The sequence below is a fragment of the Canis lupus genome, chromosome 29 (assembly GCF_011100685.1).
Source record: "Canis lupus familiaris isolate Mischka breed German Shepherd chromosome 29, alternate assembly UU_Cfam_GSD_1.0, whole genome shotgun sequence".
Taxonomy (NCBI): domain Eukaryota; kingdom Metazoa; phylum Chordata; class Mammalia; order Carnivora; family Canidae; genus Canis; species Canis lupus.
The window spans coordinates 40,489,384-40,559,697 of record NC_049250.1 but is presented as its reverse complement, the minus strand read 5'-3'; the positions used below and the strand labels follow the sequence as shown (position 1 = coordinate 40,559,697).

Sequence of the window (70,314 nt, the reverse complement as noted above, 5' to 3'; positions counted from 1 at the left end):
CCCAATTGAGTCTTACCAAAAAAATTTAAAAAAAGAAAAGAAAGAAAGAAAAAAAGAAAAAGGAAAGCAGTCGCCTTGCTCGAAGACCAGGGACCTTGCAAACTACACGGGACTTGACACAGAGGTGCCTCGTCACCCGGGGGGGATGACGCAGCCGCGACTCCCTGGCCACGGATGCACCTTCATTCCTTTCAGTTCACACCGCTCAGCGTTGCGGCCTGGCTAAGGCTGCGCGTCGTCCGGCCGCGCTGGGAGCCCACTTTCCGTCACAGCCGCCGGCCCTGCGTCAGAAAGCAAACGTGCTTGCCGCTTCAGGACGAGAACACGCGGTAGGACTTCAAAAAAAAATTCTGTCTAAAGTCATCGTCCTACTAAAACCATAAAACCAAGATAATACCTAAGGCCCTGGTAGGAAAAGGGTAGGGGACCTTTCACCGCCCTTAGGGCCTTGTCCCCCAGCAGTGGTCACGCCCGGATAACCCTCGCGGCCAGGACACGGTCACCGCGCAAAGACCCTTTGTATCTTCGATTTGAGTCACCTAAAATGTATTCCCGGATTAAAAATAGATTTTTAGGGCAGCCCGGGGGGCTCAGCGGTTTAGCACCGCCTTCAGCCCAGGGCGTGATCCTAGAGTCCCGGGGTCGAGTCCTGCCTCGGGCTCCCTGCATGGAGCCTGCTTCTCCCTCTGCCTGGGTCTCTGCCCCCCACCTCTCTGATGAATAAATAAATAAAATATTTTTAAAAAAGGGATTTTCAAAAAGTCCTAGTTTCAAAGTCTGCCTTCAATTTTTTAGTATCAGACTCTTAAAAAGAAAAAAAAAAATCCCAGGATCTGTGTTCTCTTTACTTTCTCCAGGCACATCCGCTTGCCTTCCTTGGGGGAAAGGAAGGACTTGTCCCTCCATCTGATTTTAGGATAAACCTGCTGCTGCCTTCCAGGCTGGGCCGCCCCTGCTCACAGCGGCCTCCCGGGGGTCGGGACACTGTGGGCCCAGCTGCGGCTCCGCACGTCCTGCCACCGAGGCTGCCAGGCCCTGGTCTCGGCGTCCTGGCCAGACGCACCCCGGTGCCCAGGGGCCACGCGGGAACCGTCCTCCAAGGACAGTGATCAGAGCTGGGCACCCCCCAAGGTCCCAGGGGGCACCCTGCTCCCCCGAGGCCCACCCCCAAGGTCCCAGGGGGCACCCTGCTCCCCCAAGGCCCACCCCAAGGTCCCAGGGGGCACCCTGCTCCCCCAAGGCCCACCCCCAAGGTCCCAGGGGGCACCCTGCTCCAAGGCCCACCCCCAAGGTCCCAGGGGGCACCCTGCTCCCCGAGGCCCACCCCCGAAGTCCCAGGGGGTGCCCTGCTCCCCCGAGGCCCACCCCGAAGGTCTCAAGGGGCACCCTGCTCCCCCAAGGCCCACCCCCAAGGTCCCAGGGGGCACACTGCTCCCCCAAGGCCCACCCCCAAGGTCCCAGGGGGCACACTGCTCCCCCAAGGCCCACCCCCGAAGTCCCAGGGGGCGCCCTGCTCCCCCGAGGCCCACCCCCAAGGTCTCAAGGGGCACCCTGCTCCCCCGAGGCCCACCCCCAAGGTCCCAGGGGGCACCCTGCTCCAAGGCCCACCCCCGAAGTCCCAGGGGGCGCCCTGCTCCCCCGAGGCCCACCCCCAAGGTCTCAGGGGGCACCCTGCTCCCCCAAGGCCCAACTCCAAGGTCCCAGGGGGCACCCTGCTCCGAGGCCCACCCCTGAAGTCGCAGGGGGCACCCTGCTCCCCCGAGGCCCACCCCCAAGGTCCCAGGGGGCACCCTGCTCCCCCGAGGCCCACCCCCAAGGTCCCAGGGGGCACCCTGCTCCCCCGAGGCCCACCCCCAAGGTCCCAGGGGGCACCCTGCTCCCCCGAGGCCCACCCCCAAGGTCCCAGGGGGCACCCTGCTCCAAGGCCCACCCCCAAGGTCCCAGGGGGTGCCCTGCTCCCCCGAGGCCCACCCCCAAGGTCTCAAGGGACACCCTGCTCCCCCAAGGCCCAACTCCAAGGTCCCAGGGGGCACACTGCTCCCCCGAGGCCCACCCCCAAGGTCCCAGGGGGCACCCTGCTCCAAGGCCCACCCCCGAAGTCCCAGGGGGCGCCCTGCTCCCCCGAGGCCCACCCCCAAGGTCTCAGGGGGCACCCTGATCCCCCAAGGCCCAACTCCAAGGTCCCAGGGGGCACCCTGCTCCGAGGCCCACCCCTGAAGTCGCAGGGGGCACCCTGCTCCCCCGAGGCCCACCCCCAAGGTCCCAGGGGGCACCCTGCTCCCCGAGGCCCACCCCCAAGGTCCCCAGGCCGAGGTAAGACCTGCTCCAGGGAGTCCCGCACCCAGGGCACCTGGGAGACAGAAAGCAGTCTTCCCTGAGCAGTAGAGGAGCTGGAAGTAGACCATCAGGAAAATAGGGGCCTTAGAGCGAGACTCCAGGTTCCAGTGACATTTGGTGGAACCTCACCCTGCAGTGGCCCCTACTGGTCACTTCCAGAAGAGGTTGAGGGAACAGCAGGGACTTTTCTAAAGGGTGCCGAGAGGGTGATGCTGCTGCGGGGCTGGGGCTGCCCCCCTCCCCCCACCCCAGCCCCCCACCCTACAGGTTGGGCATCATTCTGGGGCCTCCGCCGTCCCGGCTACTGGTGACGACCCGGTGTCGACAGAGGAGAGGAACTTCCCACCAGAGTGAGCAAGTAGGAGAGCACCCTGCAGTGAGGGCCACAGAGGGCCTCGGATCCCAGGAGCGGCCCCATCCTGGCCCCTGACCCAGACATCACGTCCGGCTCATCTGCCAAAAACTCTACATAAAATCCTCCTTGGATTTTGTTCCCCTCGTGGATTTTCTCTTTCGACGTCGAGCCACCACCCGGGAAGGCCAAGTGCACGGCTCTACGTTCCCTTCAGCGGGATTTCCTGGAGCCACGTGGGCTTTGACGAACTGGGTTCGGGGTTAATCGGGGCTGAAAGTTTTAAGACTTGCGTTAAGGAGCCTGGAGCACGTCCAAGAAGAGGCCCAGAGGCGTAGGGTCGGGGGTCCGGGGGCAGGAGGACCCTGAAGGAAGGAAGGGACGCCACTTACAGCCGCACCTTGTGAACACCTCCGCAGACCCGGTGGGCGAGGCGCTCGGACGGACGCGATTCCTCTGTCCCCCAAGGGCAGGCCGCGCCCCAGCGCTGGGAAGACGGCCAAGGCCACCCCACTGGGCTGCAAGCGGTGGCCAGAGACTGGCTTTCCCAAAGGGAGCTCAGTCCCCACCTCCTGACCATAGAAGCAGCAAGGGATTCATCGGGAGAGGATAAGGCTGCGGGGTAGTAGAGACTTTCTTTGAGGGGGGTTGGTGCTCCCCGAGTCCTCGTGGACCAGGAGGGGTGGTGCCTCCCCCAGACCCCACCTCACCTGAAGTGAGGAGTCTGTGCTGTTCCCTGGAGACCACAGGATGGAGACCTGACTTGCCCCTCAAGCATTTAAGGATAGAGACGAGAGTATCCTGCGTGGGCACCAGAGGAACGACGACAAGGGGGACGGCCGGCCTTTCTAGAGTCGCGTGGGGCACAGGTGCTCGCGAGTTTCCTGTCGGCAGCCGTACACCCGCGTGGAAGAGACCAGACGTGGGTCATCTTAACCAGACCCCCCGGTGATCCCCACAGAGGGCATCGCAAGGAGTCGAGGGCTGAGGAGCTCCCCCGCGCCCACGGCGAGGGAGCCAGGGGAGCCGGGGCTCGGACGGGAGGCCCTCGACAGCCGCCACGGCCCCGCTCTCCCCGACAGTGAGCTTCGGCCCTGCGGCCCCAGCCCGCCCAGCACCCCAGGGCCAGCTCGCGACCATCCTGCCAAAGAGGAGCTCCAGCCCCTTCTCCCCCCCTCCTCCTGCCTCCCGGGGCGGCCAAGGGAGCAAGGAGGGGACCGGGGCAGCCAGCCAAGCCCCCCCTTCTCTCCACACACACTCCCCACCCAAAGGGCCTGAGGCGGAGGGAGGAAAATCTTGGCTTTGACACAACCTTGCAAGGACGGGTGATTCCGTTAGCTCCACGGACAAGACAGACAGACAGACGTGGGCTCAGGTCGCAGAGGCTCCCCTGTGGTTGGGGTCACGACGCTGTGCTCTCCCCTCCGCCCCGAGGCGTGCAGACCCTGCGACCCCCCAGGGGAGCTCATTGAATCTTCTAGTCTAGGGCGGCCGGGGTGGCCCAGCGGTTTAGCGCCGCTTGCAGCCCAGGGTGTGACCCTGGAGACCCGGGATCGAGTCCCCCGTCGGGCTCCCTGCGTGGAGCCTGCTTCTCCCTCTGCCTGGGTCTCTGCGTCTCTCTCTATGAATAAATAAAATCTTAAAAAAAAAAAAAAAAGCATCTTCTAGTCTAAGCAGGACTTGGGAAGGGTAACAGCTGGTCCTGAACATCACCAACCATGTTCGCCGACGTCATTACTTAATTCCCACCGTCCTCTGCATTTCAGAGGGGGGGACCAGGGCCCCAAGAACCGACTCACCCACGGAGCAAGCACCCCGGGAAGTGGACCGAAGCGGCCTGACTCCGGGCTGCGGCCTCAGGGTGCCGCTTGTAAGACTCCGCTTTCAGCTGTCGTGGGAAAACAGCTGACCTTTCTGGAGAGGTCAGTGGACGCCAAGGACCCGGTGCCTTCCTCGCTGGCTGCTGGCCGAGTACCAGGGGCCGAGCGCACCAGCCGACGGACGTCCCTCTAAGGCGACCCCGAGGTCCTGAGGTCCCCGGGCCTTCCTGAATTGCTCGGACACTGTCGAGACTCGATCATCTCCAGTCGCCCCCAGACCGCGAGGGCCCCTCTTCGTGGCCCCGCTCGGGACCCTGAGTCCTCCCAGGGTCCCTCGGAGGCTGCTCCTGCGTCCCCGGTCCTGTCACCCCACAGACGCCTGGGCCTTGCCGGGCGCCGCGTTCACCCAAGCCCACGGGAGCTCAGTTCCCCCCGAAGCTGAGGCAGGCGTGTCCCCCCCACACACACACATGCGCTTGTTTCCCTAACAAACAGCTTAACACTCGAAAGGACTTTTCATTCCCCAAGCCTGGGCTGCGGCTTTCACGTGGCCCCCGCGTGGCACATCCTGCCAACAGTCGGTGCCCCCTCCCCCGGTCCAGGCCCCACCGGCTCCCTCCCCCCCCCGGGCCCACAGCTGCTCTGGGCCCAGGAGCCAGCCTTCAGCCGCCGCAGCCCCGGAGGCCTGGCTCCCCCTCCTCCCTCACCCCCTCTGGGGCTCAGCCAGAGTGAAAGGCCCTCCTCGTGGGTGCGGCCCGGGCCTGTGGGTCCAGGGGAGCCCGGAGAGCCTCCTGCACCCTCCGAGATGCCACGAGGTGGGGGACCGGAGAGCGGGGGCCCACTGGCCACTGGCCTTGGCTGCCGCCCACTGGGGCCCTCACCCGGGGCCCACTCCAGCAGGAGGCCCCCGCTGTTGTCTTCTCACCCTCCTCGCACGGCCCCAAAGCCTGCGGCGGCCCCTGCCTTCGACCCCTGCAGGTGTAGCGCTTCCCCATCCCTCCGCTAGACCTGGGCGCCCCACCGTGACCTCGAGGTCAGCTCCCCCATCAGCCCAGCTGCACAGGAGGCCTGGCTCCCAGCGGGCACAGCAGGCACAGCGAGCTCCAGAGCTCCAGCTGCCCCGCCCGGGAAGGAAGCCTGACCCCATAGCCTGCAATCTCACCCCCTGAGCCACTAGTTCTCTCTCTCTTTTTCTTTTTTTTAAGATTTTATTTATTTATTCATGAGAGACACAGAGAGAGAGGAAGAGACCCAGGCAGAGGGAGAAGCAGGCTCCATGCAGGGAGCCTGACACAGGACTCGATCCTCAGACCCAGGATCTGAGACAAAGGCAGATGCTCAACCACTGAGCAGCCCTGGCGTCCCTGTAGTTATCAAACATGAGTGGGCATCAGAATCACCCGCAGGGAATCAATGAGCCTGCCGGGGCCCCACCCCAGAGTTTGGGATTTAGCAGGCTTGGCATGAGGTCTGATGGTTTGCATTTCTAACAAGTTCCCACGTGAGGCTGACGTCTGGAGACCACACCCTGAGAACCTCGCACCTACACTCTTGCTTCCCTACCGCTGTCTGCATTCAGAGCAGGCCAATCAAATCATGCTCGTTAGAGGTGTCGTCCGGACATCAGCAGTTTTCAAAAGCCCTTCAGGTGATCCTCATGCGAAGACTGGGTTGAGAACTACGGATGCAACCTTGCCACTCACAGCACAGTCCACGGGCAGCACCAGCATCCCCTGGGTCCACTCAGGCCTGCTGACTCACAAGATCCCCAGATGATTCGTATCACTGTAAAGTTTAAGGAACAAAAAAATAAAAATAAATAAATAAATAAATAAAAATAAATAAATAAATAAATAAATAAATAAAATTAAAGTTTTAGGAACACCGATGAACACTGTACCGCCACCCAGTCCCTCTCCAGTCGCTCAGCCCATTGCCAGGGATCCTGGAAATCACTCTATCGATTTCAACCAGAGAAACAAAACTGGTGAAAAGATATTAAGAGATTTAACACAAGGAATTGGCTTCCAAGACTGTGGGGCCGATTAAGCAAGTCTTAAATCCATACGCTAGGCCATGGGGAAGAGAAAGCTACGCAGCTCAAGGTACCGATCCAGGCAAAAATTTCTTTTCTCAAGGAAGCCTCAGCTCTGCCTTTAAGACCTTTCAGTGGATTAAATCAGGCTCAGATTACCTGGGATAATCTTCCTTAAAGCCAACTGACATAGGCTTTAATCACATCCACAAAACACTTGGATAGCAATACTGAGATTCAAGTTCGACACATAAAACTGACCACTGCAACCACAGAGGATGTTTAACTTCGTGATACGCCGCACGGCCAGCACCTTCCCTTTTATCCTCGTCCAGAGCAAACAGTGGATCCGTATGTCTTTACCTAAGCACTGATGAAAATGGGAGTCAGTGGGCGAGTGACTGACTCCGCCTCCTTCCACTTTCATCATCGCCTTCCCTTTCCCTAGGTGTTCATAAATCACCATAATAAGAAGGCATCGAGAATCTTCACTTTCTCTAGAAGGGGCTATCAGCTTATAAAAAGCTATGAAGAGGGTCTTTAGCATTTCATTTATGGGTCCAGAGACCTTTCACCCCTTCCGTAGCCTGTATAAATTCTAAATAATTATTACCTCCAGGAGCTGGCCTCTGGAGTTCAAATAATGCACCCTAAGGTTGTGTGACTTTTTTTTACCAGCCATGTCACATTATTTGAGCCTGAAGTTTACTGAATAATTCTCCATGCAAATCCCTAAACAGCTGGATTTCCCCCTAACCCTGTATGGTTAATTGTTTCTGCCCAATTTGAGACTTCACATTTCTTCCTTTATTCATTACTTAATGGATATGCTACACACGAGACACACGGTCAAGGAAATTCCAGTCGGATGGGTGAGCAGAACCATGTGAGAAGTAATGTAATAGAGATAAGCACAAAATAAAAGCCCATTTTGTTAATTTTGACTCATTCTTATAACCTATAAAAACTATAACCTACTCTTCCCAGAATTAGTAGAGCTTCTGTTTTCAAGTGTATAACTACCCAACCCAGCTTCATCTTAACCACCAATTTATAAGCATGTTTTATATTTTCGTCCAAACCATTACATAATATTTTCATAGCAATGGTTGATACCTCAGAATCAATGCTCTTTGGGGTTAATTATTGTAGCCAATTGAAGAGCAGTGCCCAAAATATGTGTCCCCATCCTAGCTCCCGGAACATGTGTGTGCGACCTTATTTGAAAAAAGGGTCTTTGCAGATATAATTAATTTATACGGATCTCAAGGTGAGATCACCATGGATTACCTGGGTAGGCCCTATATTTAATGACAAGTGTCCTTATAAAAGACACCCAGAGGAGAGAGAAAAAAGAGAAGCCATGTGAAGATGGAGGCAGAGACTAGAGGAGCGCAGCAGCAAGCCAAGAAACGCATGTAGCCACCAGAAACTGGAAGGAAGGAAGGAAAGAGTCTCCCCTAGAGCCTTCAGAGGGAAGACAACCCTCCAGATACCTTGATTTTGGACCTCCGGCTTCCAGAACCGTGAAAGAATAAATTTGTATTGTTTTAAGCCACCAAGTTTGGGTGACCTGTTATAGCAGTCTTAGAAAAGTAATGCTACGTGTTTAACCACTTCCTCTTGTGCGTCTCCTTGTTGTTTGGGGAGATAAGAGGTAAATGTTGCGTGAAGAGGGCCATCAAAGGAGCATACGGACCTCAAGGCCACGGGGTAAGGGCCAGATCAAAGAGAGCTGTGAATGACAGGAGTTTGACTTGACTTGGTCCAATGGGCAGCCCTAGGTTCTTGATTAAAGCTGGTTTTTTTTTTAAGGTTAAACAGCATATAATGGCAGTACGGAGGGGCACGAAGGCAGAGAGGGGTGGTTTCCAAAATCAGGATACCATTGAGACATACAGTTTCAAGAGTCCACCCATTAGATGAAGCCAGTGTCAGAGGAAAAACCAATGGGAATTAACATACTAAGCATAGAGAATTTCAACTAGATCTCAAAATCAGAGCAGATTAAAGGCTCTGTCCAAATTGAAAATATTAGAAAGAAAGGCTAGCTTGGATGGGAGGCTTAACCAGCGTCCCTTTGCGTATCTCACGCCTGCACTTTGTTGACACGTGAACAAACTACCTGGATTTTCCAAATCAGTGAGAAAAGTCAGGTGTCTATGTCAGCAATTAAAGAATATCTTTGCCCTTCTGTTTAGTGATTTTCCACTCTGGCTTTTCATCTCTCCTTATTCCACCTCTCCTCATGCCAGCTTTCGCCTTTGCACCCAGCAGTCAGTCTCCCCAGGACACTCCATCACTATGAAATAACCCTCGTTCAGTCACGAAAACAAGTTCCGATCATTGGGTGCAGTGACTGGACGTGTTTCACCTTAACGAGAGCCACGCAGCAGGTATCGTGAAACTCGAACGGTTGGAACTCAAAAAAATGTGATTTGCTCCACCTTGCTGCTCATGAGATTTTTCATTCGAACTTATATGATGAGGGAACATGAATGTCATTGCACTGGTCGATGTTTTAGCCCAAAGAAATGAAGAGCTGTAAGAAGAAACGGGACAGCGGAACAGATGAGGAGCGAGAGGGGCAGGTATGAGCAATGCCCGTTTGTACTTACTGAGCACATTTATGCTAAGCTTAACAATTTTTGACTTTAATTTTATTTAAAATGTCTTTAATCTTATACAGATTTGATTAAAACTTTGTTAAAAGTGCATGGTAGTCCGTGACAGACAAGAATCAATTAAAACAGCATTCAGTAAGAGTTGTAGGATTGAATCAGACCCAAATTCAAGGTCAACCAAGGTGCTGGGACAGGTTTATAGGGGATTGAGGGAGGCCCCACCCCACACTAAGAGCATCAGTAGTAAGAATGAAGATAGAAGTTCATTCCATTCAGAGATGTTTATTGGGTGCCTCCCGTGGTAAAGAATTATTCACACACAAAAATAAGTGCGTGTAAAACTGGTAAAATCTGAAAAAGATCTATGGAATGTACCGGTGTCGACTTCCTGGTTGATACCGTACCCTAGTTAGGTAAGATGCTACCCTTGGGGAAACCTGGGTGCAGGACCTCTCTGTACTATTTTTATGACTGTCAATGAATCTGTAATTATTTCAAAATAAAAAGGTTTTCTGGAAAGGGATTTGAGAATAGGAGTGTTATTAGGAGTCTGATCCACCCAAGACAGAGTCTGGGACCATCGTCAGAGTTCTAAGCATATGCCTAGAAGGAGGAAAGGTGACCCATGCAGCTTCCTCCAAGTCCTAGAAATCAAGTCTCCTCCTTGGCAGCTCCTTTAACTCTTCCCAGGATGCCCACACCGGAGGCACACATAAAAAGCCATGGCAAACACTGGACTCTGCCTCAGGAAATTCTTCCAGAATGCTTCCACATAGCCTGCTTGGAGCGTTCTCACACATCACACATGGTTCTCAGTTCTCTTGGCTTCTCACCTTGGCTCCCTCCCTGCTTGTTTCCCAGGGTGGAGCTGGTAACAGTGCCCCAGACTCTTGGCACTGACCTAGGACTTTGTGGAGTAAGACCCAGACATCACCTCTCAGCTCCAAATACTAATGTGTCTCTGAAAAGACCGAGGCCATGTGACCTGGAGTCCGGAGGGACCAACAAGGGTCCTTGGTTCCCTATCCATCCAGTCTAATTCGTTTTTTGGTTTTTTTTTTGTTTTTTTTTAATGTGTTTCTTCTGGTTTTATGCTCATCTAGCAACAACTGATCATGATGTGGACTTTCAAGGGGATTTTTCTCACTGGAAGGAAGTGACCAGAGAAAATAGCCATGTATTATCATCGTTATTACATCTCTTGCTGCAGATAAGTCAATCTCCATTCTGGTGTAAGCAGGAGTTAAGTCAGTCCCTCAGTTTAGTACGTGTGAGTCGGGAGCCAGGCTGCTTGAGTTTAATTCCGGCACTACCCTCACTAGCTCAGAGACCGTGGACGTTACCACACACTTGTTATGAGACCTCAGGCAAGAACCTCACCTCTCCGAAGCACTTTTTGTTTCCTCATCTGCAAAGTGAGTATAATAACAGAACCTACCTCCTGGGGCTGTTGAAAGCATTAAATAGAGGAACGTTTCTAAAGTAGTTAGAGCTGTGCCCACACACAGGAAGGGCTATGTCGCAGTTATTATTACTGCCTGGAAATTAATAAAATAAATGTTGAGGCCTGTAAAGCTAGAAGGCAGGCCCTGTAACCCTAAGAACAGAGTTACCCCCCAAACACGGACACAATAGCAGACCCAAGCTGAGAAATAAGCCAGCTTTAGAGACTTCTCTTGCCCCCAGGTCCCTATAGAAATGGTAGTTGGTCTGCTTGGTGATAAAGAAAGGACGCGAGCCAATGCTCAGCTTTGCCCTTCAAGGTCAACACCACTTGGCAAGTGATTCAAGGCAGAGAGATGGTCTGGTAGTTGAGACAGATCTGTTATTCTGATGAACTGACTCACACGTGGAATAAGAAGACTTCCACAGGTAATCCACGTGATGGCACCTGAAAATAGCCCCTGCAGCAGGGTTTGTTTTTTTTTTAATTTTTTTTTATGATAGTCACAGAGAGAGAGAGGCACAGAGACACAGGCAGAGGGAGAAGCAGGCTCCATGCACCGGGAGCCCAATGTGGGATTCGATCCCGGGTCTCCGGGATCGCGCCCTGGGCCAAAGGCAGGTGCCAAACCGCTGCGCCACCCAGGGATCCCTTGAGAAGAAATACTGCTTGAGTGAATTAGTACTTGTGTTTACGTGGCACGAGGGGAAACGATGCTCTTGCAGGCTCCCTCGGATAACAAACCAAATAGTCAAGAAAGTTGATTGAAGAGACTAAGAGATTAATTAATTCAATTAACTTGCCGATTTGGTAACAGATTGTCAACTTTATGTTCAATTCAGTCACGGGTACTCAATATATTTTGCTATAATCACGGACTTTACCTACAGCTCGCTTGCCCCAAAAAAAAAAAAAAAAATGAAAATGGCAATTCACCCGGAGAAAGGCAGAAAGGTTAGAAAGTGACTATATCATTTCCCAAAATTGCCAATACAAACAAAAGTGAGGTATGGAAAGAGCTTAGAAAGTCAAGTGAAGCTCTAGCAACTGCCATATCGTTATTGCCCCAAAATATGATCCTGGCTAAGTTGCATAAACAAGAGACATACCTTAAAGGCCAGTCGCAGGATAATTAATAAATACCAAACTGACAGCTGAGTCTGAGCAGGTCCTAGGGTAATTATTACGCAGGGACACCTGGATGGGACCGAGTGTCTTAAGTCAACTGGGAAAGAGGTACAGCTGCCTCCCTGGAGAGAGGATTCCCTGCCGGGAATCACAAATGCAAAAATCCTATGTCCCTACTATTCACAGATCTAGGACCTCAGAAGTTGGCAATAAAGCCAGAAATTAAATATTTGTTTATTTATTTATTTATTTATTTCCAGGGACCAATGCGACCTAATAGAACTCATCCTAACCTTCCTTTGATGAACCCGCCAGGGGTTGGAGGGGTAGGTTGGAGAATGGAGCTAGAACACAGAAGCGCCAAATAACAACCACCCAAGATGTGCTGGGTGCTTCCTATGTGCCAGGCACTCTTCTAAGCATTCTCGGACATTAACTCCCTTATCTCTCAGGAGAGTAGTGTAATCGGCTCCACTTTACAGATGAGGAAACTGAGGCATGGCAAGATTAAGTAACTTGCCCCGAGATCCACAGTAAATGAGTAGTAGAGCTGGGATATTTTATCTGGGCACTATAGCATCAGTTTATTTCCTTGAATACCATATTATGGACCCAAACCAAAGAACCCCCGTAAGTAATAACGCACCATGGGGTCCAATGAGAAACAAGGGACTCTATCTATCAAGTCCCCTACGGCTTTGAAGTGCCTCCAGCAAGGAAGCCAGCGTTTGCAAAGAGGCAGCCATCTGGACCAGTGGAGCAAACCCGAGGACATCTTTAAAAGACTAGCAAGGAAGGGAGAAGTCGGTATTGCGAAAAAAATACTCCCCACGCACCACTCTCCCTTTCATAATCCTTGGCACAGCCCCCGCAGGCTGACCACATCCACAGGGTTCCATGCCTGTGAGGCATGGCAAGAACTCTCCAGTAGCTTCCTGGCAGTGCAGAAGAAGGTCGGACTTACAAATCCACAATAATGAAGTGCGACTGGCCGCCTGCAGCCCTGCCAGGGCCTGCAACGCTGCGGCTCCCAGCACCTGCGGGCCTGGCCCGGGGCGGGGCGGGCAGGGCGGGCGGGGCCCCCTCTCCGATTTCAGGGAGATTTGGCAGGAGGCAAAGGGTGATAAAGCCCCTGTGCACAGAAAAGATCTCATCCCGAGGAAAAGCGATATCCACCCAACAGGGAAAAGCTGTATTTTCCCTGTATTTCTGCTAACGAGTATTAGCGGAAAACGGAATACTCTGGGGGCAGAGACACAAGAGAGTTCGTTCCTCAGGAACAGTCCAACCTGAGCACCGATCAGAAAAAGCAGCAAAATGGACATAAGTGCAGTTACTTAGAAGAAGAAAAAATAGATATATCTTTGAAAAAATCATCGGCCCTATACCCAGCTGCATTTAAAAACAGCTGAAATCTGCAAGTATGTTTGCAAAAGGAATCGACCGGAAACCCGGAGAGGGGTCCTGTGTCTGCTCAGAGCTTTTACTGGACCCCCCTAAGGAAGATGGGGGCCCTTCTGTCCTTTGTCCTAGGAAGGAAGGGCAGCACCATGCAGGCCACGTGGGCGTTTAAGGGAAGGAGGAGGACAGCGAAGACGGCCCGGCTGTTTGTCACTGGGTTAGGAAGACTTCCCTAAAACCTCTTACATGACAGGACGCGCTGGACACCCCAAAGAGAAAGGGCCCGTTGCTGTGGGATCGGAGCGTATTTTCTCCTCTTGCAATGACCCCAACACCGAGGGATGCCATACAGACATGAGGAAGCAGGGGGGCAGGGAGGGTCCTGACGGAGCCCGCGTATGCAACATATGGAATAAGTTATTGAAGAAAGTGGCTCTAACGGAGTTTGTAAAAGTTGAGGAGGGGTAGGAGGGGTGGTTATGCTTCTTTTGGAGACAGAGAAGATTGAGGGCGTGGTGAAAAAATAGCAAAACGGGATTAAGATAAACCAAAAGCAGAGGAGAAATATCGGGCCAGATGACCCCTCACCTTCCCTAAAATGATTTATGTACTCATGGATCGCTAGACTGGACTTGATTTCTGGGGGTGAACGTTGCTGGCGAACCTGCACAAATCCAGCATTTCTGCAGGAATTCTGGGCAGAGCTACGGTCCTCCGGGCAGACCGGACATCAAACCTTCGCGGTGATGAGGCTCGGCATTTAGGTGGGACAAGCCATCACTAAGCCTGAGACCCGAGCCCCCCACTCTCAGCAGGGGAAGAGGTGGAGGGAATGGGGGAGGGGGGAGAAGTAGAAAGAGAAGAGAGAGAGAAGCTGATTATACAGAAATCTGAGGAAAGAAGGAGCTCGCTTTTTTTTCTCTTCTTTTTTTTTTTTTTTTTTTTTGAATGCTCTAGTCTTTTATCTCTGCTCTAGAAAAGAACAGTTCCCGTCTCATTTACGACTTCTAGGCATCAGAAGGCAAGAGAGACCAACCAGGTCTAACCAGTGGCTCCCAGAATCGTTTGGGCCGGAGAGGGCTGAGCAGAATAAAGATTGTTTGGCACACTAGTGAGCTAAACGCCGGCGTATCTAACTAATGAATTGTCCTCAGGGCAAAGTGGAAGCCAGGAGGGCAAGGGAACAAGATGCAAGACTGAGAAACCTGGCGTCAGGCGTCAGGTACTAGATGGGCAGATTGAGAGAATATAGACTCGTCAAGTCTACGGCCCGAAGAGCCAAAGGCTGACCCCAAAAGATTTACTAAGGGCTGAGATCCGTGGAAGGGTTCGTGAAATCAAGGGAGTCCATTTTTCTCCAGGACTGAAAATAAATAAAATAAAATAGGGTAGAACAGAATAGGTAAAAAAAAAAAAAAGAACAGAATAGGTTAAGGTAGGACAAGCCATAAAAGAAACTATAGTCGGACTATAGAGTGAATTACATTCTAAATATATATAAATATATATTTATATATATAAATAAACATAAAAGATATAAATATATTTATAAATATATATAAATAAAATAAATATAAATATATAAATAAATATATAAATAAAACAAATATAAACATATAAATATATGAATAAATATCGGTCAATGAAATTTTTAATACGAGGGTCTTTGTGTGTGTGTGTGTGTGCACATATGCACTGGGTCTTTATATAAAATATGCATCTTAGCATGTGTGTTTCCAAAAAAACGTCTGAAACCACAGATAAGTAGAGGGTTCAAGGGAAACAGGAGCAGAGGGAGGAAAGAATTGTAAAAGTCATTAAAATTTAGAATTTCTCTGAAGCCAATGCCACAACCATGCTAATGCCTCCTTGAAGAAGGGAAGCCCAAAGAAACAAAACAACGTGCCCAAAGCCCTAGGGTTCGTGGCGATGCAGAACCCGGGATCTGCAGGCCTGGGCTCTAAGTGCCCGACACTCCGTTTTTGATCGCCAGCGCATCCATCTCCAAAGACATCCGTCCTAAATAAGTGTGTCGTCAGCCGTGTGACACAGCTACCGGCCAACAGCCAGGCCAGGAATTGGGCCGCCCCCTGCTTCAGGAGCCTGGCAACCCAACTAACTGACCGCCTGAGGGACCCTGCGTCTCCCTCCCTGCCCCCCAGTTCTTGCTCTTACGCTTCAAATTAGCCAATGAAGAGTGAACTTGCAAATCGCAGACATCCTGCCCTCAGTCCCTAGAAAACAAAATTCCAGGTTCATCCTCTCTCTCTCTCTCTCTCTCTCTCTCTCTCTTTCCCTCTCCCCCACCTCACTCCCTTGCTTTTGGCGTTGCTGTGCACCCTCCAGGACTCATGGTAATAAGCCCTGATCCTCACAATCCCCTGGCGGTTCTGCTGAAGTGGGTCCCGCGATCATAATAAAACCCTCAAGGGCCAGGGCAGCCGCAGCATGGGCCGGGAGGGGGGTGGTGGGGGGTGCCTATTGGGGCTCCCTGCCTGCAACCCCAGCTGGGCCTGGCCGGCACCTCGTGCATTTGCAGCTGAGAGCAGCACTAGCCAGGCTGCAATGACACTACGAGGCCAGTACACGCCCTCCTGGTCCCAAACTGCACGGGAAGCTGTCGAGGGAGGAGGGGGGCAGCAGGGCAGGCCCACTCTGCTGTGCCCAGAGGCCTGGGCCGCGCCGCCATGGGGTGGACCACAGAGCCCCAGCGCGAGGGCTCCGGGCGGCCACCACCTAACCTGGGCAGGCACCCAACGTCCATAAACCCCAGTGTTTCTCCCCTGTACGCCGGCGCCAAATACTTGCACCAAACCCCACTGAGTGCTACCGGCATCCGTTCCCTTCTGCTTATTTCCAAACCCTGACGGGTCATTCATTTCCTCCCTCCAGGGGACCCAAGAGCCACGGACTCCACGCCCGACCCCAAGACTGGCTCCTGGCTGAGGGGTGCCAGTCGTGGGAACCCTGCCCTCCTGGCTGGTAGTTGGTGCAAGCACCCAAGCCAGTCACCGTAGGGCCCCCTCCCGCCGCTGCTCCCTGTGCCACGGACGCAGTCCTACACCGACGAATTGGGAGACAATGACTTCTCTTCCGTGGTTGGAGGAGAGATTTTTCTTCTTTTCCACCGGACATGGATAATGAAACGGGTAACCGCGGGCGCTCCTGACCGACTTCTTGCCACCGTGAGGGAAAGTAGCCTTGGCTGGAGCCGATCCCTGGATGGAGGAGTGGAAGGAGAGAACCAACCGCCTCCTCACCCACCTGCTGGGGTCACCGCACCTCTGGATTTAGAGGTCGGACCATTATGACTTTCCTTATTGTTTAATGCACGCTGTGGAGTCAGGTTTTCAGTTGCTCGCCGCTGACTAAACCACAAGGCGGTCAAGGCTAGATTGAAGATTAAATTATAAATTAGATAATCTATGTAAAAACGCATTACAAACTGCAGAAAATTTACACAAATGGCAGTCTTTGCCAAAGTTAGGGAGTTTCAACTAAACTAGATAGACGGATTTTTTTTTAGGAAAAGTCCTAAACTCTTATGAGCCTCACCTCCTTTCTTTTGGGACATATTTGACCTCTGAACAGAGACTCTACTCTGTAACAACACCTAGCGCATTATCAACACTTAATAAATGCAAAATAATGTTGTGTTAACTACAAATTGCCACCAGATGTTCTTCAGGCTTAGGAACCTTCAGGTGAAACCGATTGCACAAAATAGTAGTTTAATTATTACATCATCCATCTCCGTAATGGAGAGTGTCTGTCTGTCTCAGTGCTGAGGCCTCAGGTTAGACTGTTGCTGCGGGGTTTAAGGCTCGGTGTTCAATACGCGGTCCCTAAAGGCAGGTTCTGGGGAAAGCCAGCAGGCAGCTTCTCCGCACATCACCATCTTGAATTATTTTGTTCAAAGACAAAGCTCAGCATCCAAAACAAGATGTCAAACAAGAAGATGTCAAAAAAAAAAAAAAAAAAAAAAAGAAGTTTCTGGCTGAAATGAAGTTTAGGAAGACAAGTACTCCCAGCAGTGCAGACAGGTCACCAGAAGCATTACCCGTAAGTGCTTAATAAGAGAGGATGACAAGGTTGTTTAGGAGAGGAATAAGCTCCTCCTCTGAAGGGCACCAAGGAGGGAACAGAATTCTAGGACCCTCAGCAAACATTCCTCCCATCCAGTGGGTTTCAATCCCGTCTGTAGATTGGAATCACCTGGGGAGGGGCTTGGGGGCAGTTAGTACCATATTCCCTGAACCCTACCCCCAGCTAATTAAATCAGAATTCCTGGGGGAGTACTTCGGGCCCAGGGCGTGACCCCGGGGTCCCGGGATCGAGTGCCACATCGGGCTCCCTGCATGGGGCCTGCTTCTCCCTCTGCCTGCGTTTCTGGGTCTCTCGTGAATACATAAAAAAAAACCTTTTTAAAAAAAATGAGTTATAGAATCACATCTAACTCAAAGGATGCTGAGAAATCTAGTCTCGTCACATGTCTAGGAAGGAGGAGAGGACAAATTTTGGTGAACAAAGATCAGTCTCCGTGCAGGACAAGAGTTAAGTGTCCAACAGGTGACAGCTAGTCATTTAGAGCTCCTGCCATGAACGAGGATCCAAGTGATTAGTGATTCTACTAACTTAGAATACAAATAGCGTTTCATTTATTTCATTTAGGATAAGTGAATTCCTTGAGATCCGTACCTTACCTTACCAGCGGGCGTCAGAGTTGCTTCCTTAAGGCCTTTCCCATTCCTCCATCCCGACATGGTCCAACATCCTGGGGCCTTTTTCAGTTCTAATGGGTCAATCCCAGTTCCAAATGCCAGATGAGAGAAATAACTAGAAAGTTCTGTTAGCTCACCAGTGCCCTGGCTTTGGTGGCTACCTCCTGGGCATACGAATCGTTGGGAAAATCCCCAACCTCTGCTCAAGACCAGTTCTATCTAGCAAGGCCTATGGTGCGGGGGCTTCCGTTCTCAAACCATAAACAGAAACCCCTTCGTAATACTACCTCCGCTGGCCTCACATGTTCACCACCCAGGGAGGCTCTCACGTGACTTTGCCTCTTATCATAAAAATCTGCTCCAAGGCTGCTGCTGGATGCTCAAGAGGCTGCTACCATTTTATTCATTAATTTTTAATTTTTATTTTCTTGCTACCGTTTTATTTTATTTTTTTTTAAATTTTTATTTATTTATGATAGTCACACAGAGAGAGAGAGGGAGGCAGAGACACAGGCAGAGGGAGAAGCAGGCTCCATGCACCGGGAGCCTGATGTGGGATTCGATCCCGGGTCTCCAGGATCGCGCCCTGGGCCAAAGGCAGGCGCCAAACCGCTGCGCCACCCAGGGATCCCTCTTGCTACCGTTTTAAAAAAATCATCTCACCAGTTCTCCACAGCACCTAACACTTCCTCAGGGCAAGTACCATGATCTCCGTTTATTGTTTTAGAAAGAGAGAATTTATTTATTTATTTTTATTTTTTATTTTTTATTTTTTTTTTTTTTAGAAAGAGAGTTTAAAAGACTCCTAAGGCTCAATAACCACAAAGTCAGCACTCAACACTGGTCTTTCTGGCGAGGAATAACAATACTGAACATGCATTAAGCACTTTTGATTCACCATGTACTTTTTAAGAACTTTTTTTTTAAGATTTTATTTATTTATTCTTGAGAGACACACAGAGAGAGAGACACACAGGGAGAGGGAGGAGCAGGCTCCATGCAGGGAGCCCCACATGGGACTCGATTTTGGGTCTCCAGGATCACACCCTGGGCCGAAGGCGAGTGCTAAACCACTGAGCCACCCAGGCTGCCCAAGAACTTTTTTAAAATAAAGTACATACAGGGGCACCTGGGTGGCTCAGTCGGTAAAGCATCTGCCTTGGGCCCAGGGGTCCTGGGGTGGAGCTCCTGCATTGGGCTCCCTGCTCTTCAGGGAGCCTGCTTCTCCCTCTCCCTCTGCCCTACCCCCTACCACTCCTGTGTTCATTCTCTCTCTCTCTCTCAAATAAATATTAAAAAAAAAAAAGAATGCACGTACAGGGAAGTACATAAATCCCAAATACCCAGCTTGGTGACCTGTCACAAACTGAGCACACCCACCCAGTCAGTACAACAATAGGGAACAGAGCATGTCCAGCCCCCCCGCCCCCCCGCCAGCAACCTGCCTCATCCTATTCATTCTCCCCAACGAGGGCAGCCACCATCCTATTTCCTAGTGTTACCTGCTTGTGATCTTTATATAAACCGAATCACACAGCATTTACTCTTTTGTATCGGGCTCCTTGTATCCTATATTACATTTGTGAGATTGCCCCGTGTGTTTGCAAGCGCGTATAGTTTATTCATTTTTGTTGCTGTATGACATTCTATTACGCATATACACTGCGATTTATTTATCCATCCCACTGCGGATGGGCATTTGGGCAGCTTCCAGTTTGGGGCTATTATAAATCCCAGAACTGTGAGCATTCTAGGGCATGTGTTTTGGTAAATACACGCACTCATATACTGGATTCGTACTTAGAAGCGGAATTGCTGGGACGTAGGGTATGCATCGCATTCCACTAGTAGATGCTCACCAGATGTGGCTTAAGTGCTTCACAGGCATTAGCTCACCGAACCCTCATAATAGTCCTGAGCGCAAGTAGTCTCGTTAGCCCCCGTGTTCACCGAAAAGGAATAGAAGCGCTTAAGCTTAAACAGGTTAAATAACACAGCCGGTAAATAGATGGGTTCTATAGAAATAGAGTTTAAATTCAGTAGGTGTAGGCACGGAGCCGCTACCCATAACCACCACCCTATATCCTTGAGCCAGGATTCGTTCTAGAACGGTGCCCATCTATTGTGCTCACTCATTTCCCCCACCGTGCATGGTTCCAAGAATTAGAGCACGTGTACACGCGTGCACACCAGACAGTCCTGGGGCTGACCAGCTTTAACAGTGCTGATACCATAGATAGAAAACCAGCCGCGAGCCGGTTATTTCCATGGGCAATTTGCGTTTGTGTGAAAAGTTCAAGTCAATCAAAGATCATTTTTACTTTATTTCCGGTGGAGTTAAAAATGTAAGGTAGGCGAGACACTTTCAGTTCGACACGCAGAATCAGATAGTTTGTTTTAACTGGGAAACCTCGAGCCCTACCCATCTCAGCTTCCTAGAGCAAGTGGCAATTTTACATAAGTGGTCGTTCACGAGGGCATCGGTGCTGGGTGTTTTGAGGGGGCGTCGCGGGGAGGTACACGTGGGATGAACACATCCCCGATCCTCATGGATCTCACCGTGAGAACCAACCTCCTCCTCACCAACCTGCTGGGGTCACTGCACCTCTGGATTTAGAGGTCGGACCATTATGACTTTCCTTATTGTTTAATGCACGCTGTGGAGTCAGGTTCTGAATATAATAATTAATAATTATTAATTAATATATAATTAATATTATATTATATAATTATATTATAATATAATTAATTATTAATTATTATATAATAATACTTGATTATTATTAATAATCTAAGTATAGTCTGACTTAATTAATTAATTATTAATTAATAATATTAATAATATTAATTATTAATTCAGTAGGAAGAGCTCTGATAGGCGATAAGAACAGAAAGTGCATGATGTACTTCTAGGGCTGCAGATACATTGGCGGGTCGGGGGGACGAGGGTGGTGGTCTCAATTTCGCTGAATAATAAAAGATTGATAAGACTTCTCAAAAAGGACAGTGTGGTCAGGGAAGGAAGACGCCCTACGCTTCTGGGAAATAGCCACTCACGGTGGAGTAGGTTAGAAACTGGAGCCCAGGCTGGACAGAACCACCACACCGCTAGTACGTACTGTGCGCTTCTCACCTGCCCTGATGAGAGCCCACGAGGTGGACACCGTTACTCCCCGCTGCAGGGAAGGGAGCAGGGGCATAAGAAATTGTTGACTTGTTCAAGGTCACAGCACTGACAAGCGCCATCAGCCAACCTTCACCTGTGGCCCATCTGACCCCAACGCCCCCCCTATGCTCTAACGCCTCCTGCCAGGGATAACGGGAACCGGATCCGACGGGGAACTGGGTGCCTGGACGTCGTGCGGCAGGCAATGCGAGGCCGTCAGAGACTTGGTGAGAAACCAGGGACGTAATCGGAGCAAACGCCCTCAGAACGGACTACCTCACACTGTGGGCCACTACTTACTAGTAGGTCACAGAATCTACTTAAGTGGGTTTCAACTAGCACTTTTTTAAATAAAAGAACACAGCAGACTGGAATCGAAAATACGAGCATGCATCTCACACAGGGTAAAATACAATTTCATGAAACTTCTATCTCACGTTAGATGCGTAACATACGTAAATAAGGAGATTAGATAGATGACAGGTAGGGGTACACTGTGCTGTCACCCAAAACATATTCCTTGGGGCGCCCAGGGGGCTCAGTCGGGTAAGCATCAGACTCTTGATTTTGGCTCAGGCCATGACCTCAGAGTCGTGGGGCTAAGCCCTGTCTTGGGCTCCATGCTCAGCACTGATTCTGCTTGTCCCTCTCCCTCTGCTCCTCCTCGCCCCACCTCCCGCCCCATACCCACTCTCTCTCGCTCTCTCAGATAAATAAGATCTAAAATAAATAAAATATTCCTTACTGTAAGCCGAGATCAAAGAGCATGAAGCCCTGGGCTCTGAGAAGGAGCCGGGAGTACGAGCATCGTGGTTTGATGGGAGAGACAGCGCCTGGGGGCAGGGAAGCCGGTCAGGGGACACCTGCAGGGCTCAGTAGGAGGCTGAATTGGGTGGCGGCAGCAGCTGGATTCAACAGGAAGAGTTGTGTGCAACAAACGCACGGTCTCCTCTCACTGACTCTACACCAGACATCACTCTGCATCTACCAGACATCACTCTGCATTGGACATCACTCTGCATCTACCGGACATCACTCTGCATCTACTGGACATCACTCTGCATCTACCGGACATCATTCTGCATGTACCGGACATCACTCTGCATCTACTGGACATCACTCTGCATTGGACATCACTCTACATCTACTGGACATCACTCTGCATCTACCGGACATCACTCTGCATCTACCGGACATCTTTCTCCTGTTCTCCGCGCCCTCTACGGCGACTCTTTGAAGACCCCTTCTCATTACCGGGTCTGATCAGCAGGCCTAATTTCCAGGTCGCGCCCTCTCCAGGGCCCAAGCAGAGCAGTCACTCACAGGTAGGTTTGTTTAAAGTAATACAAGGAACTCCCCTCTGCTTGGTCCAGTCTGTTACGAAATACACCCTGGCTATGGGGAGAAAGCAGTAGACAAGCCAGAGACGTAGCAGACAGTGAAGATGCTCTTTACCTCTTGGGCTCAAAATTTAGAGGCCATCTGGGCTGTCTGTAGCTCTGCGTCTGTGTCGTCTCCACCACGGGCCCCCATGCAGCCCTCACAACATCCCTGCCAGGTAAAGAACTCTATCACTGACCCCCTTTTTTTTAAAGGATGAAGAAACTGATGGTAAGAGAAGATCAGCAACACCTTCAGGTTCCCGCCACCCTCAGCAGGTAAACGGGGGGAAATAGGGCTGCCAACGCCTTCACGTGTTCACGCGTTTGGCACGCTGCCTTTCCTGAAACTGTTTCCTTTACAGTATAAAAACATTACATTTTTTTAAAGATTTTATTTATTTATTCATGAGACACACAGAGAAAGGCAGAGACACAGGCAGAGGGAGAAGCAGGCTCCCTGCAGGGAGCCCAATGCAGGACTTGATCCCGGGACCCCGGGGTCACACTCTGAGCCGAGGGCAGACACTCCACCCTGGAGCCCCCCAGGTGCCCCACAAAACCCTAAATTTTTTTTTAAGATTGCTTTTAGTTTATTATATGGAAGCACATCAGGTACTCACTAGCCACAACTTACAGATAAGGAGACGGAAAGGCAAGAAGTGTCAGCGTCTCGTCCAAGACTCAACCCAATGACGGAGCTGGATCCAGAACCACGGCTGGCAAGGCCAAGTGACAAACTGCTGTTGGTTCAGAGAATTTTCATGTAACTGTAACCGTAGTCCGGGCATAGATATTGGTCTGGATTTCCGTCAGAGGCCAATGTGCAAAATCATTGCACAACTTCTTCCTTGGAATGGACTTTTAAGGTTTTCCCAGCTGATTGAACTTGTTAGCATTCTCCTGCACACTCACAGCTCATCTTCTCTGTGTACCCAGGAGGGCTGCTGGAGAATGTTAAGACAGTACAGACGGACTCTGCACGCGGTGGAGGGTTGTGATAACAGCAGAATAATGCAACCTGGCAAGCGTCATACGAACTTACATACACTCAGAGGCCCTGAATTGAACAGATCCCCCACAGACAAGATTTAAGAATTAAGTTGTCTGATTGGGCAGATTTGTCAGCCAAGTCCTTATAAATAATTAGAAAATCAAATTAAAGCAAATCCCTCCCCTTGCCTCAGTTGTTTTGTTTTTTTTTTTTGTTTTTGTTTTTTTGTTTTGTTTTTTCTTTGTTTTTTGTTTTTTTTAGTGGGGAGGGATAACCTTAAGATAAATAATGAAAACATGTAAACCCTAGGATGACACGGTAAGATGAACATGAGTTCTTCCGTTAGACCCAATTTCAAAACCCATGCTGTATGACTGTGGACAAGTGCCTCTCTGTCCCGAGCTCATCAGCTGTGACAATCTAAAAATAAAAATAATAAAAATAATAATAGATTATATAAAGAGCTCCGAATATGGTAGGTGTGTGATAAGCTATATTATCAATATGAGACTACTATCCCCAGCGTGATCATTGCCCTGAGGCACGCTGACACCTCCAGGCCTGGCTGACAAGAGGACACACACCAGTGCAGTGTGGCCCAGCCTCAGAGATCTGACCTGACCGGGGGCTTATTTATAGGAAGAGAGTCCACCAGGCAAAAATCACAGCATTCAAAGGCAAGCTTGGATCTGATCCAGCCTGACACTTATACCCAAGGGGTTGGACGTGGAGGCCTGGAAAGGCAGTAAGAATGCGTGAGCCGTGGAGATACTCATAGTCAAGTGGTGACAGACTTTGATTCCAGAAAGACTCACTCATGTTGAAGCATAACCTTAGCCGTAACCAAAAAAAAAAAAAAAAAAAAAACAAGGGGCCCGCATGGGCCAAGAGTTTGTCAGGGTCCTTGTGGTAAGCTAAGAAAGGACCCTTAAAAAAAAAAAAAAAGATGATCATGTCAAGTCCCTGGAAGCTATGAATGTTACCTTATTTGGAAAAGGGGTCTTTGCCGATGTAACGCAGTTAAGGATCTTGAAAGGAGGAGCCCTGCGAGGGCCCTAGAGGCGATCACATGTCTCCTTTAATGTCGACACGCAAGAGGAGCACCTGGGTGGCTCAGTCAGTTAGGCAGCGGACTCTTGATCTCAGCTCAGGTCATCATCTCAGGGTCTTTAGATCCAGCCCCACACTGGGTTCCTCACCAGATGTGGAGCCTGTTTAAGATTTTCTACCTCTCCATCGGCCCCCTCCCCTGCCCCCTCTCTTAAAAAAAAATGATGCACAAGAGAAGACACACAGAGGAGAAGGCGACATGAAGACGGAGACAGATTAGCATGATGAGGCCGCAAGCCAGGGAGAGCTAATGGCCACAACAAGTGCAAAGAGGCAAGGAACAGATTATTCCTCGGAACCTTCAGAAGGAGTATGATCTGCCCACAACTCGACTGCAGGCTTCTGGCCTCCATAACTGAGAGTGTTTGTGGTTTTAAGCCACCGAGTTAGTGGCAACTTATGATCAGCAGCCCCAGCAAACTACTGCTGCCCTGGGCAAGGGTCTGGGGTTCGGACGAAGTGTCAGCTCAATCTCAAGGTAGAGGAGAGGTCCATCGCACGAGGCTTCAGGGGCCATCCAGACCCATTCCAGAGCGAACCGGGATGGAGAACAGGGAACAGGTTCTGGCTTGGCTCAGAGGCTGGTGGGATCCACGATGCAGGTGAGCACTGGGTGTTATGCTATATATTGGCAAATTGAACTCCAATAAAATAAAAAAAATTAAACACTACAAGTGAAAAGAGAAAAAAAAAAGATATTTTAGTGCCCACGGCTGAGCAGGCAAAAGGAAACCAACGGAGCCATCACTACAGCTCTGCCGATAACGATCAGTATCTAACGGACCCTGCTCACGTGGAGTCTGAGCTCGTTTCAGGGGGGAAAAAACATAAGCCAGAAAATATGCTCCTCCTACTATGGAAGGAATCTGTCCCTTCACTCACATGCCTGGCACGTGCCAGCCCTCAGGGTGCAGAGGCGAGGCCAGGCCTTGCCCCCCCAGAGCTCATGCTCGGGTATGACCCTCCTCACCGCCCCCCCCCCCCCAGCTCAGAGACCTCCCTGCAAGCTCACCAAGACTCATTCTCCGTCAGCCCAGAGCTTCCACGGCTTGAAATGACCACTCTGTGCCCCGGTTAGTAAGAAAGGAGAATCAGGGAAGGAAAGAGCTTACCATTTCTACAGGCTTCAAGTCACAGGTCAGAGAATCAGCCTTAACCATTAGACCCCGGCGAGTATTCCCTGACCCCCCAAAGTACTGTGATAACAGGATTTCGGCTTAGATGTCCTCAGAAGCCACTCTTCTCCATCCCTTCCGAGGCCCTGCAGCAGAAACAGGCACACGTCGGTTGCAGTCCCCGTCCTTCAAGGAGCCCGGGCCTCATGCGTAACAGGAGGTCTAGACGTAAGCACCGAACTATAGGGGGGTGAGGACGGTACAGCGGCACAGACAATCACAGATAAAGAACGTGAGGGATAAGCGGTTTTTAAAATTTTTTATTGGTATGTCAATGCAGGCATGAACGGGCTCCAAAATGTGGCGATTTCATATTAAACTCGTATCATCGATGTCAAGGCCACCAGAAAGAGGCTTACCCAGAAGAACCGGGATGATAATGAAATGAGACGGTATAACGGTCGCAGTGAAAATCTCTCAATACTCCTAGAGTTTCCATATTGCTCCGATTCTCTTGCCTCGATTGCTCCTTCTGTAGAATGGAAGAGTTTTATACAGAATCACTAGAGTCCTTTGCAGCCTGCAAGTATTCCTCCAGCAGCTCACGGCGAGGGAGAGAGCTCCGTTGGCTTTATCCTCAGGGCCTCCCACGAGTTTGTTTTTTGTGGAGGTGGAGAGCTTCTGGATTTTCAGAAATCCAAAAGCATCTTTTTGTAAAGCCACGGGCTGGCTGACGTGTGGCGGGGTGACCGAGAAGACCGAGTGGGCTGGTCTGCTTACAACCCCGGCTCCCCCCAAACAGGCAATAGGGCTGCGGGGCCGGGGAGCGGCGGCGGACGGAAGGCTGCTGGGCGAGAACCCCATGGCCAGGCCACGAGGCACCTCGGCCCGCCCTCGGGCCTCCCTGTCGCCTTCCGGCCGCCTGCTGTGATCCCTGCTCCCCATCCCACGCAGTTCTCCGACCGAGCCTTCCTTCTTCGTCTCGAGTGAGGATTGAGTTTCCGAAGGTCGAAGACCATGAGGCAAAGATTGATATGAGACAAGGAGGAGGGGGAGAGAGCTGCGCTCACGATGCCTGACGGTCAAGAGGCGCCTCCTGATGCTCAGGCCTCCAAGAGATGCCGGACGACCGGGCCACAGAGGGCTGATGGGCTGGAGCCACTCGCGGTAGCATTTGCCCCCACAGGCCCACCTGTCCGGGGGTTGCTACGCCAAGGCTCAGCAAACACCTATGGGAGGTGAGGCTCAGCAAACTCCTATGCGGGGGCCGAAGCTCAGCAAGCAGCTATGGGGCAAGGCTCAGCAAACACCTATGGGGGCAAAAGCTGGGCCACACACCCGGGGTGTACCTGTGAAGACGGCCTGTGGAGCAAGGGAGTGCAGTTCACCAGGCCCTCAGAGGCCACTCCCCCAACACCCACTTCGAACCCCGCTCCGCCCCACGGACACGTGGGGCCAAATGAAAAATAGCATCCGGGGCCCCGCAGCAGGAGAAGGTCTGGCCGAAGGCGGCAGCTTTCACCCAGGCCGCCGAGGAGAGATGCAGTGAGGCCGGGAGGGCCGAGGAGGGGGCGCCGCCGAACGTGTCTGGGGGTCGGGACACACCCCAGCAGGGTCCCCAGGGTCCCCAGGGCCCCGCGGCTGCCGCGCTATCACCAGGACGCCGTGCTCATTTCTGGCACCTACCAGCGGACACGTTGACAGCAACGGGGCTGATGGAGGAGGAAAGAATCTGTTTTGCAGTAAAAAAAAAAAAAAAAAAAAAAAAAAAAGGCCGCTCCCCGATCTCTCGGGCCATTTGAAATCAGGCCAGAGGAAGACTTGATTTCGGCATTCTTAAGCGCTCTGCGATGATGCTGCAAGTGGGGTCCCCCACGTGCGATGATGTATTTCGGGGCCAGTGTTTTCTCAAGACGTTCCAAGCCTGCAGGCTCCTGATCCTTTTTCAAATTACGAAGATGATAGTGTCCCAGGGAGGGTTGTGATTAGTCTAAACTCTCCGCAGCTGTGAGAGATGAATGCACAAATTCCAATAAAGATTCTGCGTGTTCTGGACTGAATTTACCTACACGACATCGAGGCCTAACTGAGGGGCCACTTAAAAGGCCCGGAGCGGTCTGGGCCTCTTGTGTTTCTTCCACAGCGTGGGCTGCTGGGGGGCCGGCGATTGCTCTGGGAGGGCGCCTCCTCTCCCAGCAGCGGCCCTGCCCGCGGTCTGGGGTGTGTGGGAGGAAAGCAGGGCTGAGAAAGCTAAACCCAAGTACACGGGAATTTAAAGAGGCCTTGCGATTCATTCTGGGAACAGCGGGAGGACCATAAAACACCTTGTAACCCCAGGGGTTGGCCGGAGCCGCGGTCGCAGACCCAGCTGGAGCGCGCCCCCAGCTCCCTGAGAACGGTGCGAGCACGAACCCGGCTCAGAGCTTTCCTCAGCTCCTCGGAAAAGCCAACAGGGCCCTGTTTTCTTATTCCGGACACCTTTTCCCTAAAACACTTCCGTAGAATGCTAAGTGATGGCAATAACGCACGGCGTGCTCCTTTTCCCACGTCTGATCATTGTATCATCTGCACACTCTTGGCTCTTCTCCTTTATGAAACACCTGACCCCAGGCACGCCTTCCAAAACCGTGAAAGACTTAGGAGGACAAGGAATTTACGTCACTGTCTACACACATTAACAACTACAGAGACAATAAGTTAGGTTCCTCACTTTGGAAAACAGAAAGGAAATTCCAAAAAAAAAAAAAAAGGAAATTAATTCCAAAGGAATATATGATGGCTTTTTTTTTTAATCCTCTAATACGATTTGCATTAATGCAGTTGACAGTCCACTGAAGCCCACCTGGCATCGCTCCTGACACCCAGAGGTTCTTAATAGTCCACTATCTATCATTTTACAGCTTATCACACAGCCACACACATACGTGACATGGGACATTTCGCCTCGTAGACACTGAATTTGTTTTCTCTCCCTAAGGCAAACCGGAAAGACACCACCACTCACGTCAAGAGACCCAACCAAGCGTTGAGTGCGCTGCAAGCGAGATTCTCTAAGCCCCGACCCCTGGGTGATCTATCTCTACGTGGGATTTTGTTAAAATGAGGATGGGAGTAGAAGAAGGAAAGAAGCCCCAATACCTTCTAATAGTCATGCAAACAAACCAGAGCTACAAGCATTTCCACTTTTAAGTTTTCAGTCCTTCATGCAAATCCTCTACCACGGGCTGAAAGAGTGTCTCAACTACTAGCCACACCACCTAAGATGTCCTCATTTCTAGAGAAGAATCAAAGCATTCGTTCAGGCCTCTTAGACTGGATGGCAAGTACGCGCTCCTCCCCCTGGAGCCCGCCGCAAGGGCAACGTCAGCGTCACACGGCTTATTCCTGTCTCTGCCACAGGCCGGTTCCAAGTACAATCACCTCGCAAGGCACCTTGGAGGGGGGAAAATAAACTTTTGAAAAGTTAAGGAGAAAATCAGATAGGATTCTTACGGCTAAGACAAAGCTGCTGGGAGCATAAAATAACCAGAGCCGCCCTACAGGTCAGAGGAGCGTGGCCTTGCGGGGAACAGTCAAGGTGGGCCCGACAGCGGCACCACGAGTGGCTGCTGAGAGATGCCGAACGGCCTGCCCCAGTGGGGAAGAAGCCAGGTTCCGGAGCATTCGCAGTCTCCCGGCGTAAGATCACCTGGGCCAGCGGATCCCAACGTACCCAAGTGACATCCATGAGTGGGAAGTTAAGAAGACGTTCACCTAACAAGCCCTGGTACATATAGTGTCCCAGACACAACAGCTTGAACTGACCTCGACCCCATACATTATAATAAAATGCGGCCAGGTAGCTAGACCAGGGTGAATTTTGAGTGTTCCTTTTGCTTTTTTTTTTTTTTTTGAATTTTAAAAGAGTTTATTTATTCATGAGAGACACAGAGAGAGGCAGTCCTTTTGCTTTTTAAGGTCATTAGTTCAGTGGTGAGTGTTTGTAACTTAATTCGAGGTCGCCTTTAACAAGGGGCTCCCAAAATCCATAAAAATGTAACCGGCGGGCTGCAGCGGGTGCCCTGGGCCCCGGAGAGACCTTGCGAACACACCGCAGGCCGGGTCAGGGAAGCGGCTGCATTGCTTGGCCTAACTACTGCTGGGGTTTCCGAGGGTGCCGGCCGCTTTGGGGTCTACAGCTCGGAGGCCGGGGCGCAGCATCCCAGGTGGCTAGGGGCATCCCAGGGGGCCATCCCAGGGGAGCATCCCAGGGGGGCATCCCAGGGGGCACCCCAGGGGGCATCTCAGGGGGCCATCCCAGGGGGGCATCTCGGGGGGGGGCATCCCAGGAGGCATCCCAGTGGGCCATCTCGGTGGGGGGGGGCATCCCAGGGGGGCAACCCCGGGGGGGGGACATCCCAGGAGGCACCCCAGGGAGCCATCCCAGGTGGGCATCTCAGGGGGGTACCCCAGGGGGGCATCCCGAGGGGGATATCCTAGGGGGAACATCCCAGGACGCACCCCAGGGGGGCACCCCAGGGGAGCATCTCAGGGGGGCATCCCAGGGGGGCACCCCAGGGGGCCATCGCAGGGGGGCATCATCTCAGGGGGCACCTCAGGGGGCACCCCAGGGGCATCCCAGGGGGGCATCTCAGGGGGGGCATCCCAGGAGGCACCCCAGGGGGCCATCCCAGGCGGGCGTCTCAGGGGCCACCCCAGGGGGCTTCCCAGGGGGGCAGCGCGCGCATCCCGCCGCACGCCGCCGGGACTGGGGCCTCGGGAGCTGTGACCCGGGTCGCGGGAGCGTCCGAGCGCCGCGTCCACGGAACGGGGGGTCCCGCGCGCCGCGGCAGGTGCACGGCGGGGCGGGGGGCGGGGCTGGCGGCTCGGGGACCTCAGCGACCTCGGGGACCTGGGGGACCCGGGGGACCGCGAGCGCGCTGTGCCCCCGCCCCGGCCCCGCCGAGCAACCCCGACTGCACCAACTCCGAGTCTTCCGGATGGCGGCGGAGAAGGGCTCGGGCGCTCTCCGGGGCGCTCTCCGGGGCGCTCTCCGGGGCGCTCTCCGGGGCGGCGGGCGGCGGGCGGCGGGGCCGGGGCTCGGAGCGCGCTCGGGGCTCGGGAGCCTCCCGCCGCCCCGCCCGGACACGTGCCCGCGCCGCTACATAGGCCTCGCCGCCGCAGCCCGCAGCAGCAGTAGTCGTGGCCGAGTGGTTAAGGCGATGGACTAGAAATCCATTGGGGTCTCCCCGCGCAGGTTCGAATCCTGCCGACTACGGGGCGGCGGCGCTCCCCGCGCCTCCCTTCGTTTTCTTGCAGCCGACACTGGCCTCCGCTTGGAGGACTTCGCCGCCGCCCCTCCCGCGCCTTCTTTAAGGGACTCGTGCGCGGCGGGGACGCAGCCCGGGAACCCCCGCGGGGCCGCAGGAGCAGCGCGCCAGGGAGGCCCGGAGCCCGGGACTGCGGTTACGACCTGGGTCCGGGAGGGGGAGACCGGGCGCAGCTCGGCGGCCTGCAGCGCGGGGAAGCACAGCGCCGCGGGCTCCCGCAGCAGCGGACAGCTCGGGCCCCGCGCCCCGGGGACGCCCCGCGCGCCCCCCGCGCCCCCCGCGCCCCGCGCCCCCCGCCGCGCGAGCTCCCCGACACCTCGCACGCCCGGGCCGCCCTGGCACCGAGAGCGCATGCGCGGGCGCGGAGCGGGGGGGGGGGGCGGGGGGGGGCCGGGCGCGCTCGGCGTAGCCTCGCGTTGCCCCTGGAAACCGCCCGGCGTCGCCGCGACGCGAAGGGGGAAGACGTCACGGTCCAAGATGGCGGAGGGCCTGGACGAGCTCCTGGACGAGGTCGAGTCCAAGTTTTGCCGACCAGGCCCCCTGAGGCGGGGCGCGGCCGGGCGGCCCCGAGGCTGCGGCGGCGGCGTCCTCGGCACCGAGCGGGACCGGGCCGCGGCGGAGGAGACCCTCAGGTTAACAGGCGGGAGGGGGCGGCCGGCCTCGTAGCGCCCGCTCCACGCCCCGGCCCACTGCCCGCCCGCCCGCGCTCGGGCCCGGTCCCAGCCCCGGTCCCAGCCCCCGGTCCCAGCCCCGGTCCCAGCCCCCGGTCCTAGTCCTGATCCCAGCCCCGGTCCCAGCCCCGGTCCCAGCCCCGGTCCCAGCCCCGGTCCCAACCCCGGGACCGGGCCCGGTCCTCAGCCCCGGTCCCAGCCCCGGTCCCAGCCCCCGGTCCCTAGTCCTGATCCCAGCCCCGATCCCAGCCCCGGTCCCAGCCCCGATCCCAGCCCCAGATCCTCAGCCCCGATCCCAGCCCCGATCCCCAGCCCCGATCCCAACCCCGGTCCCAGCCTCGATCCCCAGCCTCGATCCCCAGCCCCGGTCCCAGCCCCGATCCCCAGCCCCGATCCCAGCCCCGGTCCCAGCCTCGATCCCCAGCCTCGATCCCCAGCCCCGGTCCCAGCCCCGGTCCCAGCCCCGATCCCAGCCCCGGATCCCAGCCCCGATCCCAGCCCCAGATCCCAGCCCCGGTCCCAGCCTCGATCCCCAGCCTCGATCCCCAGCCCCGGTCCAGCCCCGATCCCAGCCCCGATCCAGGCCCCGATCCCAGCCCCGGATCCCAGCCCCGGTCCCAGCCTCGATCCCCGGTCCCGGGCCCGGTCCCCAGCCCCGGTCCCAGCCTCGATCTCCAGCCCCGATCCCCACCCCCGATCCCCAGCCCCGATCCCCAGCCCCGATCCCAGCCCCGGTCCCAGCCCCAATCCCAGCCCCAGATCCTCAGCCCCGATCCCAGCCCCGATCCCCAGCCCCGATCCCAGCCCCGGTCCCAGCCTCGATCCCCAGCCTCGATCCCCAGCCCCGGTCCCAGCCCCGATCCCAGCCCCGATCCCAGCCCGATCCAGGCCCCAATCCCAGCCCCGGATCCCAGCCCCGGATCCCAGCCCCGATCCCAGCCCCGATCCCAGCCCGATCCAGGCCCCAATCCCAGCCCCGATCCCCAGCCCCGATCCCAGCCCCGGTCCCAGCCTCGATCCCCAGCCTCGATCCCCAGCCCCGGTCCCAGCCCCGATCCCAGCCCCAATCCCAGCCCCAATCCCAGCCCCGGATCCCAGCCCCGATCCCAGCCCCGGATCCCAGCCTCGATCCCCAGCCTCGATCCCCAGCCCCGGTCCAGCCCCGATCCCAGCCCCGATCCAGGCCCCGATCCCAGCCCCGGATCCCAGCCCCGGTCCCAGCCTCGATCCCCAGCTCCGATCCCAGCCCCGGATGCCAGCCCCGATCCAGGCTCCGATCCCAGCCCCCGATCTTCAGCCCCGATCCCAGCCCCCGGTCCCAGCCCCGGTCCCAGCCTCGATCCCCAGCCCCGATCCCAACCCCGATCCCAGCCCCGGATCCCAGCCCCGGTCCCAGCCCCGATCACCAGCCCCGATCACCAGCCCTGATCCCAGCCCGGATCCCAGCCCCGATCACCAGCCCTGATCCCAGCCCGGATCCCAGCCCGATCCCAGCCCCGCCCCCCGGGACGTGGAGCCCTATGCGCCCCAACAGGAGGCCGGGGCATCGCCTCCCCCTGCGGCAGCCCTGGCCCAGGAGCTCGCCCGTGTCACCCCGGGGACCCCGAGGTGGTGGGGGCAGAGGTGCGGCCTCGCCCTCCCCGGGCCCCCAGGAGCTCGCCCCGCCCCCACCCCGGGGCACCCCGGGGACCTCGCTCTGACCCGCACTGTCGGCCTCTAGCCTCGTTGGGTTCCCCCCTGCCCCCCAGGCTGAATGATCCTTGGGCCTGTTAGTGGAGAAAACGTTTCCCTTCTATTGGGTCGTTAGCTGTGTTGTTGGCTTTTTTTTAACTCAGAGAATTAAATGAGATTCAGTTGATGATAAATAGCTAATTATTATGCACACCGTATTAATCCAACCACCTACCTTCTCCCCGTGACCCCCAGGTAAGGTCCCAGGAGCCCTCAGGCATCCAAATTGAAATTTGAGGAGATTTCCTAAGTATTCTGGGTTTTGACCCAAAAAACTACCTAGCACATCTGTCCATCTCTTTGATAAAATCATAAAGTAATAAGGCTTCCTTTTCCCTCTCATTTTCTCCTCCATCCCAAAAGGTCAGAATTCTTGGCGTCAGAATAAATATTGTCCTTCAAAGTGATGAGTTGGGAGCCTCGGCCGTAACCGTGTTGGAAATGTTTGAAATCACACAGAGGCAGCTTTGGAACAGCCCAAGAAAGCCCTCCCTGTCAATATGTGCGTGCATCTGTGGTTTGGTGTGGTCTAGGTGGTGTGTGCATGGTTGCCCGCACGTATTTACCCGGCAGCGATGGTGCGGGCTTTATCACACGTGGCCTCTCATGGCATTTGTTTATAAAAATTGACCCCTGGAAGATAAAAACATTGAGAAGGTGCTAAAGTTCAGGAACAGGTTCTAAAAATGAGTTGTGTACTGGGCAGCGTTGTAAAAATCAAGTGTAGACCCAACTAAAGGGACTGACTTTGAAGGGTCAGAGGCTTCCTGGACTGAACGTTTATGCAAATATCACCCTCCTTAATTTGTCCGTGACTGTCCCTGTGCTGGAGGTCTCTGTACTCACTCCTGGTACATATGCCATCGTCATCCCACCGCCGTGTTACTCTGCGATTTCTTTTCTTTTTATTCATTCCTTAGGCGGATGGAGAGAATTTATCAAAGAGCCTTCATCTTAGGAGAACTGGGGTGCCCAGGGATGGGATGTCTCAGAGCAGGAGGCCCAAAATGGGAAGGGCTGCCAAGGTGGATGCTTTTCAAGAGCAGGCCCCTTTATGCCTCTCCGTAGCCCGTTCCTGCACTGCTAACATCCATCCACAATGTTTCTAGCCTCCTGTCCCACCTCACCACATCAGATTGCTCAGTAACACCAGTAACACGTTTATAAATGTTGTAGCAGACCAGTACTGTTGTTGTTCATTTGGTAATGTAGTTATAAAGGTAAATCATGCAAAAAACAGCAGCAAAAGCCCTAAATCTAATACCGGAATACAGTCCCTATCGGGTATGTAATCTCAAACATAAAAATTTTATCCTGAACTAAAATTGGTATTTAAAAATTAGAAACCGATTTATATTATGAATTTATTATAATAACAAGAGACTACCTGCCAATTGTATGGCGAGGTAGCCAGTATCTCTTCCCTCCCTGTTAGGAAGTAAAATACTGAAGTTTCCTCTTAAAATGATAGGCCTGCAAATAATAAAATAAATGAGCATGCTGCATCTGGATAGCAAGAACAACTGCTAGTGCAAGTGGTCCGAAACATTCACGAGTTGTTGAAGTGCTCACAGTGATCAAGAGGGGTGCATGATTAGTTAAAAAAAAAAAAAAAAAAAAAAAATGCTATAGGTTGAACTGCAATAGGACTAAAGTGTTTCAGGATGATACAGATGGGAATATTTGTAGATAATATAGCCTCCTAGATAATAGCTACAAATAATAGCCAACATTTATTGAGTCCTTTCTATATGCTAACTGCTTTGTATGTGTTGTTTCATTTACTCTCCCCAACCCTATGAGGTGAATAATACTATTATCCACCTTTCACTGACCAAACTAAGACTTAGTAGAAGAGTTACTTGCCCAAGGTCATATTTCCAAGTCTGCCAGAATATTGTAAATCTAGATTTAAGCTCTTATATATACCTTTCATATTTAATTGTGACTTTCAATTGTTTGTACCTTTTTACATAGAGTATACCTTTTATTTTTGATAAAAACCATATCTTTAATCAAGATTATAATGTAAGAATAAAGTTGGGGGGAACTAATAAATGTTTATTAACCTTTGATTAAGATTATTGTATTATAAGGACACCTGGCGGGCTTAGTTGGAAAAGCATGTGACTCTTGGTCTCAGGGTCGTGAGTTTGAGCCCCACAGTAGGTGACGAGATTACTAAAAAATAAACAAACTTTAAAAAAGAAAAAGATTATTGTGTTATAGCATCAACAGACAAAAGTATTATACAGTCCTTTAAAATTTGTTGTATGAGTTCTCACTGAAATGATGGCATTCTTCTTTTTTTTTTTATTCACTTCTACCTTAAAGCATAGGCAGTTGTATGCATCATGAGATTGTATAACAGACCAGAATATTATGTAAGTTTGGATCTCTAATAGTGTTCATAGGTTTGATAAAGTTTGAGTGTATCTGATTCTCGAAATCGTGAAACTGCGTGAGGGAGGAGAGCCCAAAGAGTATGTTGTGCAAACTAAAGGAGGAGAGAATTTCAAGAGGACAACTTAGCAGCCTGCTCTCCTAGAAGGAATTGAAGGAATTGGTACCCAACAGGTCAGGTGTTTCTGGAAGATTAAAAGAGGATTGGAACTGAAAAGGGCCATTGAATTCAGTGATGTGGGCAGTATTGACCTTTGAGGGAAGAATTTCACTATCGTTGAGGAATATCGAGTCCGGAGACAGGCTATTACACCTGGAAGAAGTTTTAAATAGTTCTCTAGACCTCCTTTTTACAGATAAGAAACCTGAGGTTCAGAGAGGTTAAATAGTTTAAAGAGGCAACACCTAGAGACAGAGGGAACCAACGTAGGGCACGGGCAGCACCGCCCGGTTAGACTCTAAGCAGTAACTACAGCCTATGATCCTGAGGTTAAGGATTTTCAGAGTGAATACGTTTCTAAAGTTAGAGTCTGGCTAAAAAGCTTGTCTTCTAAAACAAGAATCTTTATGGTCTAATGAAGTTATAAAGCTGATGTGAAGCATCTGTGACATACAAGCTCTGAAAAGAGTTGACCTTGTTTAGTGTTAGGTGCCAGGCTGCCCTAGATTCAATTCCAAGCCTCTCCTCCCACTGGGCGTATGACCTTGAGTGAGTTTCTGAAACTCTCAGTCCCTGCTTCTTCATCTATATTGTGAGTATTCAGTAAATGTTAGCTGTTAAATAGAGGTTTTGTGCAGTAACAGTTGGTACCAGTAATCCCGCGCTGGCTTTCCCTGCGCAAGGTGGAAAGGTAGTGGAGATGCTCTGTCAAGCGAATAGTGCTCTTTTATATATATATAGTGATCGTTTTGATTATATAACCTTCAGCTCCTGTAGCGAAGGGATATGGTTATTTAACTTACAATGGAACTTTTAGGGAAAAAATTACTCATTAAAATTATCTTTGTTTATAATTCTCAGGCTCTACTTATAATTGTATATATTTTATATTCTTTAAATAAGTGGTTGGTGTAATTTAGAAAAGTGCATGCTCAGCTTTCTCTTAAATATAATGCGGAGCTTTAAATGTCTTAAGTGTGAAGATAGTAAAGTACGAATGTGAATTTTTTTACCTGATAAACTACATCTTTGTCTCAACAATCTTCAACTACGTCCATAGAGGGAAAAAAAATAATTAGCATCACATTTATCCTTCTGTTATCAACTGTAGAAATAAACTATTTAAACAAAAATTCTTCTGATACTGACTTTATCTGTACTTAAACTTCATCTGTTTTCTTTTCAGATCAGCAGAAACATTTGAGAAAGAAGATGATCTTGACAGTCTTATTAATGAAATATTTGAAGAACCCAACTTGGACAAAAAACCCGTTGTAAGTTAAGTATTATAAATGTGCAGTAATTCTTTCATTATTTCAAGACATGTTTAGAATAGTCTGAAAATGTTTAGCATGCACAAGTATCTGTAGTCCTTTGAGTTCTGAAAAATACAATTATTTTAAGGCAATTATTCCACTTAAGAGTTGTAGAAGAAATAAAATATTAAAAACTCTCATTAATATGTTTTGCTGTTCATTTCTCAGCAAGAATGAAAAATTTAAAAAGCTATTTAGAGGAGACAGCTCACGGGTAAAGTTGGTTACTTTAATTCTATATTCTAAGAACATTTTTTAAAAGACCAAAAACAGCTTTTATTATAGAAATGTGTTTAGTATCTCAAATGCAGCGTCATTGCTGTTATCCCATGACCCAGTGGGTAAATTGTTAACATTTTCATGTCTTTAAGTGCTTTTGTACATATCAGCTGTATAAAAAGCTCATAAAACAGTATAATAGCCAGCTGTATATTTACCACCCATAGTGAACATACCTCAATGTCTTGTCATATTTGGATTTTTCTTCTAAAGAAATAAAAATTATAGATCTAGTTTAAGTACTCTCCATTAAAAAATAATAATATAAAAATTGTAAAAATTAAAAAGTACTCTCCAAATCCTACTCTGCTGCCTTCCTTCCCAGAGGTAATCTGTCCTTTCCATCGATACCTTAATATTTTAATTGTACTTATATAATCGTAAACCATTTGAAATGATGTCTGCCGCAGTTTGTTTATCCACTTCCCTGGTGATAGACATCTAGATTGTTTCCAGTTGTTGCTTTTAAAAACTGGTGTTGCATCGGATATCTCCACCTTTTCCCCACATACAGGAGTTTCTCTAGGATGTACAAACCTAAGGAAGGAATTGCTAGGTCATAAGGTGTGCTTACCCTTCAACTTTTCTACCCTTTGCCAAAATGTTTTCCAAAATGATTATATCATTTCTATCCTTCTCACCAGCAGTGGATGAGAAGCTGTATACTTTAATTTTTACCAGTGTGGTGGGTATAAAATATACTTGTGAGATTTTCACCGGACACCAAATGGAAGTTGAAGTTACAGAGACCACAAAGAAAAAAGAAAATCTAAGAAATAAATAGAATATCAAAGAGGTTCTTTTAAAGGGGGCAGATTAAAGCACGATAGACTAAAAATCCCTAGTCGGTGGTGGTGGTAAGTACACGGGTGTGAGCCACTTTTATTTTTGTCAGCCAGACTAAAAATCAGATGACTAATAGCTTAAGATCTTTATTTCTCTAAATTTAGCATTTTCAGTTCATAAGCAGGTGGTAAATTAATAAGCTGAATGATGACCTAGGTGATTAACGTGTCAACACAGTAGTAAGGCTGTTGAATACTCTGCAAACAAGCATGCATCATAAATGCTCTTGAATAGCAACGCTGATTTCATAGTAGAAAAGACCAGAGGCGTTCTTGTTATTCGTGGATCATCTGAACAATTCGGTGTGTATGTCTGTATGTGAGGAGAAGGAAGAAGAGGAATACTTTGAGGAGAGGGAAGAATTTCTCTGCCTTGACTTTAAGATACACTAATTTGAAATAATAATTCGTACAGTCACAAAGAGGTAAACTTCCATGCGCTTGTTCTGAGCGCTCCCTTCTTTTAGTTATTATATCCCGTTCTCCAGACTGCAAGGGGGTAAACAACCCAAATAAACTTCTGGAGGAGAGCGGGTCTGTGGGAAACACAGACGGGGTGAGGAAAAGAGGGGTCCGTCCCACCATCCAGACGGGATCGTGCCTCTGGGAGTACCGCTTCCTCCCCCCCACCTCGCCCCTTCTGTTGAGTGTCTGAAAGCCCCAGAACAACTGCCACCACGTGTGAGCCTGGATGGTACATGGAACGTGTCTCCCCAAATAAAAAGACTCACGCACGTTATTATTTCTCAGACATGCACCAAAAATTTTTCCAGGTCTGTTTAACATCAAATAAAAAGGTTAAGCGAAATAGTAAAATGAAATATTTTTGCCTCCATTAAATTTCTTCACCTACTAGGTAAAATGAAGGCATGTCTCTGCATAGTTTAAATTGCCTTTTCTCCAACTTCCTTCCTTTCCTTGGCGGTGGTCCTAGTATGCGGTTGGTTTATGTTGTTTGGTACCATATACCAGTTAACACTTAATAAATGCTTCCTGATGATGATGGTGTTATGTAACCATATAGGAACTACTGTATGCTTGCGCCTAGGTAGTTCTCCAATTTCCCTTGAATGTCTATTGCTTGATACCATTCCATTTGATCAAAATTAATATTCCTGAAGTTACCCAGGAGTTTGGTTAGTTTATTTTTAGTTCAGGTGAGTACCCTTCACAGCCTTTAAAAATGAGTCTGAGTTAGTTGGTTTTTTTTTTTTCCCCCCTCCTCAATTGAATTTTTCCAGGATGAAGTTTTAAATAGCAGATCCTTCATATTAAATCACTGGACTTAGTATTAACTGAAGAGTTATAAAGTGACTCTAAATCTTTGCATGCTAATAACGGCAATATATCAGTTTCCTAGACTAAAAGCTAGTGGAGTAATTTATAAATTCCTCGGGGAGGTCTACTTCCCTTTTGCCTTTAAAAGGTCTTGATCATTGTTTCTTTTATTTCAGAAACTTTAAAATCATACAAAATCTTTATTGAAGCCATTTGCAAAATATTCTCGTTATAAAATAAAGAATATTTTCATGTTAGAATTCTCCATAAGTTACCCTTGGCCTTTTATTGTTTTGTTTTGTTTTTTTAACAGAAATTAAAATCTAAATCTTCAGGTAACCCATCTGTCAGAGCTTCCACTCAAAGCCTTGGTAAGAGGTAAGTTGAGATTGCTTTAGTGAATCACACACGCTAGTGAGCAAACGCTAAGCAAAGTCTAGTAAATTTACCGTTTGAACAACAGTGACGTTGAACAACAAAGCACTGGCTGGCTTTCAGGAGAAAGACCGATAGCAGTATCTTCCCTGTCCTTACGGCCTGTGATCCCTTGGTGTAGAACTTGAATGGAAGATTATTGCTATTGTAAATAATTTTCTGCCATGAAAAAAAAAACTGTGAACAGTTTCTTAAAATTAACGTTCTGTTATATTCTTCAGTGTTTACTTTGTCCCTTGTATTATTTGGCAAACACATTTTTCTGTGACTCATGTTAACTTCTTGAGTGTTCTGAATGTACAGGTTATATCCAATAATGCAGTGATCCTGGAGTAAATGGCCCTCCTTTGAAATAATTGGCCTGCTTGGAAAAATATACAGTTTGATTATAAGAATATAGAGTCAATGAGGTCAAATTAACTTCTCATATTTTTTTTTTGTCGTAATTTTTTTCTTCCGTCTGCTGAACTGTCTAGTTGCAGCCCAGTGTACCTTGGTGGGAGCACTGCCCCGTGTGGCATTGGAACAAATACTTCACAGAGGTAGGATGTCAGAAATTGATTCTGTCTCTCTCGGGGCGCCTGGGTGGCTCCGTCCGTTAAGCGTCCGACTCTTGGTTTGGCTCAGGTCATGATCTCAGGGTCAGTGAGACCGATCAAGACCGATCGAGGCCTGCGTTGGGCATCCTTGCCCAGCATGGAGCCTGCTTAAGAGCTCTCCTCCCTCTGCCCCGCCCCACACACAGGCACACACTCTCTCTCAGTCCCTCTCTCAAAAATTAAAAAGATAAAAAATGGCCTCTAAGATGGTCCATTCTGGTTGACTTTCAAAGAGCAAATATTTCATGAAGATTTTCTTTTATGTAGTACTTTCTTACATGTACTTTGAATGGGTTCTAGCATAGAAGCGTCTCACTCCAGATGGAAATTAAGTAGACAACATAATGGCCTATTTTACATGATCCTAGCACGTAATACTGATCCATGAGCATTTGCCAATTTGATCCATCAAACCCCTTCCTACTTTGTGCACAGCTACAGGACGAAAAAACACGTACTGTTTGCACATGTATACATAGGTAAATGTATATATTCATGGGTCTCTTCTCCGTCACCATTACAAAGATACCCTCATCATCCAACCTCTTCCTAACACTGATCTGCACCCACAGAAAGAGAAGCATATACCAGTTCACGTGCACATAAAACATTTTATGTGTGAAATACTTTCTGCTGTCTGGAGCACATTTTTATATATGCTTATTAATTCAGCTCCACGGGGGGGGGGGGAAGCAAGAAGCAAATAGAGCAAGACTTTTTAACCCCATTTTAGAAATGAGGAAATCGAGACACTGGTGTTAATAAATTCATTGAACACATATTAATTAACCACCTGCTTGCTGGGTCCTACATCATACATAACGTGAAGGGAAAGTGCAGGGTATGATAAGCGTAGATAATTACCACCACCCCCCCCAAATATGAAGGGTTAGGGAATGCTTTCCCAAGCAAAGAACATTTCATCAGAGTGCAGGATGAAAAATGAATTAGCAAAGAGGGGAAATCATGAGAGCCAGGGGGCACGCAGTGTTAGATGATCCCTGAGCTGGAGTAGCGGAGGGCAGCCAGGTGAACTGGAGCACAGCCGGTGGGGGGAAGAATGGCTCTTGATGGGGCTGCAGAGGTAGTCGAGGGACGTTTCGTTTGGGGTCCTGTAGTCCTCTGGAGGACTTCAGAAAACGTATGTCATATGCAGAGGAAGCCATTGGTCGTTTGGGGGGGGTTGTTTTTGGCAGTTGGGATGGCAATCCTGTATGTGTTTCTGAGAAAAGTCATTTTGGCTGCTGAATGGAAAATGGATTGGAATTTGGAGGGGCAAGACAGGAGAGGAGTCAGCAGGCAGTAGTTAGCTCCAGCAAAGAGACCACGACGGTAGCTGTGACCTGAGTAGTGACAGTGGCTGTAGGGAAAAGGTGTCATGTTTGCACCATTTAGAACATAGAATGGCTTTAAATGGGTTTAAATGGCTACGGGAAGTAAAAGAGAATGTTGTCAAGAACGACTTCCAAGTAATGTGCCTTCCCGAGGTCGCGTAAATTATCTCAAACCTAGGTCTCAGATTGGCAACTTGTTCCTGGTCCCCCGACCTTCCCAGTATACCAGTTAACAGGGCCGCGTGGTGTTTGCAAGAGGGGAGAAGCTCAGCTGTTTCTGCTGTTGTGGCTGCTGTTTTTCCCAGCTGTCCAGACGGTGAGGCTTCTTAGACCACTGTGTAGACCGGACAGGAGTTGACGGACACCCCAGACTATTGGGGGCATTCCCATCATGAACACCTTAAAAATGGTAAAGATTGTGTGTATTAACTGGACAAAAGGACAACGCTGTTGGTGCCACCTTCGTATTTGCTCTCCCTCCACATTTTGGAAGAATCCTGACAACTTCCCTTTCACTAGAATCGTGCCCTTTTTTAGATATCCTCTTGTTAGGTAGGTACGGGAGAGAAATATATTTAAGCCCTGAATATGAGCACTGACTTCCATGCCCAGGGCATAAAGGAAATGGAGTCTGTTCTGCCTATTTTCTATGTGTTTCATTTGTTTGATTTCTAGGTAAAGCTCTGGTTTGGGAGTGCTGCTGAATGATTTTAGGGTGTGAGGCCTTGAGTCCTTTACGCAGTTGGGGGGAAGGAGAAAGGGTAGTAGGTAGTAGCAGGAAGCGTGGTGGCATTAATAAGGTATAGATAAAATCAAGGTGTTACTTTCAAGCCATATCGAATTTTACTCTGCTGTTTTGAACTACTTGTAAGACTGGATTATTCCACGCACTGCTACTAATTATGATCTAATAGAGTGAATCGTAGCAGCAGAATGATTTCTTAGCTGCAAGTTAGTTTTATTTTTCTCACAGGGCAGTGTTTGTAGGAAAATGTAGTAGTGTGACTAGATTTGAATAAACTACTAAATTTTAAATTAAATTAAAAAGCTGTATTTAACATTATGGTTGAGATTTTACACATACAAAACATCAGGAAATTCGAAATTATAGTTCCCACACCAGCAGTAATTTAGCCAAATTGCACATATGTATTAAGGCATTAAAGTTAACACTCTGTGCAATCATGTAATAAACTACATATGCATAAGAAAGCAAGTTACGGCAGCTTTGGGAACCATCATTTTGCATTTCCTGAGTCGTGCATTCAAAATCCAAGTTCAAATGTGTACAAATGTAATTGTGTTGGATTTCCATATGTACAAATACAACTCTATAAATGGCTGAGTCTGAGATAAAATATGGAGTTGTTTATGAAATTTGTATAGATTTTGAGTGTTTAGTTATTTTTAATAATGATTTTTAAAATAAAAAGCATCTGTTTTCAAAGAACTCTTCAGGCCAAAAAATAATTGCAGTTTTGAAGTTAACCATATCTGAATGTTAGAGGGAAATAAGTGAAAAAAGTTCTCATGATGGGGTGTTTTAGTTATGTTTTTATTGAAGAATTGAATGCTTATTTCTTAAAAATTAAATTTGAGAATATATAAAGAGAAAGATAATAATGTTTTCTCTTCTCCTTTCCCACTACCCCTGAGGTAGCCAGTGTTGGCTGCATAGTATATAACCTTCCACATTTGCCTCCATGTTCTTACAAACTTACAAACACCTGTACAGGAAATTTTTTTGGTTGTTTTTATAAAAATAGGCTTATGCTATATATGCTGGCTGGGTACCTTGCTTCGGACATCCCTCTAAGTCACTAGATGAATCTAATTCTCTTTACCAGCTGTCTAATAATCCGTAGCATAAACAGACTGCATATTATTCAGTCTTTTCCCTTTTTAATAGGTATCCAAGTGACATCCTGGTTTTTTGCCACTTCAGCAATTCTGCAGTGCAGTAAAAATTCTTGAGATAAAGGCTTCTAGACTGATGTTTTTCTTTATATGTAATAGGTTCCAAAAAAAATGGGGTTGCTGGAGCAACAGCTAGGGATTATTTTAATTTCAAAATAGTGCTAACCTAAGGTTTTTCCCAAAAGGTTATAGGAATTCACATAGCCACCAGGAATGTCTGAGAGTGCTAATTTTTGTTGACTTAATTGGTTAAAACATTTATTTTATGGTTGCTTTAAATTTTCATTATATTTTGACCATTTAATAACCAGTGTGGCAGGCACGGTTATAAGCACCTTACCAGTGTCAACTCATTAGATCCTCAGAAGAATTCTATGAGGCATATAATTTTACAGATGGGGAAACTGAGTCACAAAGAAGTTACCTGACTATAGTTACACAGCTAGTAAATAGTGGAATCACATCTGAACCTAGGCAGTCGGTCTGCACAGTCTGTGCTCTTAACGGCTATTCCGTGATGCCTGTATTAGAGCAATTGAATATATTTTAAGTTTTGTTCTCATTTGTAAGCACTCTTGGTGTATAGTATGAGTATTTGACTGTGTGTTGAAAACATTTTCTCCCACTCTGTCACTGGTCTTTTCGCTTTGTTTTTGGTATGTTCAAACCTCTTATCGAAGGGCCTGAGTTGCTCCGTCGGTTCAGCATCTGACTCTTGGTTTCAGCTCAGGTCAAGATCTCATGGGTCGTGCAACAGAGCCCCACATCAGGCTCGGTGCTCAGTGGGGAGTCTGCTGGAAGATTTTTCTGCCCCCCTCCCCGTCTACGTGTGCATATGTGCAGGCGCATGCTCACTCACTCACGCACCCACTTTCTCTCTCTCTCTGTGTGATAGAGGCACCCCTGAAAATTTCAGTGGGAAGGGAAGCAATTTAAGTGCCTTAAGTGGAGATCTCCCTCAGACCCAATTTGAAAACCACTGAACTAAAAGATGTGCACATCCCTTTTGTTCTGTATCTGTACAATATGCAGGTGCGCACATGCATGTATAGAAAATGTACATAAAATATATATAACAAATATATCGGTGCATGAGAGCTTAGAGCTTAGTAAAATAGCTTTGCACAGAAATTTAACCTGAGGACTTTTACCTGAAAGATGCATAATCCGTCCTTTCATAAAACATTAATGTTTACTGCTCTGTTGTTTACTCGGTAACCTGTAGTATGTGGTGTATCCTATGAATAATTTCATATTTTCATATTTAGACAGCTGCTAATCTTTAACATACTGTTCTTTTCCTCTGAACAGAGCCTGTGACCGCCTGCGTTGTGTAGCGTGTGATTTCAGGGTAGTCAGCTACGACGACTATATGTGGGACCAGTCGTGCGATTATCTGTTTTTCAGGTATGTGTACAAAGAACTTCACCTCGTGGAAAAAACGTACCGCGTATACTTTGTATTTTGCTATACCGTCTCTCGACGGGCTTGGCAGGACGATGGCCCCCACCTGCATACCTCCCTCATCTCCTCCGCTCCATCTGTCTGCTGTCAGCCTCGGTGGGTGGGGGGGGTGACTTCCAGACGGGAGTATCGTGACAGCCTTCTCACAGCTCTTCTGCCTACAGTCACTTCTTTCAGGCCACCCTTCTCTTGCTGAGCACAAATGCATAACCCTGAGCGTGCCATGCTCTCGCCCTAAATTCTTCCCCTTACAGAATCGTGTCCGGGTTCCTTAGGACAGCACCCAGGACCCTTCACCGTCCAGCCCCCATCTGTCTGTCACCCAGCTTGTCCTTGCACAGTTTACTTTTTGCCTTCACAAGAGTCCAGCTGCGTCAGAGTACCCAGTACTGCCACTCCCTGTGACAGTGCAAGCTCTTCCCTTGCACTGGGAAAGGACACCTTCCCACCACCCCACCCTTTAGTAACCTAAGACCTGGCCTGTCCCTCAGGGCGTACAGTTCACTGCACATCTTCCATGATCCCCTCGCCACTCTGTCAACTTGGGAGTGAATTCATCACATGTGTCCAGGGCACTCTGTACCGCTTCTAGCACTCACTGGAATACAAGATTGAAAATCTCGGGTTGGTACGTGTCTGCCTCCCTCCTTGTGGTCAGTATAGTGTCTTTTTTTTTTTTTAAGATTTATTTTTATTTATTTATGATAGACATAGAGAGAGAGAGGCAAAGACACAGGCAGAGGGAGAAGCAGGCTCCATGCAGGGAGCCTGATGTGGGACTCGATCCCGGGTCTCCAGGATCATGCCCTGGGCCAAAGGCAGGCGCTAAACCGCTGGGCCACCCAGGGATCCCCAGGATAGTGTCTTACTGGTATTTTTGCAGTTTATACATTCTTATACACTTACTCCATACCCAATTTTAAGATGTTGTAAGTTTTAAAAATGAATCTGAATTGTACATCATATATGGGGCACCCGGATGGCTCAGTCAATTAAGCATCCGACTCTTAATTTCAGCTCAGGTCTTGATCTCGAGGTCATGAGTTCAAGCCCTGCGTTGGGCTCTGTGCTGGGCGTGGAGCCTGCTTAACAAACAAACAAATACATAAGTAAATAAACAAGTAAAAATAGGCTATAAATTATGCTTCACATTTTCAAAAAAAAAAGAAGAGCTAAAAATTAATGAAGTGTATAAATCATGCATTTTAACCCCCCCCCCCCATTGCCCAGACCTAGGCCTAAACAAGAATTATATTTTCTAATACAAGCAATCAGAATATATTGCATCTCTTTCTAGAAGCATAAAGAAAAAGGTGAGAGTCTGTGTTCCACACCTCGTCTGGGAGCCGTTCTCTTGTAAATCCATAGGAGTCTCCACGAATCGTTTTTTAAAACTCTTTCACATCAAACCACTTTGAAAAATCCCGTGAAAACTTCGAGACCTCTCCCACACATACAGAAAAATTCAAATATACAAATTCATGGAAAAATTACAGCTTGCAAGGTTTCACATTTCCCAGCCCAAATGAAGCCTAATGCAGTCCCAAACACCCAGGTCAGGTTAGCCCACATTTAATCCCAGAGTTGGAAAGGTTAGCTTTTGATTTCAGGTCTGTTTTGCCATTTCTGACTCCTCTCCATCGTCTTTCTATCCTAACTTCTGGTTACTGTAATGAGTGGTCAGTAATCCCCCAGTGTCACCAGTGGGAACCATCAATTTTTATACGACGAGCATAGAATAATAGGATGCATATCACATCAGTGCTGTGCTGAGCCCTCGGTGCCTGGGCGGAGGGAGGGAAAAGAGTGAGGTGTTTGGGGGGAAAGCTAGGAAGTGGAAGATTTTCACATCCAGTGGCCCGGCTGTGTGAATGAGGATGCGATGGGCTAAAAGGAAGGCGCGGAGAGAAGATGAAGCACTTGAGGAGGGTGGGGGGTGGTGCTAGCTAAGGAAAGCACAAGTGGGTGGTCACCAAAGAAGGCAAGATAAAAGGCAGACGGGGGTGGGGGGCATTTATTTTTAGTGTTGTCAGTCTGCACATTGGCTTGTCCTTATAAACGACAGAAGTGCGTATCCTAGCTTTGGGAAGTTCTGCAATTTTCAAAAAGTAGTATAAGCTGTAACTTGATCATCCTGCAAAAATAGCTAAATGAAATGCTTTTATTTTTCCTACTAAATCATTTCCTACTAAATCATTCTCTTAATGGGAAATTAGTTTTCTAAGCTTTTAAGATACGTGCTTCCTAAAAAACATTTGAAGTGCATTAATCGGTTTTCTGGCTATCCATGACTCCCCGACTCATAAAATCTCTAATTAAGGATTCAGTCAGCTGTTAAACTTGCCACCATATATTGCAGATTGAATAAAGAAGGTTTAGTTTTCATTTGTGGAGTGTTTTTCTTTCCGATAAAGCTTAGCTTATCCATTTCTCCCCCCAGATTACTGTAACGCTGAGGTGGTCAGAGTCTCAGTTTCCTGAAATCAAACGGTTGCCCTGGAAAATCTCTTAGGTTTTGTTAGGTTCAAAACCTAAATCATGCCTGGATTCTGTACAGCACGGAGTGTGGTGCCCAGTGGCCACCAGAGGGCACCTTGTAGCCTGCCTCCTGTCGCAGTGACCTCAAAAGTAACAGCACTTTGGGTCTCTTTTTAATATGCATACTTTATTTCATCATTTCGCTTTGTGTTTTTTCAGCATTTCACTTTGAATTTTCCCCTTTTCTTCTGTCCTAGAACAGTTACGTAAATTCAGTACATGGATTATCGTGAAAATCATGAATTTCAGTTCGTGAAACTTGAATGAACCCCTGTAGTCTCATTTATAGTAGCATCAGGTCTGATGGTTCTCGTTTTTTGTGATGATGGTCCTGCCCACTCATTTAATTATCTTCACATTATTGACGTTTAAGGCAGGATAGACATTTATTCTGTGGCTAATAGTATATCTGGCTGATAAATAAGTCTATCATTGAAACGAGTGAAAGGTACAATATCAGTTCAACAAATAGAAGCAACAGGTACTTTTTGTCTAGAAGTGAAGAATTGCTATAGGTAACGCACCAGAAGCCTGTTGTCTTTATTCTCTCTCTTTTTTTAAAGATTTTATTTATTTACCCATGAGAGACACAGAGTGGGGGGTGGGGGGGAGAGGCGGAGACCCAGGCAGAGGGAGAAGCAGGCTCCATGCAGGGAGCCCGACGCAGGACTTGATCCCGGGTCACCGGGGTCACACCCTGGGCCGAGGGCAGATGCTCAACCGCTGAGCCCCCCGGGGTGCCCTATCTTTATGCTCTCATCTGCCCCTCACTGGCCATATTGCAGGCTTTTAGAATAAGGTGTAGGTGAGGATCTGAGGTGGGAGATGAACCAGCATCCCTCCCAGTCCTCTCGTATCATCTCTGTAGGACCACCCCATAGTTCTTCACGCAGCCTCTTAGTTCGTTGTGCTGTGGCGGCAGCTTTAGTAAACAGGCCTAGAGGACGGCCACGCAGAAGTACTGGACCCCGAGGAAACAGCATCGGGAAGAACACAGAAGCCCGTCCCCTGGTGTCGGGTGCGAGGACGAGGTTGTGTAGTGCTCAGCTGTTGTCAACATAGGAAAACAAAGCAGTGAGAACTTTTTTTTTTTAAGTCCTTCAGCTCTGAGCAAAGCCAGAACTAAATGAGCAAAGCCAGAGCCAGAGCAAATGTGCTAAAGTCTCCATTCTTTATCACTAGGAACAACATGCCGGAGTTCCAGAAATTAAGAACGAAGCTGGTAAAGAAGCCGGGAGCCCGGGCCTATGCCTGCCAGTGTAGCTGGAGGACTGCCGAAGCCCTGACTGCCCTGCAGGCCGATCCTCAGCTCCGCTGGGTGTGCGGCAGGCACTGAGGGCGCGGAGCTGGGCGCCCGGCTGTCCTCCTCCCGGCTGTCCTGCTCCCAGTTGTCCTCCCGGCTGTCCTGCTCCCGGCTGTTCTGCTCCCGGCTGTCCTCCCGGCTGTCCTCTTCCCGCTGTCCTCCCGGCTGTCCTGCTCCCGGCTGTCCTGCTCCCAGCTGTCCTGCTCCCGGCTGTCCTCCTCCCGCTGTCCTCCTCCTGCTGTCCTCCCGGCTGTCCCCCTCCCGGCTGTCCTGCTCCCGGCTGTCCTGCTCCCGGCTGTCTTCCTCCCGCTGTCCTCCTCCTGCTGTCCTCCCGGCTGTCCTCCTCCCGGCTGTCCTGCTCCCAGCTGTCCTGCTCCCGGCTGTCCTCCTCCCGGCTGTCCTCCCGGCTGTCCTCCTCCTGCTGTCCTCCCGGCTGTCCTGCTCCCGGCTGTCCTCCTCCCGGCTGTCCTCCTCCTGCTGTCCTCCCGGCTGTCCTGCTCCCGGCTGTCCTCCTCCCGCTGTCCTCCCGGCTGTCCCCCTCCCGGCTGTCCTGCTCCCGCGGGGGCGAGGTGCAGGGCAGTAGCGCGCCCCTGGAGACGGCCGGAAATCCCCCTAATGACTCCACACGATGGATTCCCAAAGACCAGGAGGACGGGGAGACCGCGTGCTTTCACGCTTTGAATTCCTTGTTTCTGCCGCGGGGCCATTTCACTTAGGAAGGAAGGGAGCAAGGCGTCACATGCCCGGCCGGCCCGTCTCCTCGTACGTGGGACACTCCTTCCGCGCTTCACACCGATACGTAGCGGCCACCGGTCAGCAGGTGCAGGAGCAGCGGCCGCTGACACCCTCGGCCGCGTCCTTCCCCTACAGCCCTCGGAGAGGGTAGAGCCCGGAGCCGGGCAGCGAGACCCGTGAGGGGCTGCGAACATCGTCTCCTCCAGCCAGAGACCGAATCTCAGGCGGGCGTCACCGCGATGAGCGGCCACGGGGGGTGTGGGCGGGTCGTGTGCGGTGAAGGGGGCCGCTGCCCGCATCTGGGCCCGCCTCGCTAACCCCGAGTGACACTATGCACAAGTGATGAGCGTGTACTCTAGTTTTAGCTTCTCTCTTCTCCTTGGGTTCATTCCGATATCAATAGTCTGCTATTTTAGTAAATATTCACTTACATGTAAAAAACTTTTTTCGATGTCCCTAAAACCACAAGGAAAAAAATCTGAATATGAATAAACCCTTACTGGATTTTTCCCCCAAGTGCTTTTCTCGCCTTTGGCGCCCACCATTCCACCAAGCGAACAGCGAGTAACCTCTCTCCGCAGGCGGCCTGTTGCCCGACGTACTGGTAGAGGAGCGGTGAGGAGACCGAGCGGAGGGCGACGGGCAGGGAGCGTGTCGTGCTGCTCCTCGACGGCGCTGAGCCTGGAGGGGCGCGACGGCAGTCAGTTACCGGGATGTCACCAGGTCCCTGGCAACTCGGGGCTTCCCAGCCCTCCGAGCCTCCCTCCTGCCCGCGTCCTGCCCGCGTGCGAGGGGAAGCCCTAACGTGGGGCCCACGGCGTGGCCCAGGGGGTGCCCAGAGCCAGGGCGGGATTGCTTAGTCCTGTGCCCACCCCGCCCAGTCCCCCCACCGGCACGACGAGGCTGAGCCCCTAAACCCGTCTCCTGACCGAGGCGCACCTGCTCACCCGCGCGCCGGCTCTCGGCAGCCCAGCCCGGCAGCGGCGCGGTGGCCCCTGGCTGGCACAGGCCTAGGTTTCTGTACTGACACCAGGTACACATTTTTACCTTTGAATAAAAATGTTTTCCTCTCCAAGATTTTACCTCCGTGTAATTCTATGAGAAGCGAAGTGATTTGATGGAGGAGCCATTCGTCACAACGATGTTTTCCTTTTATCCGAATGAGCGAATTTACCAAACCGTCGATTTGACGATACCGTCTTCTCCTTTACCGTTGCATGACCACCCTACACGTCGCCTACATTGCTCACGTTTGGCGTCCCGCGACCCAGTTCCCCAAGGCCAGAAGTGTACACGTGGGCTCACGTCTTTGTCGGCAATTTATAGGCTTTTCCATTTTGCTGTACACTTTCCAGCCTAGAATGTAGAAAGAATAGTATGTCTCTATGCAAATGGGTAAATTATTACCGGTTGTGATTTAAGCCAAAATGCAGCTGTCTGAGGAAGAGAGCAGAAGGTTACGGTCTCTGATGAACTAGAATTCCCAAATGCAGAGTCTATAAAACTTTCGAGAGGTTTTGCGTGTTTGTCCTCAGTATCTGTGATAATTTTCTCCCTTAGCAACGACCTGTTCTTCGTCAAGTGAGGGAGCTGCTTTCTCTGAACTGCTTTATACTCGGAGACGCTTGTCCTGCCTGGAAGTGAGCAAACAATGAGTAGCTTTCTTCTGTATCCACTTTTTTTCACTTGATGGTAAAATATTCAAGTGGGGATTCATTTGGGCTAATTTTGGTAATTTCTTCTAAAAATGTCCATAGAAGAGTTTCAGACCATCGGTTAAGCAGAGAGGGTATTTACTCCCGTCGGGGAGGAGAGCCTGCCAGGAGTCTGCGTGTGCGTACACGCGTGTGTAAGAGGGCTCTGGCATTGTTCCTCTGGCCGACGGTTTTCCTCCACAGGACCAGTTTCCTTCTGTCCCTTGTCCCGTAGCCTGCGGCCCTGGGTGCCCGCCGCCGCCACCACCGCCACCGCTCTCCCGAGCACCGTGGCGACACGTACAGTAGTGTGCCCTGTCACCTTGGTATGCAGCCGTCCCTGCGTCAGCCGACAACGCACCGTAGACCAACCCAGGAGCCGAGGGGAGCTTGGGCTTGGCCTTTTTCTCCACCCGACCCTGAGTGCGCCCCTGCCTCCCCTCGGCGCTCCCGTCACCCTCACAGCACCCGGGGGAGCCGGTCGCCCCACCGTCCCCGTCCTCGTCCTCAGATCGTCGGTGCACAGCACGGTCAGCGGGGAGTCCGGCGACCAGGACCGCGGGCAGCACCCAGTGGCCGCGGCGCTCTTCTGGCCTGTGCTCCCGGTGAAGGCTGCTGCCGGCCTGGCCTGCGGGGTCTTCCGAGGAGTAGCATCCCCGAGCCTCCCCCCAGCAGCCTCCTCCCCCAGCAGCCTCCTCCCCCAGGAGCCTCCTGCCCGGGAGCCTCCTCCCCCGGGAGCCTCCTCCCCCAGAAGCCTCCTCCCCGGGAGCCTCCTCCCCTAGCAGCCTCCTCCCCCAGGAGCCTCCTCCCCCAGGAGCCTCCTCCCCCAGCAGCCTCCTCCCCAGGAGCCTCCTCCCCCAGCAGCCTCCTCCCCCAGGAGCCTCTTCCCCCAGGAGCCTCCTCCCCCAGCAGCCTCCTCCCCCAGCAGCCTCCTCCCCCGGGAGCCTCCTCCCCCAGCAGCCTCCTCCCCCAGCAGCCTCCTCCCCAGGAGCCTCCTCCCCCAGCAGCCTCCTCCCCCAGGCGCCTCCTCCCCCAGGAGCCTCCTCCCCAGGAGCCTCCCCACCAGCAGCCTCCTCCCCCAGCAGCCTCCTCCCCAGGAGCCTCTTCCCTGGGAGCCTTCTCCCCAGCAGCCTCCTCCCCCAGCAGCCTCCTCCCCGGGAGCCTCCTCCCCCAGCAGCCTCCTCCCCAGGAGCCTCTTCCCTGGGAGCCTTCTCCCCAGGAGCCTCCTCCCCCAGCAGCCTCCTCCCCAGGAGCCTCTTCCCTGGGAGCCTTCTCCCCAGGAGCCTCCTCCCCCAGCAGCCTCCTCCCCAGGAGCCTCTTCCCTGGGAGCCTTCTCCCCAGGAGCCTCCTCCCCCAGCAGCCTCCTCCCCGGGAGCCTCCTCCCCCAGCAGCCTCCTCCCCCGGGAGCCTCCTCCCCCAGCAGCCTCCTCCCCCAGCAGCCTCCTCCCCAGGAGCCTCCTCCCCCAGCAGCCTCCTCCCCCAGGCGCCTCCTCCCCCAGGAGCCTCCTCCCCAGGAGCCTCCCCACCAGCAGCCTCCTCCCCCAGCAGCCTCCTCCCCAGGAGCCTCTTCCCTGGGAGCCTTCTCCCCCAGCAGCCTCCTCCCCAGGAGCCTCTTCCCCGGGAGCCTCCTCCCCCAGCAGCCTCCTCCCCAGGCCCAATGGCCCAGAGCCAGGGGAGCTGGGCTCCTCTCTGTGCTTCCTCCAGGCCTCCTCCTCCTCCTCTTCGTGTCCGTGCTTTCCTTCCTCCTCATCCTCTGGCTCTGGTTCTTGCTCTCCCCGTCCTTGTCCACATGGCTCGGCCTCTTGCTCCAGGCCCCAGAGCTGCGCGTCCACGTCTGCATCCACGAGGCGCTCCCCGGCCTCCTGTAGCTTGTCCCCTTCTCCCCGGTCTTTCAGTCGTGAGCTCCTTTGGCCATTTCTCTTCTCTTCCCTTCGAGCCCCCCTCTTTACTCCCAGGCTTCCTTCCGGTCTCTGTGTTCCCAGTTCCCTGCTCTTGGGAAGAAGCTCCCTTCTTTCAGAGTCTTTGTTCACATTTTCTTCGATCATCTGCATCTTCTTCATTGTCCTTCAGCCCTGCTCCTGGCCCCCCCTCCCCCCCGCGGTTCCCTCTCACCATCTCTGCTCTTCACCCTCCATCCACTGCCGTCCTTATTCCGACCTGAGCTCAGTCGCAGGCCCGGGCCCGTTGCCCTTCCCGCTCCCGTTCACATCCCTTCCCTCTTCCTCTCTGTCCTTTATCGACGTCCTTTTCCACTTCCTCCCTGCCTGTCCCCCAGTTTCTTGTGTGTGTCTCTGAATGTGCTGATTTCTTGGGATATCAGGTCTCTCTGGTTTTCTCCCATTCCTACCACTTCTATCGTCCTCCGTGGTAAATGGGTACTTGGTCAGTGAGGCCTGGAGAAGTGTCTGGAAACTTCCTCCTTCTCTTTCCTCCTCCCGGGATGAGAGTCAGACTCTTGTGAGCGGGCACCGAGCTCCCCAGAGATGCGTGTATTCAAACGTCAAAGGCCCTTTGACCATCTGATCTTTCAGTCTCCCCACGGGAGGTGCCTGTCCTTGCTGACAGTGTGGCCCAGCCTTCGCTCCAGAAGCTGCTTTGCTTCCCATTCACCAGTGTGCCTTCGTCCTGGCATCAGCTCTAACAAGCAGCTTCTACGCTCCATAACCTGGATGCAAAGGGGGCAGTTCCGGCTCCGTGAGCTCCCAAATCCGAAGGCTGAAGCTGCCCGGATGCCCCTGTACCCCCAGCTCAAGGCCAAGGCGCACTTAGCAGCCAGTTGTCTTACGAGCATGTCTGGAGCTTTCTCAGACGTGTCACCAACAAAAGTCCTATTAGCAGGACCACAATTTTCATCATTCTCCTTCATCTTGAAGCCTTGGTGATCCTTTCTTGTTCCCAAATGCCTTCCAACCACCGACACGCAGGCCCTGAGCAGCCGTGATGTCCACTGGCACAGGATCCCTTGAGGCCCCCGGACGTGCAGGGGGAGGAGAGTCCGGCGTCCGTGGGGGGTCAGACCCCTGACGGGAGCGCGGGGATCCCAGGAGGGAGGGCAGCGGTCTGCCAGCGGGGGGGTGGCCCCGGCCTCACGGCCTCTGGGCCCCAGGTCACGCGAGGGCTCTGCCGCTGCCCCCAGGTGTGTGCACATTGCTGGCCTCACGTGGGCCACGCGGGCCAAGGCCACACTGCGGGCAGCCGCTGGGCCGGCGGGGGTGGACGGAGCCGCTCCACGTGCAGAAGGGCGAGCCCTGCGGGTGTGGAGGCGCCCACGCGGGCCCTGGACGGGATTCGGGACGCCTCGCACCCCTTCTTTTCTCTCGGACCAAAGAAGTTGGCATCAGACTCTGCTTCTGGATTGCCTTCCCTCCTTTTCTCCATGATCTGATATTTTAAAATACGGAGTAAAAAAGGGGTTTGTATCCAATAAGGACCGTGACGAGCTTAGCAGTGACTTTCAAGTGCTGACTTTTCTCCATTGTTACGTTTTGTTTTGTTTGTTTGTTTTTTAAGATTTTATCTTTAAGGAACTTCTGTGCCCGACATGGGGCTCCGCAGCCGCACGGCCTACCAACCCAGGCAGCCGGGCGCCCCGCAGGTGCATTCTTAAAACTTAAAAAAAATACCTGCCAGCCAATGTTCCGTTAGTAATCAGCTTTCCATATTATTTAAAATAGTTCTTGAAGGGAACAAAAAATCCCAAATATGCAGTCTCTCTCTCTCTAGAGCTCTAATACATTTATTTGGGTTTGTGACCATGTTCCGTGCCGTATTTTAGAAGTTGTGTGGTCATATGGGTATATATGGGGTTGTGGTTGTTAATTTTGTTTTCAGACTTTCCCCAGACGCCTTGAGATAATAGGTGACGATGGGAAATGTTACCGAATCAGAGTTGAGTCACGTCCCTTGGAAAGTTACTTAACCTTTTGGGCCTCATTCGCCCCATTTATACGAACGGTGAAACCTCTTTTATCAGCCTATTGTAAGGATTACATTATATGAAAAGTGACTGGCATGGCATTCAGGTCACAATAAATGCCTAATAAACGTTTGTTCTTTTTCCTTCTGAAAATAATACCGTCTAAATCAAATAGTGCCACAGGTTCGGTACAGCAAAGCGCTTCATTCCCTAAGCATTACTCATGAGAAAAGCAGCTACGTGCTCGTCTTTATTTCACAATGAGTTAAGTATAAACCCAGCCAGCTTTATTTTCATATAACCTGACGCTAAAGCGCCCAAAAACAAAACGAAAAGCCCGTCCCGGTAGCCTCCTCTCCCTGTTTAACCCTAACTGCTGGTCCCGCGGCATCTGGGCCTCCTCGGCTCCCTCCGCTTCCAAGCAGAGGAGCGCTGCCCGCTCTCGGGGTCCCCGCAGGAGGCCCCGCGTGCTCACACCTGTTTTCGTAAACCGAGGACATCAACCTCCTTTTCCACCGTGCGGGCGTTAGGACCGATGGTGCAACGTGGGTCAGCGGGCTGGCCCCCCACCCGGCGGCTCCAGTGTAACGGCACAGGCAGTTGGCAGGAGACAAGGCCAGTTCCACTTCAGAATGTCCCTGAAGACAATGAAAACTACTGACTTCATTAATCCGGGCCTCCAAGAACGTCTCTTTCTCCTACACCGTCTAAGTGGGGAGGACACAGAAAGCACCCGTGCAATTGAGTTGTGAGCTGAACAAACCACTTTTTTTGTGAATTCATTCTCGTGTGAAACAACAACAGCTGTACAGGGGGGACCCGGGTGGCTCAGCGGTTTAGCACCTGCCTTCGGCTCAGGGCGTGACCCCAGGGCCCCCCGGGATCAAGTCCAACATCGGGCTCCCCGCATGGAGCCTGCTTCTCCCTCTGCCTGTGTCTCTGCCTCTCTCTCTCTCTCTGTGTCTCTCATGAATAAATAAATAAAACCTTCAAAAACAGAAAAAAAACAACAGTTGTACGCATTCAGACTTGAATACCTGACATACATTTTCTCAAAAAATTAACTAAGTGAGTCACCTCCAGGAAAAAAAAAAAAAAAAAAACAACCGCCAGGGCTTGTTGCCAATGATAAAAATCAAATCTTCAAGCAAAAATAAGGATTCTGGAAAACATATCGACCACTGTGAGTGTGATGTCTTCCCCGATACGTAAAGACTTTGCTGACAAACCCAGTGATAGGAACAAGTGGTTTTTATTTTTCCATCCAAATAATGCAATGCGACAACACTTAGAAGATCTGCACAATTCACATTGCTAAATGACCAATGCATGATATTACAAAACTCTGCATTTAAAATAGAAGGCCGATGATCTTTATGCGACACAGAACTACACGTTCACTGATGTGATTTTGGCTTCCACGGCACAAGTAACTTTAAAAAACTCGCACCAGTCAAGTCCTGAAGAGCCACAGCCACCTGGGCAGACGATGAAAATACTCTTCCCTCTTCAACTACGCGTCCGCATCAGGCTGTATTTTCTCCTAAGGCTTCAACCAAAACAAGATCCCAAGAGCAAAGGCAGCAGGAGCTATGAGAATCCCGATGTCTTCCATCCAGTGAGAGATTGAAGCGATATGTTTGTGGTGGAAAATGTTCATTTTCATAGAAACGTAACTGCATGTAATGGGTTTATTATTTTCAAAATTGCCTTCAATAATGTTCTCAGCTGTAATTTTGTAATATGATAAATAACCCGGATAGAACTGCACGAACCAAGCTCTTCAGGCTTCACATAATCTTTAAGAGAGTAAAAGGGTCTTGAGACCAAAAAGGGTCGAGCACGTAATACAAATCCTGTGAACCTTCCCTACCCACCTGCCACCCGGGCCTAAAGATGTGCTTTCTCCCCACTTTCATCTGCTCTCAAACTTCCTGCTTCTCATATATACCTTGTATTATAATTATTTGTGTGCGTAGTGTTTTCATCTTGAGTATTCGATCTCGGGCCCTAACGTCTTGAATGATCGCTCAGCGGTTCCGCTAACGTCCTGGGCCCTGTGGGTGAGACACTGTGTCCTTGGGCCCACGCATACAATGACAGTCGGACTTAAGAACGTGTTTCCTCCTAACTAGGAAAGGGTACCGAATACCATTCCTCGTCGGAGGACGTGTGGGCCCCGTGCCGTGGCTCCCGTACACCGGGAGGTGGGGCCCTTGTAGGGGGGCAGCGCCCAGACTGGTGGGTCAGGCAGATGTTAGGTTTCAAAAAGGCAACATCTGCGTCCCCTTGGGGCTTTCAGGCAGAGGAGGAGAGAGGTGAACCCCTTCACCACTGAGATGGCGAGTGTGCCCACAAGTAAGTGGGGTCCCGATGGGGGACAGGCGTCTAAAGCCCGTTGGGTTGGGAGAGAAGGAAGTTCTTCCTCCTTGTAGACGATTCCTAGGTTGTCTCAATGTTTTAGAAGAGTCACAAGTAAATTGCCTTGGCTCCTTTTCCACAGTGAACGTGGGGGAATGAATGGAGTGGAGAGACCTGAGGCTGCCCGGGCAAGCGGGATTGAATTAGGAAACGCGTCCCGTGTATCCCTGAGGATAGAATCGGGCCGCCGGGAAGCAGCCCAGAGAGAAAGCAGACAGACGCTTCCTCCGCGTGACGTGAGTGGGCGCAGGCCTACCGTTGACAATCAGCCTCCTCCTCCAGGAGGACCGCAGGTCCTCACCTGCTGACATCCCCCACTCTGAGGATGGAAGGCCCTCAAGGAGGCCACGTTCAGTGAAGGCAGAGGTATTCCAGAAGGCACGGTGAAGAGCTGGCCGAGAGAGAGGACGGGGAGCAGGGGTGGGGAGAAACGGGAAGAAGAATAAGGTGGTGCTGAGATGAGAGCCCGGGAGGCACTTGGGATTCCAACCAAACAGCAGGGATCAGAGCTCTAGGGGAATGGATCCACCTGAAAGTCAGGATCACACTAGAAATAAGGCGGTTTCCATGCACGACGTCGTCTCACGGCCTGGCGCAGTCACCCTGACCATTGGACCGCTGCTTCCCACACCGGGGTCAGCAGTCTACACCCCGGCTCTCAGTTTCGAATAGAATTGATGCTACTAACATCCAGGTTGTTAAGAAACCCCACAGCGCATCTCTGGCTAGAGAAGCACAAAGTACCCAAGGGGGGAAAACCGTGTTTGAATTGTCTTCTGAAGGCCGTCGAAGCCCTCTGGACGCTGCTGCGCGCGGCCCACGGACCAACCCCCTGTCGATCACGAGTGTGTTGAGTTTGTGGGTAGCACAGGTTGTTATCAGGGAGCCGGGGGGCTTCGGACAGACACAGAAGCCTCGGTTTGCCAGAGATCAGATCCAGAGGAAAGGCGAGAGGGATGAACCCCCGAGACGGTTTCAGCACCGTTCTTACCTACAGTTGAGGAAACTGAGGCACAGAGAACTTGCCCAAAGTCGCATGGGCTGTCCCTAGCAGAGTAGGATTCAAACCCAGATCAACCCAAGTGCATCTGCGTGTGCAGGGAAGGAGGAGCCGCGCCGAGGGGTGCAGGGCTGCTACCCCGGGCTCCCCAGTGCGGCCGCTGGCCAAGGACAGAAACCCCTCGGGTCCCAGGACGGAGGGCCCCACTTTGGCCGGCATCGACCTCCAGGTGTCTTCTACAGTGTGGTGCAGGGGAAGCAGGCGCGGTGAGTGGCCAGGTGCAGCCAGGTGGGCGGCGGGGACTCTGGGAGCCGCAGCGAGAGGCCACTGGTCGGGGCGGGGAACCCAGGCCCCGTGGAGCAGGTGGCCGGAGCTCCTGGCCTCACGGGCGGTCACCTGCGGGCTCGGCCCGATCCTGGCTGCAGTCAGTCCACGGCGTGGCCCGAGCAGGGTACTTAAGAAACAGAGGCCTCAGGTGTGCGGGCGTGCCGTCGGGTCGGGAGCACGTCCCCCACAGCAGTAGCATCGTGGGCGCAGCGCCTTGGGCTATTGTCCTCATCTGTTTAAAAAAGAAAAGGTGTTTGTTAACAGCTTGCACCAGCGGTTCCCAAATAGGAGCTCGGGCAGGGACTTTCTAATGTCCCCTCTAGGACTGACCGCCTCTCGGGAGGCTGCTTGCCCGACGTCATCATTCTAAGATCGTCACTTCGGGCTCAGCGGGTGTGACCGCTTGTGCTCCTCGCAGTCCCGGAACCGGCGTGGTGTCACGGCCGCGGCCCAGGTCGGAGCCCCACGCGGACTGGCCCCTGCCGTGGGGAAGAGCTGCAGCCGCCGACCGGAAGGGACGCCCAGGCCTGGCGGTGGGACCCGCGCCTCAGAGCTCCGTGGGCCCGCCTCCGAGAACCCCGAGTCCGGGTCAGGACTCCCGAAGGTCCGCTGGACACCACTGGAGGCCGAAGCAGAAACTTTACAAGACGCAGAAGCCCTTGCAAGTTCACGTGTTAAAAGATTTTTCTAAAAAACCGCTATTGTCGGGCGCCTCCTGGGTGGCTCAGGGCATGACCCCGGTGGCCCGCAGGCCCCGCTGCCCGGCCAGCCTACTCCCCGGGGGCCGCGATCGTCGGGCCACTGCGCAGCCCACCCCACCCCCCCGCCCCCGGGACAGGCACGTGCAGGCAAGTCCCAGTGGCCCAGCCCGCGCGGGGCCAGGGTGAACCCGCCAACCTGGCACGGCCCCCACTCCCCCTCCAGGGCCTGTGATTCTTGCTGCTGTGGAGTCACCCAGTCATGCCCCGAGATCTTGGGGGTCCAGGGAGGCCCACCGTGGAAAACAGAGAGATAGAGTTCTAAACAGCCCCCGTCCTGAGCCCTACACGACCGGCGGAAAGTCCCCGGGGGACACCGCGGCCCACAGGGGGCAGACGTGCACCGGAGCCGGCAGGCCGGGCCCTTCCCGGGCGCCTGCTGGTGGACGGGCTGCAGGACGGCAGGCTGGGCCCCCGTTGCCCCCCGTCGTCCCCCGTCGCCCCCCGTCGCCCCCCGTCGCCCAGGGGTGATGACCCTCTGCACCCTGCGCGCCTCCCCTGCCTACGCCCCGCCTCTGGGAGAAGACGGGAACAACCCCAGCAACTCACGTAAAAAAATACGACTCCTGGAGCCCGTCCAGGAATCTAAGGGGACCTAAGTGAGCGGGTGAGCGGGACAATGAAAGGCCTCCTCCCGCCAACAAGGGGTGGGAAATCAGGGCCCGGCCTTGGCATCGGCGACCGGGGAAGCCGCTGGGGGATGGGGGGGTGACTTGTGCTGACAGGCTTCCCACCCCCCAGGAAACTGTATCTCCGTGACCCTAGAGCGTGACCAGTCAGCACGAATATTCCCAGAAGACAGTGATTGGGTTTTATTTTTAATCTTGGGTATTTACATGTACACAGGAACACAAAAGAAAAAACATCATTTCATACCTCTCACTTTTTGTGTGCACTCAACTACTACAATACACAAAAAGTGCAGCAATCCCTCCACTCTCCCACGACGTGGCTACTGTTCATTTGGCACCCGTCCTTCTGGATGGATGGGTGGGTGGATGGGTGGTGGACGGACAGGTGGCCAGGTGGGTGGGTGGATGGGTGGATGGGTGGATGGATGTGTGGGTGGGTGGATGGATGGGGGTGGATGGCTGGGTGGATGGCTGGGAAGATGGGTGTGTGGATGGATGGGTGGGTGGGTGGATGGGTAGATGGGTGGGTAGATGGATGGATGGGTGTGTGGGTGGATGGGTGGATGGATGGATGGGTGGTGGATGGCTGGGTAGATGAGTGGATTGGTGGATGGGTATGTGGATTGATAGGTGGACGGGTGGATGGATGTGTGGGTGGGTGGATGGGTGGGTGGATGGATGGACGGGTGGCCAGGTGAGTGGGTGGATGGGTAGATGGGGGGTAGATGGGTGTGTGGATGGATGGGTGGATGGATGGATGGATGGATGGATGGATGATAGAGATACTGACTGAATTTTTTGTTTGTTTGTTTTCTTAACAAAGAAAAAGATAGAGTCCTATTGGCTGCCTGGGCAACCTCAAGCCCAGCACCTGCAGACGAGGGCTCGGTGGGGCCAGCCATCCCCCACAGGGCCCACTCACGGACAAGAGCCGGGTCCGCCTCCCCCCCCCCCACCCCGTCTGTCAGAACATGAATGCTCGAAACAGGACCACAAAAATTCTATTATTTAAATGATTCCATTGAGCAAATCATCATATTAACACCAAAGTATGAGCCACACAAGATTATTACAGAAATTAGTCACAAATATATGTAATATGTAAATTCTATGCATATATACAAATATTTTTACAGTACATCTTAAGCACTATAGGTTCTAATAATTGTACATATATATATATATATATATTTTTTTTTTTTTTTTTTTTTACGGTGCACTATACTCAGTAGTTCTACGGGGCCTGAACAGCTCTTCACCTCGGCGCTGTTCCCCCACCTGTGGCAGCTGCTCTTGCTCTTGACCCAGCGCCACAGCTGGAGGCCAGGAGCTGCCAATTTTACACGACAGGGCACCTTTCAGTCCCGTCCCGGAATCTCTATGCCTATATTTATTGCCGTAATATCAAAATCTAAACGTGAGCCCTTGGTAAGTGTTCCCACTGGACTTCCTGTCTTCCCACGTCCGTAACAGGCCATGGCCAAGCGTCCAGGGCTGTCCTCCAGCCCCACAAAGGAGCCAGGGCTCTCCCCAGGCCACCCCTTCAGGTCTGTGTTCTCCCAGCCGCCCCCAGAGGCTACCTCCACCCCCTCTGCTGCCCGCCGGCCGCTGCCAACCACAGCCACCACCCTGCCTGCCCGTCAAGGTGAGGGCCTGGCCTGTTCCCCCAGAGGTGAGGGACGGGCGCAGCCCTTCTAGGGTCACGGTCACCAGCACAGGTTCTCAGCCCTGCAGAGGTCCCCGGGCTGGGGAGGAGCAGTTAGCTACATCGTCACGCGCCCGCCCGCCCACTTAACCTCCATGAGCAACGTTTACCGAGAGGAAGGCACCGAGGATGTCCTTGCCACACACTCTGAATCCCAGGTGTGTCCGGAAGGTGCATGTATCCTTCCCCGATTGTAGCCTGTGTCTCCTCTGGACCGGGCGCGGCCTTAGCGCAGGTTGCGGGGAGAGAGGACAGCATCTCAGAACGAGAGCATCAGAACTGGGAAGAACACCGGCCTAGACCATTAATCCAGCGCCTTGGTCTCAGAGGTAAGTCAACGGGCTCGGGAAGTTGAGGGGACGTGCCTACAGATCCACAGATAACTGGGTCAGGAAACTTTTTTTTTTGGATCGGAGGAGTCTTGGAAATTATCAAGTCTAGCCAGGCAGGTGGGCCCCTGGGAAAGAGTATCTTCAATGCCATCCCCCCCCAACCTTCAGCCTAATTCTCTTAACTCTCACCTTGTCAGGTGTGTGGCCTGCCCGGGGCCAGACCTCTCCGGGTGGTCCCCTTTTTCTACCTCCCCCTACCCCCGCAAACAAGACAAACCACTCCTGCCCAGACTATCACAGCCTCCCCGCTGAAGCCAGCTCCCCAGGTTGAGAAACAAGCTGATACACAAATGCCTCCCGCTCCAGCCGTTACAAGCTGATAATGGCTCCGAGGGGTTCTATACTCATGGATTTTCTTCGACTCAGTTTTTGAAAAGACTCAATTCATGTGGCTCAAAATTCAAACAAAATAAAAATCCTCACTCCTCCACCTGCCTGTCACAGAGCCAATTCCACTCAAATCCTCAGGTAACCATTCTTATTAATTTCTTGTATATCTTTTCAGAGTTTCTTTGTACTCCTCTAAGCAGAAATAGATGATAGATAGATAGATGATAGATGATAGAATTTATTGATTTTCACAGAGAATCCTTAAGAGTTCTCAGACCTGTAAGCCAAAGAAATCTTGACAGAACTGTCAGGCACTCTAAAAATCTCATTAAGCAATAGGTTTTTCCCAGAGCCCCTCTAGGCATGGCTTGTAAGTGGCTGCTTTTAATTTTCTAATGAAAATTAGTTCCAACGGGTCGTAACAAAACCGTCCGTCACCCAGAAAGAACCACAACCCACTGCCTCATTGTCAAGTCCGAAAGGAAGAAGGGGTGGGATTGGAGCAGCGCTGAGGCCCCTTTCGTCATGTCTTCATCCGTTTGGTGAACATTCCTACGGGCCAGACACTGAACCGGGGCCTGGGGACGCAGAAGTCGTCCCCGCACTCCTAGCAAAAGTAAAGTAACACAGACCAAGGTTATCACTTAGATTATTCCAACTGCAACCAACAGCAAATCCAACCCAAACAGGCCAATGTTTAACAAGAAAATCGAGGGCAGCCCAGGTGGCTCAGCGGTTTAGCGCCGCCTTCAGCCTGGAGCATGATCCTGGAGATCCGGGATCAAGTCTCACGTCGGGCTCCCTGCATGGAGCCTGCTTCTCTCTTTCTCTCTCTCTGTATCTCTCATAAATAAATAAATAAATAAATAAATAAATAAATAAATAATAAATAAATAAATATCGATCGCCTCCTATAACCGAAGCCTGCAAGGACAGAGTTGGCTTGGGGAACAGCTTGATTCCAAGCTTCAATGCAGGGGCATCTGGGGGGCTCAGTTGTGGAGCCGCTGCCCTTGCTCAGGTTGTGACCTCGGGGTCCCCGGATCCAGCCCCACGTCGGGGTCCCCGCAGGGAGCCTGCTTCTCCCTCTGCCTGTGTCTCTGTCTCTCTCATGAATAAATAAATAAAATCTTTAAAAAAATAGAAATAAAGCTTAACTGCTGTCACTAGAACCCATCTCTTGGCTTTGCTCCCTCTTGGTTCATTCAATTCTCAGGCTAGTAACAGCGGCCTAGGCAACCTGCAGGTCACACTATTACCACCTCAGGCCATTAGAAGTGAGTCAAGGGTCCCAAAGACCCAAACCAGCAGGGACTGGCTTCTATGGAGCACCTGCTGACTGGAGCCAATCGCTGAAGCCAAGGGATGGGCTCCACTGATTGGCCTAGACTGGGTCACATGCTCAATTGCACCCAATTTCACTGAAGGAAGGGTGGTACCCCAAAACAAAACAGGCACAGTCGCTATACATACAAACTAGGCCACTAGGCCTCACCAACGGGGACTATGCACCCCGTCCGGGTCACTGCAAGGGAGAGGAATATTTCAAAGGGGAGCTACAAGGTGCCGTAGGTCACCTGCCCCAGGGTGAGGCAGCAGCGACGCCTTCCCTAAGGAGCAGCCCCGGCCAAGTGAGGGCTGTGGGTTCACGCTCCGGGGAGGGCACAGTCGCGGGAAGGCCCAGGACGGGAGGGAGCAAGCCTTTGGGAGGAACGTAAGGCTCTGCAGGTCGCCTGCAGCCCCGAGAGCAGGCCTGGGGGACCTGCAGGGGGCCTGAGCCCCGTGGCCTCCCCGAGGCGGCCAAGGCTGCGTCTCCAGCGGGCGCCGAGGCCGGGCCGGGCCGTCGTGGGGTCCGGGCGCGGGGGGCGAGGGGCGGCGACCTTCCAGGGCAGCAGGGGCCGCGGGGCCAGGGGGCGGCTCCATCCCCGGGCTCGGAAAGCTGCCGAGAGCTGAGAGCTGAGCCAGGGGCGGGCTCCAACCCGTGGGGGCTCCCGACTGCCGGGGGGGGGGGGGGGGACCCCGGCTCCTCCGCGGCGGCGGGCGGGGAAGTCGAGGCACGGCGGGCGCGGCCCTCGGGAGCCCAGCGCCTGCGGCCCCGCCGCCTCCTCCCGGCCGCCCTCCCGGCCCTGGGCTGAGCCGCCCGCACCCCCGAAGGCGCTGCGAGCCCCCAGGCCGCCCCGCGGAACCCGCGGCCCCACGAGCTCGGCCCGGCCTCCCGGTCCTGTCAGGCCCGCGCCCTGGGGCAGGAGGCGGAGCCGGGGCGGCAGGGGCGGGGCGGGGGCGGGGCAGGTGCGGGGCAGGTGCGGTGGCAGGTGCGCCACAGGTGCGGGGCAGGGGCGGGGCGGGGGCGGGGCAGGGGCGGGGCAGGGGCGGGGGCGGGGCGGGGGGGAGGTGGCAGGGGCGGGGCAGGAGCGGGGCGGGGCGGGGCAGGGGCGGGGCAGGGGAGGCGGCAGGGGCGGGGCAGGGGCGGGAGCGGGGCAGGTGCGGTGGCAGGTGCGCCACAGGTGCGGGGCAGGTGCGGTGGCAGGTGCGGGGCAGGGGCGGGGCGGGGGCGGGGCAGGGGCGGGGCAGGGGCGGGGGGCGGGGCGGGGGGGGAGGTGGCAGGGGCGGGGCAGGAGCGGGGGCGGGGCGGGGGCGGGGCGGGCAGGGGCGGGGCAGGAGCGGGGGCGGGGCAGGGGCGGGGGCGGGGCAGGGGCGGGGCAGGGGCGGGGCAGGGGCGGGAGCGGGGCAGGTGCGGTGGCAGGTGCGCCACAGGTGCGGGGCAGGTGCGGTGGCAGGGGCGGGGCAGGAGCGGGGCAGGGGCGGGGCAGGGCCGGCAGGTGCGGGCACCCCGTGAGCATCCAGGTGCAGCCGGCCTCGCGCCAGCCCCGGCTGGGGGTGCAGGGCGCGTGCTGGGGGCGCGGTGTGCGGGGTGAGGCCTGCGCGGGGTGGAGTTAGCCCGCGTGCACCCCCAGCCGCAGGAGGCTCCCGCCCGGGGGTGGGCCAGGGCGGCCGAGGCCGGGCGCGGGTCCAGGCGGAGCCCCGGAGCCCAGCTGCGTCCCGAGGTCCCGAGCCCGGGCAGGCAGAGGCGCCCCCCCCCCCCCCCCCCCCCCCCGCGGCCCCGAGGCCCGCCCGGCCCGTCCCCGGTCCCCGCAGGGTGCGAGGGGCCCCGGGAGGAGGCCCAGGTGCGCCAGTGCCGCTCGCGTGTGCCAAGGGCCTGGCCCGCGCCCCCCCCCAGCCCACCGCCAGGCCCGGGAGCGCTGCCTGGGGCCTCGCCTGCCGCCCCCCCCTCCCTCCCTCCCTCCGGGCGCAGGTGCTGCCCCCGCCCCGCCGGGCCCCCAGGCCTCTGCGCCGCCTCCTCCCAGGGGGAGCCTCACAGCGACCCCCCGCGGGACACAGGCCCCCTCACAGCCCCGCCAGGCGCTTCCCGTCCCACCGCCCGAGCCTCTTGCTGGGAGACATCCAAGGTGCCCTCCTGGCCCTTCGCCCCAGGAGCCCCGGCTGGGGGGGAGCTGGCTGGTGGGGAGACCAGCCCGGGGGTTGCCAGCAAGGCAGGTGACTGCTCCCGGCCCCCAGGGCTGCGGGGTCACAGACAGTCCTTGCCCCCCCTTCCGGAGACAGAGGCCGCTCCAGGCCTGCGGAGTCACAGGGGCTCCGGCCCATTCCTTCCCCTCCCAGGACCCGGGAGGAGCACACGGGGGAGGACGGTGGCCGTGCAAAGTGGAATCACACTTAACTCCGCCAGTGGGGGACGGCGCTGATGACCCTCCACTGGAGACTCGGGCCTGGGCTTCGGGAGGAGAGGCCGCTGGCTCAAAGTACAGACGCAGGGAGCGAGGACGTCCCCCCAGGGAACCCTTGGCTTGGGGCTGCACCTGAAACAAAGCCCCAAGCAGAAAACATGCCCTGTGCTAACCGAGGCTGGAGCCCAGTTAGGGATCTGGGCTGAGGCTCCCGGGGGGCCTGCCTGCAGGGGGGCACTCGGGAGGCGCCCGGCAGGGCAGGGCTTTGGGCTGCTCCCAGGAAATAGCTGGGCACCAAGTCTCAGCACCCAGGCCCTGCCTGGGCCTGTCCCTCAGCCTCAAGCTCGCCAGGAACAAAACACAGCCTTTGGGCCTGGCCTGATGCAGCAGATTCTTTTTTTTTTTTTTTTTAATTTATTCATGAGAGACATAGAGAGAGAGGCAGAGACCTAGGCAGAGGGAGAAGCAGGCTCCATGCAGGGATCCCGACGTAGGACTTGATCCCAGGACCCCGGGGTCATGACCTGGGCCAAAGGCGGCGCTAAACCACTGATTCCCCCGGGGATCCCTGACGCAGCAGCTTCAGAGGCCACAGGGGACACGGTCACCCAGGCCTCCCCATGGCTCCCAGGAGCTCACTTCTCCCCGGAGCTGCCCCACCTGAGGCCTCACAGGGTCGCAGGCCCCCCCCACACACACACACACACTGACTTCTCTGCAGAAATTCAGGTTAGAGCCCCCACCTCTGAATGCAGTGCCAGCGCCACTGGCCCCTGTCATCTGCCCCCACCCCCGGGCCCCCGGCCCCAGCAAAAGCCAGCTGTGACGGGCATAGATTACGCGCCCCAGAGCCTATGGAGATGGGCCCCGTCAGTGCCCTCGTGCAGTGGGACGACGAGGCCGGGCAGCTCGGCTCCAACTCCGGCTCCTGACCCCGCACCCGGGACAACCACGGCAGAGCCGCACCCCTCGCAGACTTAGTGTTAGAATTTAGCTCATTATTTGATGATTATTAAACTGCAAGCGGGTGTGCCTTTTCCACGAGGCCATACGCCTCCAGGGGTCCCCGCCTCACCCTTGTGGCCCAGGGCTTAGGGCGCCCGGCACTAGTCCAGGCCGGACGCGTCATGCACACGGTCACCGGGCAAAGTACTATGTGCCAGGCCCGGTGCTGAGAACTCTTGTTGCCACAAAGGTGAAGAGAAACACGTTCAAAAACAAAAACAAAACCCTACGTTAAAGCCACAGACCTTGCAGTAGACTAGATCCTTGCGAGGACGGAGGATTAACACAGCACGCTGGAGCCGCCAGGAGGGGCCCGGGGTGACCTGGAGGACGCAGCGGGGGGCGGCGCAGCTCCTGCACGGCCTGCCTGACACTGGACGCGAGAAAGAAATTCAGGGCAAGGGAGAGGGCCGCTCGGGGAAGGAGCAGCGGCCGAAGCACGAGGGTTTGGCCCCGGCTGGGGGTTGTAGGGAAGCCATGCGTAGCAGCCTGGACGGGGCGGGCCTTCACAGGGGCCCCCATCAGCTGGGTTCCCCCCACCCCAAACCACCGACCTCCCCCTTCCTGAAGTGAAGCTCAGTCCCCCCAACAAACCTCGGAAAACAAGCCCACGTGGCTCTCTGTGCAAGACTGGGCGAGGGCTGGCCTTTGCTCGCGTCCCCCAGCGGCCGGGCCCCAGGACAGCAGAGGGCCGGGCTCCTTCTTCCAGCCTATTCCCTCCGGGAGGTCCGAAATTCCTTCCAGGCTCCAGAAACAGAAGACCTTGGGAAAAACTGCCTCCCCCCACCCCAGGAGGGTGGGTGCCAGGGGCTGAAGAAGGGCACGGGCAGCCTGGGGCCACCCCAGCCACACACAAGGTCCCGGTGCTGTGCACTGGGGGGGGGGGGGGGGGTACTCCTGAGGGTGACAGGGAGCCGCTGAAGAATGATGAGCAGGGTGCTGGCAGCACCAGGAAGGTCGCTGCGGGAACGGTGGAGGGGGGGCGGCCTGCAAGGGGTCACCCCAGAACACTGCCTGGGGCAGCAAGGATGGGGGAAAGGAGAGGGGATCCACGGGTGTCTGGGGTGGCCCATGGGGCCAGATGACACACAGAGGGGAGAGGGAGGCAGGTGTCGCTCCCAGGTGTGGCCAGCTGCTGGCTGGGTGACGGTGCTGCTCTGGACACTGAGGGGACGCAGAGAGGCCTGGAGCATCAGAGGACACCCAGGAGGCTCGGGTGCTGGGAGAGAAGGAAGGGTGCTGCGAGGGGCACCCAGGCGCCCGCCAGCTAGGGGGAGGCGCCCTTCCCCGACAGCAGGGGCCTGGTGTGGAAAGCAGCGTGCCTGGGGGTCGCCCGGACTCCCTGCCTGGATCCCTGCCTGGATCGCCTCCTGCTCCTGGGAGACTGCAGCGCCTCTCACGCTCGCGCCGGGAAACCGGGGGACCCCTGGTGTGCGTGGGGGGCTTCCATGGACGCACTTCACGGACGGGGCCCCCGTGCCTCGGGCTCCCTGCAGGCCGCCGGGCCGTGGCCACCCCGCAGCCGTGACACGGGCCCCGCCCCACCGTCCAGGGCACCCATGTCTGCACTGACAAGAGCAAATGTGCACCAAGCGGGTGACATGTGAGCACGCGAGCCGGGGCTTCTCTGGACACCAACACAGGCCGCCTGTAGCCTGGGCGCTCGCCAGGACAAGGCCTGCCCGGGCCGGGCCGCCCCACGGAGCCCACCCTGCCGCCGCCAAGCCCACCTCCGCGTCGCTCGGGGCGTGTCTCCGTCTGACGCCTGCCCAGGACGAGCACGATGACTGATGCTGGACCCGTCGATGCACCTGGCCCCCCACGGCCTTGGGCTGCGTAGGCCGTAACCCGGACCCAGAGTCCGGGTGGCCCGTGGCCCATTCTCCAACACGACCATCTAGGGGCCCACGGGGCGCAAAGGCCGGCGGCGGCACCACCATCCAGGCCGACCCCAGCACCTCCTACAGGTCTTCCCGGCTTCGGCCGTCAGCAGCATGGGGCGGCCTGCACGTCCCGGGATGGCTGAACCCCCATGTCCACAGCCAGAGGGGAGGAGCTGGCGGGGGAGACAGTGCAGCGGTGAGGGGGGCGGAGCAGGGGTGAGGGGAGGCAAAGCAGGGGTGAGAGGGGACAGAGCAGGGGTGAGAGTGGACAGAGCAGGGGTGAGGGGAGAGGGCAGAGGGAGCACCAAAAGGGTGTCCTGCCTGGGGAAGCACGGAGGAGGGATGGGGACCCCCAGTGTGGGGACCGTGGCCTGGTGGAGGACACTGGCGGGGGGGGGGGCGCGTGTCCACACTGGGCGCAGGCAGTGCAGGGGTGCAGCAAGGGCCCTGCGGTGCAGAGGGACCTCGGGGTGGAGGAGCCATGGAGATGGAGTAGCAGGGAGGAGCGCAGGCCGGGGCTGCTCAGAGGGGGCTCAGGCGGAAGCGCCCCCTTCCTGGACATGGGGGGGGAGATTGAGGAAGTGAG

At 53.0% G+C, this 70,314-nt stretch overlaps 1 protein-coding gene and 1 non-coding gene across 4 annotated transcripts; both read left to right on the top strand.

Annotated features, from left to right (window-relative positions):
• The first annotated feature begins 30,801 nt into the window (after window positions 1–30,801).
• TRNAS-AGA lies at window positions 30,802–30,883 on the top strand. Its single transcript has one exon. It is a non-coding gene; the product is annotated as a tRNA-Ser (tRNA).
• A 529-nt stretch (window positions 30,884–31,412) lies between these two features.
• C29H8orf37 (chromosome 29 C8orf37 homolog) lies at window positions 31,413–50,459 on the top strand. Of its 3 annotated transcripts, XR_005381266.1 has the most exons (7): window positions 31,413–31,567; window positions 37,087–37,174; window positions 39,932–39,996; window positions 40,530–40,595; window positions 45,215–45,310; window positions 49,088–49,352; window positions 49,412–50,459. XR_005381266.1 is itself a non-coding variant. In XM_038579814.1 (6 exons), the coding sequence occupies exons 1-6, from the start codon at window positions 31,413–31,415 to the stop codon at window positions 49,239–49,241; spliced, it is 624 nt and encodes a 207-aa protein (XP_038435742.1). In that variant the 3' UTR covers window positions 49,242–50,459. The 3 variants fall into 3 exon arrangements, 2 of the variants coding, with proteins under 2 accessions (XP_038435742.1, XP_038435743.1); XM_038579814.1 differs by having other exon boundaries at window positions 49,088–50,459; XM_038579815.1 differs by lacking the exons at window positions 49,088–49,352; window positions 49,412–50,459 and adding an exon at window positions 45,622–45,988.
• The last annotated feature ends 19,855 nt before the right edge of the window (window positions 50,460–70,314 follow it).

Coding starts and splice junctions, on each gene's coding strand:
- C29H8orf37 (XM_038579814.1), top strand. CDS start 31,413: ATGGCGGAGGGCCTGGACGAGCTCCTGGACGAGGTCGAGTCCAAGTTT. Junction 37,175..39,931: donor ACTTGGACAAAAAACCCGTT/GTAAGTTAAGTA, acceptor TTTTTTTAACAG/AAATTAAAATCTAAATCTTC. Junction 39,997..40,529: donor ACTCAAAGCCTTGGTAAGAG/GTAAGTTGAGAT, acceptor TGAACTGTCTAG/TTGCAGCCCAGTGTACCTTG.